The sequence below is a fragment of the Zea mays genome, chromosome 5, assembly GCF_902167145.1.
Source record: "Zea mays cultivar B73 chromosome 5, Zm-B73-REFERENCE-NAM-5.0, whole genome shotgun sequence".
Taxonomy (NCBI): domain Eukaryota; kingdom Viridiplantae; phylum Streptophyta; class Magnoliopsida; order Poales; family Poaceae; genus Zea; species Zea mays.
This window is the reverse complement of record NC_050100.1, coordinates 28,798,981-28,871,069: the sequence shown is the minus strand read 5'-3', so window position 1 is coordinate 28,871,069 and position 72,089 is coordinate 28,798,981. Positions and strand designations below refer to the sequence as shown.

General features: G+C 49.5%; 1 protein-coding gene across 1 annotated transcript; it reads right to left on the bottom strand.

Annotated features, from left to right (window-relative positions):
- Positions 1 to 27,310: 27,310 nt before the first annotated feature.
- On the bottom strand, positions 27,311 to 28,046 carry LOC100277341 (senescence regulator). Its single transcript, NM_001150935.2, has one exon. The coding sequence runs from the start codon at positions 27,927 to 27,929 to the stop codon at positions 27,390 to 27,392; it is 540 nt and encodes a 179-aa protein (NP_001144407.2). The 5' UTR covers positions 27,930 to 28,046; the 3' UTR covers positions 27,311 to 27,389.
- Positions 28,047 to 72,089: the final 44,043 nt, after the last annotated feature.

The window sequence follows — 72,089 nt, the reverse complement described above, 5'->3', positions numbered from 1 at the left end:
AAGAAAAAAAGGATAGCCTTATCCAATTTCTTCCCATACACCTTGAAGAGGGAGGTAGCTAGAGCCTAGCTCAAGCACTTGCAGAGGATTTTTTCCGGACGGGAGCGGCAACGTAAAGACTTGACGCTGCCGATGTATCCGTGGGCCGTCGCGTGCGTCACGCATCCGCGCGCGCTGACGTCTGGGCCGAGCCCGGCATTCAGCGGTCAAAGCCAATGATGGAGACCTGATGAAGCGGCTCTGCGGGTGTCGATCGATAGCACGTGCGCGCCATGCTCGGCCGCCGCTGCCTGCTGCTTCCCGCACACGGCGCCCTCGCTTTCCCTTCTAGACACACGCTCCGTGCGCGGGAGGGCGTAGTTGGAGGCGGGCGGAGCGACGCACGCTGCGTTCCCGGTCGCTGCCCCCCCCCCCCCCCCCCCCCCCCCCCCCCCCCCCCCCCCGCCCGGTCGTCGCATGCAGCCGGATGGTCACCATCATCGGCGTCGGCGTGCGTCTATTTCACTATCTTTCTCTTCGCCGACTCGCCATCGCCGTCCTGCGTCAATGTTGACTTCCTGCCATGACCACATCTTCTTGGACTGCTGCTGGGCACGTGCGTCATCGACGTGCTGGTGGTCTGGGTTTGAGCTGCAGCAGATCGGATTTCAGATGCAATACTGCATGGTCAAATATCGGAGAGCCCACGACTTAGTCACGGAGACGGCGCGTGATATATACTCAAGAGGATGGATTAAGGGCCTCTTTCAATCTCACGGGATAAACTTTAGCTTCGTATTAAACTTTAGCCATATGAATTAAAGTGTTAAAGTTTAGCTCCTTCAGTTGTTTAGACTACTCTAATAAACTTTAGCACATTACAATAAAAAGACATCCATATCCCTAATGCAGAGAGAGAATGAGGTTGAAGGGTATGGAGTGGAAAATGGAGTTCCCTGACCCATGTTTAGCTCCTTTTAGCACCCCTTGAGGAGCTTATGAGATAATAAATGTTAAATTTTATCACATCACTATTAGCTCTCCTGTTTAGATCACCAAATGGCTAAAAGTAGCTAAAAAAAGATACTAAAGTTTATCTCGAGGAATTAAAACAGGGCCTAACTAGTCGATTTTTTTAACGATGTGTTCCACTGCCGCCTAGAAGTAGTTAAGATCCGCCTAGAAGTAATCTATACTATACTTAAATCACAAGTTTCAACAGTCGTCACACGTCATCTTTTTACAAATAACCCCTCACAGTTATTTCAAATTAATCTGTTGCACGCCTATATATGGCCAAACGGCGGCCCAGCATGGGCCAGACGCTCGCGGGCCACAACTCCAGCCCATGCACGTCATGCTGGCCTGCTGACTGTGATAGGCCAGCCTGTCGGCCCATTTGATTAAATCAGAGTAAAATATTAAAAAGCGACGCATGGAGTGGGGTTCGAACCCATGCCCTAATGGACAAGGGCGGAAAACACTGGGTGAAGCTGTCTAACCAGTAGAACATAATGCTCAGATGTTTTTAATATTGAATATAAATTGTATATATGTATATACTTTTTTTAAAATAAAAAAAATATAATCGTGTTGGGCCGGGCCAGCACTACGGGCCGAGGCTACAGCCCAAGCACGGCACGACGTTCTTGGCTCTTGCAAGCATTAGTTTGTTTCTGAGACAACATTGGCGCAATGGACTCAATGGCGTTTGAGGTTGCCGAATTGGATGGAGCAACAATGATTTGTCACACTAACAGTAAAATGAAAGGTTATTTGTTGGTTTTAAACGTTAGTAATTGCTACGAAGTAGTATAATTTATATGGAGCGCATCTAGTTTTTATTGATGCCTGACTTTAGCAATCACTCCATATTTTGATCTATCTTTTTTATAAGTTTGAGTTCGTGTGACTTATTTTAGAAACTTGAGCTCACAAACTTTCTCTTATTTGGTCTCTGTATGGTAGAAATTAGAATTATGTCATTTTATAATCTCTGTTCGTTCAGTCAGTCGTTGTGAACTCTCTTCTAATCGCTCACTTCATTGGTCGTGTTGTACCATGATATATTGCATGGAGTAAACAATAACATCAGTTAGCCAAATCAAAAAATATTATACGGAGAGCAGAGACCATCAATAAAAAATCTTGAAACTTTTTTGGTGGAAAATTTACGTGGGTATTGTTATAAGCCGTCGTAACGCACCGACAACCGACTAGTAGTAACTAAAATTGCACTTGCACACCGCCGACAAGTGACATGCTGGCCTTCTCGGGCTAGGACCAGTCCAATTCAAATCCAAGTATTGCGGGCAGATCTGGGCCACAAACCGCGGCTTTTGAGCAATCAGTGGGCTGTTGCTGCTCCAAGCTGTTGGAACTGGAAGCCAGCAATTCCCTTGGCGAAGTTTTGGCGGCCCATGTCTGCAATGGAGCTAGATAATATTCGAAATGATACTAGAGTACATATCATAATCACGACTACTTCCTCCGTTCTAATTTATAATTCGTTTAACTTTTTTTATCAAATTTGATTGTCTCATCTTATTCAATAATTTTGCCAAAAAAATCAAAGTCACGTTAAAGTATATTACAAGATAAACGGTATCACAATAAATATTAATAATAACCATGGATTTTTTAATAAGGCAAACCAGTCAAATTAGGGTACAAAGTCAAATGATTTAGAAATTGAAACGGAGGGACTATGTAATTTTAACCCTAGCTGGAACTTTTCATTTGTTAAGGAAACCCTACGTAGGGTTATGTAGGCTAAGACTGTCTCAGCAGTTCATTCATATGACACCCAAACGAACGGCCTGAAGTCTGCATTGGAGCTAGATAAGATCAAAATGATACTATAGTAGATATCATAATCACAAGAACTCACACCGTCCCAAATTATAATTCGTTTAACTTTTTTTATCAAGTTTGATTGCCTCGTCTTATTCAATAATTTTATAAAAAAATAAAATATAAAAGTCATACTTAAAATATATTGGGTCTGTTTGGTTCAGCTTTTTTCTAAGGAGCTTTTCTGAGAATCTGGTTCTGGGGAGAATCTGAGTATTGTGTAGATTACGTGCGGAGGAAGATAAAACAGTCCAGATGGTTTAGGATGTAGAAAGTGACGGATTCTTACTATCGCCATGACTCGGTCGATTCGATGTTCACGTTGATTTTGGACGGTTTTGACTAAAACGATTCTTAAAGAAACGGCTGAAAAGTCTGACGTTTGACAGTCTGTAGCAGCTTCTGGTGGTGAGAAGGTGAAAAGGCTGAAACAAACAGGGTCATTATATGCTAAACGGTATCACAGTAAATATTAATAATAATTATGAATTTTTTTAATAAGACGGACCGATCAAATTGGGGTAAAAAAATCAAACAAATTATAAATTGAAACGGAGAGACTACATAACTTTAACCCTAGCTGGAACTTTCCATTTGTTAAGAAAACCCTACGAATGGTTATATGGGCTAAGACTGTCTTCAACAGTTCACTCATATGGTCACACAAAACAATGTTTTGCATTGTAGATTGCATTGTTCGTAGAGTGGAGTTTGAAGGGGATGAGGATGGGTAAGCTAGTGGAGATAGCCTAATAGTCTAATACCAAATGTACTTGTGAGAGGCTCTACCAAATGTATCATCCTCATAGTTAATAACAAGGAAACAGACTCCTCATCTTTTGTCTCATGTTTCTTGTGCTCCTGAGGCCACGAGAAGGGAAGGGAATAAGTCTTCTACATCGTCCTCACATCTCCACTGCCCGACGGATAGGGATGAAAATAGGCAGGAACGGGTGGGAAACACCCTCAATCGTTTCTGTTACCTTATATCTTCCACAGGGAATGGGAGCGGGATATACGGATATACGAATAGAAATAAATACGAACAAAAAATAAACGAAAATGGATGGTAACCAAAATATTTTTTAAGACTTAGTGAAGAAAATAAGCAAAATGTGTTATCTGTGTTAGTTGTTTACAATAAGCAAGTTGTCTTATCTATTACTGCATAGCTTCTAAACCGACCAACACTGCAGCACAGACACATTGAGTATCTACAACTCTACTCAACTCCTCTGAACAGACCAGCACATGTTCTTGAGTTGTATTGTATAGGGGTACAACACAACAACAATGATAGTACAACGGTGGGAAATTAAACGTGACAAAATTGGTTACAACTGTCATAATACAACAATAGTGATAGTACAACAGTCATGTTAAATTGGTTACAACACAGTCCCACCGCTCCATGCCTCCACCCACCGCAGTCTGCAGGTCCTGGATCTCCTCCTCCCAGTCTCCCACCGCTCCGGCCAGCAGCGGCCATGATTTTTTTACTTTGCTCAAGGTTAGCCAGGCTTCACTGCTTCTGTGTCCCAACTCCCAATCTTGTGGGTTGTATGGTGGTGTCTAGACTAATTGCCTAGTTCTGGTCGGTTGCTCGATGGCTGGGCCTGGGCTGGGACTCTTTGAGGGCTAATTTGGTGACTAGATATCACTGAGAGATTTGAGGGGATTTGTGACGGAACCTCCCAAGTAATTAGGCCCACCTACAGTTGTCCTTGTCTAACAGACATCAGACACCCTGTAGATGTTCCTAAGTCACTTGACAAGTTCGGTATCTTTTCTTACCTTTCCAGGAACGTTTCACCCGTCTTGCAGACATTACAGAACATCGGAGATAAAGAAATGCGGAAGCGATTACATAAACTTACATTTATTAAAAAGTAAGCTCAAGTTGTTTATTACAGACCAGAAATATAAACGAGTGCAGAGTAGTATTATTACATAACTAAGGGAGGCAAAAACTCCTCCCGATAAGTTTTTCACAAAAGTTTTCTATATGGAGGACCAAGTCCTCCCGTATCTTCACTCTTGTTTCTCCTCCTTAGGAACCACCTTGGTACAGAAGCAACATAAATCTGCTACTTCCTCACCTAAAAACAACGAAGGGATAAACCCTGAGTATGGAATTACTCAGCAAGTCTTACCCGACTAAGGAAAAGACTCTCAAGGGTATGCTGGCTTAAGGGAGTCAAGGTAAGGCTTTTCAATAATCAAAGACTCTGTTTTGCAGAAATGCTTACTAAAGTGGATCCTTAAAAATCCAATTTTTATTTATCAAGTTAAGTACAATTACCTGCAACTAGAGTTCTTTCTACCCTAGTTCAATCACTGGTCCTGCACTAGCCAATTTCTTAACAAAAACTCATCATCTTTAGTGGAATGCTACGTGTAAGTCAGTGACCAAGTCTCCATAACCGCGGAGGTATGGCGATCCAAATCGATTATACTCAGCTGAGGATCTCCAATCACACGACATATGTAGCACTTAACCCTTGCATATGTCAACCCGCCACCGGGGTTCTTAAGACCAGATCAGGTTCACGCAAACCGAGAGCACAGATACACCACCGTCCAGCCTCTTGCCACGGAGGGTACACGCTACTCTCGCCACCGCTCCACGCCCATTTCGTGTTATCTTATTCTGGCCTTAGTCTGCCCGAGGCAAGGCTTACCCATGACGAGGCATGTGACCAGCTAAAGGGTCCTCGGTCATCAAGCCTACATCGACAAGGTCCTTAATCGACTCAGACGGAGACACTACACCGAGACTCTCTTCTCGTGCAAGTCACTCGCCCGGTCTCAGCTTAATCATTTCAACCCAAAAACTTGGTACCTGGCAGAGGTACATCTTTTCCGATGTTGAATCCATCACGGCCGTGATGGATTCACCATCAAGTTTTATTTTTGAAAACAACCCTCCCACTTTGCCAAACATCTTTTGTAAAACAATTCCTTTTGTTTTTCTAGAGCAATACTAAGCATAGTAAAACCTTTTTGTAAAAACAGGGTTCAAGGAAGGTAATCAAGTTCAAGGAAGGTAATGCAGGAAGTGTTTAAGCATTCAACTCCTATCACCTAATGCAGCAAGCAAATGAGAAAGATTTTAAAAACATCAAGGGAGGTGGCAAATGCACCGGGGCTTGCCTTCGTTCACAGGTGAGTCTAGCTCGGATCCACAAATATCAAAGTAGAAGCAGTTTCCTGCCTGAGAATCCGAGGGTGGTGGTGTCCTTTCTTCAGTGACTTACACTTCTTCTTCGCGTTCTAACATAACCATATATATATAAGAATGAATGCCATGTAATGCTCATGAGAGTGCGAAGATAATAAAGATTTATTATCTAAGTCTTGAATATAACTTTCCTTCACAGAACTCCGAGAACTTAGGGTTTTCGGAGTCGGTAAAGGAGTTCATAGAGCAGGGGGGTTTTGGGTTTTAGTTATCAAACATTGTCCAAATCAATTCAAACTCTACCCAAGGCTTCTAAATAATGTTTTAAGTTCATATAAAAAGTTTGAGCATTTTTGGACTTATTATCTATTTTCTAAAAATCCAGAACTAAGACTTTAAACTATTTAAAATGCCTTCAAATTCCTTATTTCCTCTAAAAATCACAAAACTATTTTTATTAAATTTTAGGGAAAATAATAAGCCTAGGAAAATTGGTTTCACAATTTTAGGATTTTTCTACATTTTTCTATATATTTCCAAAGTTCTTCTGAAAAAGAAAAAGAAAAAGACTCAACAGTATTGGGCTCAAACTGGCCTAAGCGGCACAAGCCCACGCAGAAGCGTGCGCGCGCCCGCGCCCGCGCCCGCGCCCGCGCCCGCGCTGGCGGTTTTGCAGAACGGCCCTTGCGTTTTTGTCTAACAGCGAACGAGTTCTTTCACTGTTTTAGTGAGTCGCTGACATATTACATGGGGTCCTCCAAGTTCTGTTTCTTCACCAGATAAACCCCTGACGACGAACGGCGCTGCACAGAGCTCCGGCAAGCTCGCGCACTGGCCCAATAGCTCCAAGATCGGCGCCCAGCTTCGGCTTAAACCAGATTTAGGACCTAGAGACCGTTTCCCCTAGGTTAATTTCAGGAACGACACACAGAGACGCCCTGACCACGGTGACCGCGGGTGAGGCGGATGACCACAAGCGTTCTCGGCGATGGGTGGCGGTCTAGTTCAATTGGGCGGGTCTAAGAGCTTTAGGAGGGACTAGGGACGCTAGAACAAGCAACAGAGGGACTTGGACTGACCTGAGTTGAGCTGGCCGCGGCGAGCTGAGTTTTGCGGTGGCGGAAACCAGTTTGGGGAGAATTCCAAATTCGTGGATTCTAGAGAATGACCGAGGCTGATTCGTGGTGGCTGGACAGCTTACTACCCTACGGAGCTCGCGACGGGGTCAATTTATAGACGTAGCGAGCGGCGGTGACGAATTCGGCCGAACAGTGCTGGCGGCCGGAGGAGAGACGAGCTCTGTGCGGGGGAAAAGTAGCTTTCACCGTGGCAGTGACTCCTGTAATACCCAAATTTGTAAATCATGGTAATGGAGATAATTCTCTTATTTGCTTTGGTTCAATTCAACTAATCATGTGAACAACCCCATTTAAAAATGATTAAATGACTAAATGTCAACTAAATAACATGTGCATCATATTGGAGTTTTGTTTGTTGTGCATATAATAATAATAGTAACACTATTAATCAAAATATACTAAAAAGAAAATTGAATTAGAACCCAAAAGGAGATTAGGGTTTGAAAAAAAAGAAAAGGGAATAATATATATAAGGCAAGAGAAGCAAAATAAATCTGTAAATAAATAAAATTTATCCATGCTATGTTCACATTGAATATTTAAATGAAGATCCACACAAAGTTTGAATTTGAAACTGAACTCAAATTGGATTGGAAAATGGAGAAAAGAAAATAAGAAATAAAAAGAAAAAGGGACACTATGCCTTCATGGGCCGACTGAACTCAATTCTGGCCAGTTAAGAAATACCAGACGCGAGCCCATTAACCTTCCCCACGGCGCCGACAGGTGGGGCCCCCTGCCCAGCCTCTCACGCGCACGCCTGGTCACTGTCTCGCGGACCCCACTCGTCGGCCTCCCACGACCGCGCTCACTCCTCCATGCTTCTTTCGCTGATCCGCGGGGCCCGCTTGTCGGGTTCGTCTTCAACAAACCTCGCCGATCGCGCGCGCGTGAATCTCGGCAGCGGCTCCGTTAGCCGGTACAGCGATTCCGTGCTCTCCCGGGTATAAAAGCATCGTGCCGCGGCCTCCTCCTTCCCTCCTCATCCGCTTGCACCGATTGCCGTGCGCCGTTGCTACGCTTGCGGAAGGTTTTCGGCCGCCACCCTTGAATCGCTTGGCCACCGTCGTCTACGGGTCATTGTGAAGTCTTGGCAGCTCATCTGGGTGCGGCGAACATAACCGGGGCCTCCACGTGCGGAATTGGTGACCGGTGCACGACGAATTCCTCACCGGAGTCTCGACTTCGGGTATTTCCGCCCTCCGCCGTGGCCTGCCTCCGCCAGTGGTCTATCTACCCGGTAACTCACCTCACCGTGTTCGCCTCGGTTCAATTGTTGTTCTATGTCAGTTAATCGAACGGAGGGGCCCTGGTCGGGCCGAATTTCACCACGCCGTCCTTAGCGCCGCCGTGGGGGGGGGGGGGATTTGGTGGATTCTCGCCGCCGTGGGTCGCCGTCAGGGGTGCGGATGCGCCGTGGCCGTTGATCTGATGATGGGCGGCCAAGATTAGATGGTAGCTACCTCTTCAGCTAGGAAGAACTCGGACCGTTGATCTCGCGATATACGGTAGAAATCCGATCGCGGGTTCATTAAAACGTGACCGTCGGATTCAGATCCTGGGACTATGGCTGCATACCGGTTCGGTTTTAGGCGATCTAATCTAGGCCATAGACTTTAGATCGTGCGGCTCACATTAGATCTTACCTCTTCGCGGGTGCTATTTGCTAATGAGCCCTCGGGCTTTGGTCAAATCAACCCGCCGTCCTGTGCGGGTGTAGCCTGAGTCTTAGGTTTATTTGCGCCAAGCCCCCTGCGGTTTTCTGAAAATGAGGACCAGTCCAGAGAGTTATAAAATCATAGAAAATGATTTAGAAAATGATTTTTAGTGTTAAAATAAATCCAGAAACTTAATTAATTCATAACTAATTCATTTTAGCTCCAAATTGAGTCATTCCAATTCCAAAAATTTTGTAATAATATTCTCTACCATTTAGAATCACTGTTTTGACATGAACTCTGCCAGAAAATTTATTTATCATTTAATCATATTATAATCACCTAAAATCTTAGGTAATTCATAAGTTGAATTCTACAACTCCAAAATTAATAATTCTTTTTCCTGTGATCTTATTTTTTATGTGTAGATTATTATTATGTATTTTGTTTACTTGTTTGGTGTGATATTAAATTCTGCCTACACTGTTTGTTTGTATTACTACGACTAGCAGTGAGGTCACGTATCATCTGAAGATCATCCTGGTACCTGGATTCTCAAGGCCCAGGCAAGTTGTGCCCTTGATCACTTCTTTTTACCCACTCATGTTCTGATTAATCATAATGATCTGCATAGGTTAATTTTGATGGGACCCAACAGGTTACCTAGTTTGATTATCTTTATACCTTGTTCACCACTGAACTTTCTGGGTAGTACTTGCTAGTGCTATATGTGGTTTTGGGTATGGAGATACACTATTCATGGTTACACTTTTGTTATCAGTTATTATTTATTGTTCATATTGAGATCATTATGTTAATTGGAACATGGAGAACCACCCGGGAAAACAGTGCTACCACAGGGGTTTAATGGGACGCCCTTGGCTGATTAATTAGGAAAGCTAGTGGAAGACTACCTTACCCGAAAGGGGCAAGGGCAGTAGGGGAGAGGTCAGTGCGGGGAGGCCCTCGGGAGGATTTTGCTGCGATGGCGGTCCTGCAAGGGATTCCTGTACTGGATCTTCCTATAAACTGTAGCGGGTTGTCGGAAGCTAGTGGAACTTTGTAAAGGCCTCGTAGTGGATCCCTAGCCATTCACCTCGGAAGTGTCTAAGGGCCTTGCAAACCCTGGCGACATGGGATACACGACTTGTGGGTAAAGATGCGCAACCTCTGCAGAGTGTAAAACTGGTATACTAGCCGTGCTCACGGTCATGAGCGGCTCGGACACTCACATGATTAAATTATGGAACTAAATTCAATTTGTCATATGCATTGCATCGCAGGTGAAGTTGTTACTTTGGTTCTACTATTTAACTGGGTTGGTATTTACTTATACTTAGTAACTGCTAATAAAATTTTGACCAACTTTAAAAGCAATGCTCAGCTCTAACCATCTTCTTTGGTAAGCCTTACACTTCACGTGAGCTCCCACCTTTGGCGAGTTCATGCACATTATTCCCCACAACTTGCTGAGCGATGAACGTATGTGAGCTCACTCTTGCTGTCTCACATACACCACAGGTCAAGACCAGGTACTGCAGGATGATGCTCATGGAGGATGCTGTGATGAGTTCGTGAGAGGTCTAGGTCGTCGTCTCCCAGTCAACTTTGGGTTGCTGGACCGTTGTCTCCTTATAATGTAATTATTTATTTTGTATAGAACTCCTGTGATATATAATGTTGTGACATTCGATCCTGTGCCACTATACATCATATGTGTGAGACTTGGTCCCAGCATACCTGGTGTTTATGTTAACCCCGGGTTTTGGACCCCTAAAATCCGGGTGTTACAGAAGTGGTATCAGAGGAATGTTGACTGTAGGACGAAACCTAGATAGAACTGGACAACCATTATCTACTCACCTTTGCTACTCTGATCCTTTCTAAACTTATCTTAATCTTTTCTCATCTATTTCCGCTTTACTCTGATTATTCTTATCTTTTCTTTCTGAAAGACAAATGTGGATTTCACACTTTGAAATCCTATGCCTAAAGTGACTTTTAGGAATAGGAGACCTAATCCTAGGAACAAAAACAAAACTATTTTTATGAGTGTTTATATATTTGAATGTTTGTTCTTATGATACCTGTCTGATTTGGATCTTTGATTGAGTGTGATGGGTTGTGGAGTAATGTCCACAATTGCATCTGTATATACACATAGGTATAAAAATATATTTATAAAGTAACTAGACAACCTAGATTATTCCCCATTGGAACATATCTAGCTTAAGAGATTTATCCTATCCTAAAAGATCTCATTCTAGCCAATTCATCTTATCTTAAAAGATTCTCCCTTGTCTTAATAGATCCATCTTATCTTAAATGATACTCATCTTATCTTGAAAAGATTGTATCACATCCTAATAGATCTAACTGACCTCAAAAGATTTTATCTTATCTACCATCTTATCCTAATAGGCATACTTATCCACCCTAGTTTAACAACCATGATCTAATGCAAGATTAATTAGATCATATCTAGTCAAACCAGTCATACCAATCTAATCTAGATCACATCTAACCTACTATGATCTAATTTAAAAAAAATGAGTTACTTAATGGACCAGTTAATACTTGTGAAATGGATTAGACCCTATTCACATGTTGTAATTTAGTCCACCCTACACTAAATAAAGACTGATAGACCAACCCAACCAATAGAGTCTTGATGGATTGCATAATCTGCCTATCCCCACCTAACAACAAACAAACTTTTGACCTATATCATGTAGTCTATATCAACCATACCTATCTTAACCATATTCTCTAGCCCAATAATATACACTAACCTCGAATCAATGAGACAAGACCGGAGAAGATGATCAACTTCATCAAGAAAGGATGAGCATCAACTCAAGTCTTCAAGGATCAAGTGAGATCACCAAGATGAGTCAAGATCCACAATCTTGGATGGAGTTTTTCTTATCCTACTCTTTCTTACCCAAACCTATCTATACTTTAAAGACATCTTCTATCCTACATAATAAAAGTGGACATACATATGATACCCATGCTCTCCTATCACTTACTAATAATAAAAAGAGAGACCCTTGATTTAGAAATTAAAAGCTAAATTGCAAACCAATCCTTTTGTATTCCCTTTTCTTACAAATCTCGGGGACGAGATTATTTTTAAGGGGGGTAGGATTTGTAATACCCAAATTTGTAAATCATGGTAATGGAGATAATTCTCTTATTTGCTTTGGTTCAATTCAACTAATCATGTGAACAACCCCATTTAAAAATGATTAAATGACTAAATGTCAACTAAATAACATGTGCATCATATTGGAGTTTTGTTTGTTGTGCATATAATAATAATAGTAACACTATTAATCAAAATATACTAAAAAGAAAATTGAATTAGAACCCAAAAGGAGATTAGGGTTTGAAAAAAAAGAAAAGGGAATAATATATATAAGGCAAGAGAAGCAAAATAAATCTGTAAATAAATAAAATTTATCCATGCTATGTTCACATTGAATATTTAAATGAAGATCCACACAAAGTTTGAATTTGAAACTGAACTCAAATTGGATTGGAAAATGGAGAAAAGAAAATAAGAAATAAAAAGAAAAAGGGACACTATGCCTTCATGGGCCGACTGAACTCAATTCTGGCCAGTTAAGAAATACCAGACGCGAGCCCATTAACCTTCCCCACGGCGCCGACAGGTGGGGCCCCCTGCCCAGCCTCTCACGCGCACGCCTGGTCACTATCTCGCGGACCCCACTCGTCGGCCTCCCACGACCGCGCTCACTCCTCCATGCTTCTTTCGCTGATCCGCGGGGCCCGCTTGTCGGGTTCGTCTTCAACAAACCTCGCCGATCGCGCGCGCGTGAATCTCGGCAGCGGCTCCGTTAGCCGGTACAGCGATTCCGTGCTCTCCCGGGTATAAAAGCATCGTGCCGCGGCCTCCTCCTTCCCTCCTCATCCGCTTGCACCGATTGCCGTGCGCCGTTGCTACGCTTGCGGAAGGTTTTCGGCCGCCACCCTTGAATCGCTTGGCCACCGTCGTCTACGGGTCATTGTGAAGTCTTGGCAGCTCATCTGGGTGCGGCGAACATAACCGGGGCCTCCACGTGCGGAATTGGTGACCGGTGCACGACGAATTCCTCACCGGAGTCTCGACTTCGGGTATTTCCGCCCTCCGCCGTGGCCTGCCTCCGCCAGTGGTCTATCTACCCGGTAACTCACCTCACCGTGTTCGCCTCGGTTCAATTGTTGTTCTATGTCAGTTAATCGAACGGAGGGGCCCTGGTCGGGCCGAATTTCACCACGCCGTCCTTAGCGCCGCCGTGGGGGGGGGGGATTTGGTGGATTCTCGCCGCCGTGGGTCGCCGTCAGGGGTGCGGATGCGCCGTGGCCGTTGATCTGATGATGGGCGGCCAAGATTAGATGGTAGCTACCTCTTCAGCTAGGAAGAACTCGGACCGTTGATCTCGCGATATACGGTAGAAATCCGATCGCGGGTTCATTAAAACGTGACCGTCGGATTCAGATCCTGGGACTATGGCTGCATACCGGTTCGGTTTTAGGCGATCTAATCTAGGCCATAGACTTTAGATCGTGCGGCTCACATTAGATCTTACCTCTTCGCGGGTGCTATTTGCTAATGAGCCCTCGGGCTTTGGTCAAATCAACCCGCCGTCCTGTGCGGGTGTAGCCTGAGTCTTAGGTTTATTTGCGCCAAGCCCCCTGCGGTTTTCTGAAAATGAGGACCAGTCCAGAGAGTTATAAAATCATAGAAAATGATTTAGAAAATGATTTTTAGTGTTAAAATAAATCCAGAAACTTAATTAATTCATAACTAATTCATTTTAGCTCCAAATTGAGTCATTCCAATTCCAAAAATTTTGTAATAATATTCTCTACCATTTAGAATCACTGTTTTGACATGAACTCTGCCAGAAAATTTATTTATCATTTAATCATATTATAATCACCTAAAATCTTAGGTAATTCATAAGTTGAATTCTACAACTCCAAAATTAATAATTCTTTTTCCTGTGATCTTATTTTTTATGTGTAGATTATTATTATGTATTTTGTTTACTTGTTTGGTGTGATATTAAATTCTGCCTACACTGTTTGTTTGTATTACTACGACTAGCAGTGAGGTCACGTATCATCTGAAGATCATCCTGGTACCTGGATTCTCAAGGCCCAGGCAAGTTGTGCCCTTGATCACTTCTTTTTACCCACTCATGTTCTGATTAATCATAATGATCTGCATAGGTTAATTTTGATGGGACCCAACAGGTTACCTAGTTTGATTATCTTTATACCTTGTTCACCACTGAACTTTCTGGGTAGTACTTGCTAGTGCTATATGTGGTTTTGGGTATGGAGATACACTATTCATGGTTACACTTTTGTTATCAGTTATTATTTATTGTTCATATTGAGATCATTATGTTAATTGGAACATGGAGAACCACCCGGGAAAACAGTGCTACCACAGGGGTTTAATGGGACGCCCTTGGCTGATTAATTAGGAAAGCTAGTGGAAGACTACCTTACCCGAAAGGGGCAAGGGCAGTAGGGGAGAGGTCAGTGCGGGGAGGCCCTCGGGAGGATTTTGCTGCGATGGCGGTCCTGCAAGGGATTCCTGTACTGGATCTTCCTATAAACTGTAGCGGGTTGTCGGAAGCTAGTGGAACTTTGTAAAGGCCTCGTAGTGGATCCCTAGCCATTCACCTCGGAAGTGTCTAAGGGCCTTGCAAACCCTGGCGACATGGGATACACGACTTGTGGGTAAAGATGCGCAACCTCTGCAGAGTGTAAAACTGGTATACTAGCCGTGCTCACGGTCATGAGCGGCTCGGACACTCACATGATTAAATTATGGAACTAAATTCAATTTGTCATATGCATTGCATCGCAGGTGAAGTTGTTACTTTGGTTCTACTATTTAACTGGGTTGGTATTTACTTATACTTAGTAACTGCTAATAAAATTTTGACCAACTTTAAAAGCAATGCTCAGCTCTAACCATCTTCTTTGGTAAGCCTTACACTTCACGTGAGCTCCCACCTTTGGCGAGTTCATGCACATTATTCCCCACAACTTGCTGAGCGATGAACGTATGTGAGCTCACTCTTGCTGTCTCACATACACCACAGGTCAAGACCAGGTACTGCAGGATGATGCTCATGGAGGATGCTGTGATGAGTTCGTGAGAGGTCTAGGTCGTCGTCTCCCAGTCAACTTTGGGTTGCTGGACCGTTGTCTCCTTATAATGTAATTATTTATTTTGTATAGAACTCCTGTGATATATAATGTTGTGACATTCGATCCTGTGCCACTATACATCATATGTGTGAGACTTGGTCCCAGCATACCTGGTGTTTATGTTAACCCCGGGTTTTGGACCCCTAAAATCCGGGTGTTACAACTCCGATGATCGCCGGACATGCAACCAGTGAGTCACCGCGAGGAAGTCCCGCGCTGAGACACGTGGTGCGCAACGGCGGTAGCTTATCGGCGACGAGGCTATCCAACCGACGATGAGCTGGGGGGGTGAAGTACGGCGGCCTTAGCCGTAGCTCAATCCGGTACCGGATGTTTACCAGGTCAAGCTTATCTGTTGTATACGGTGCACGAATCGCAACAAGAGATCGACCACCGGCGACAGCTCACCGGCGACGAGCAGGGGGGTGAATCATGATCTTCTTCAGTTTGGGGTCTACTGTACCATGGCAGAACCGATTCAGTCGCCTGACAGAGCCTTTTGGAGCATGGTTTTCTCTTAATTTTGAATGACAACTCAACTCAAACTCTGCATCAAAGTTGTAAAGCAACATACCATCTACAATATTGCCATATGATGCTGCCACAAAAACCCATTGGATCATGCTTGAATCTAGGCTTGAAGTTGATGTCAGTTCATTGTTAGTCTGAAAATTCAGACCTTAGCAGCCTGATAGCCAAAGTTTGAGCATGATTATCTCTAAATTTCTCACAAGAACATGGCTTGCCCACTTCAGCAAGATTGTTCTCCTTTGTTTGCTTTACAACATTGATGTGGTGACCTAGGGCAAAGATCCTATATTTTAAAAGTTACAAGGCTCCAAAGTTGAGCCAATATCACTGAAATCAGACTTAGACTATTAAGGACTTAAGAGGTGAGTTTTGCAAATAAGCCCAAAACTTAGGGTTTAACTTGCAAATTCACATATTTGTGACCCAAATGACTTAAGATACTTATTTAACTTGGTTTTTGCACTTTAGTCCAAAAGTGGACTAATTTTGCACATAAGCCCCTAGGGTTTGGTTTTAGGTTTTTCCAGGGTTCCAATTAGGGTTTTTGGTATCCCAGGGGTATAAATGTGATTCAACTTTATTTTTGGGGACATTTTATAACTATTTCCCTAAAGCCTTTAGGTTTTCTCAATTTGGGTTAGGTCTTACCCCTTTAATCCCCATTTAGGGTTGAGTTCCCTATCCAGGGTTCTATTTGCAAAACACTAAAACAATACAACTTGTTTGAAATTTTTGCCTAGTGAATGCACTCTAGGTGTATCAAACATATGCAATGTCAATGCTTATGATGCGATGCTCAAGTTTTAGTTATAGTAACACCAGGGGTGTTACAGGATTGAAATGGGAAATTAGTTCATTTCCTTCTTAGGGCTTGTTCAGTTATTTTCAATCGATATGGATTGAAGGGGATTGTACGGATTGGAAGATATTTTGACTTACTAGGGATTGAATCCTCCTCAACCCCCTTCAATCCATATGGATTGGGGTAGAACCGAACCAGCCCTTAATCTCCTCCAATCCCCTCTTAATCCTCTCCCCTTGTCGTCATCAAATCAATCCTGAGTCAAGTTGATTTTCCTGCCTAATGTAAAGCGGAAAATAGAGAAAAAACCTAAACAAAACAAGATATCGAAAATACAAGCGGGAAATAACCTTAATCGTTTTCTCTCTGTTCCTGTTTGGCCTTGTAACATTTTCGTCGAAAATGATCGAGGGAAAATGGGAATACGGTGCGAGTCAGGTTGGAATTCTTCCCATTTGTTTTGAAACCTACCGACGGGAGGGTTCAGGGTCTAGATCTAAGATGTGTGACAACGCCATTTCTCAACACCTTATCAACACCTCATGAAATACATTATTGAAGACCTTCAAGAACATACAAGGGTCCAAGACATAAGATGGAAGAAGCCTAGACGAAGGCACACGAAGAAACAAAGAAAAGAGATTACTCGGCAACACTGGATGTGTCTAGAGAGGCACTAGATAAACCACCAAATGAGTAGTATTGTACCAAAGAAGGGTTATTAAAACATAGTACACCAAACACATAGGTGTGCAAAGAACAACACACTAGCTTGGGCACTAGATATTGCACTCTAAGAAAACTATAACATGTTTAGATAGATTCATAAGGCACCACAGGCATCCAATGTGCCATAAGATACCCCAATAAGTAGGGTACTCATAGATGTTGCGCCGTAACCTGAGAGGGGCTACAAGGCACCAAACATGTCCATTGTAACACCGGTCAAAGCATCGGATGCCCTTACTTAGAAGGTGGTCAGTGACTGGTCCCAACGACTACTTGATATGGTTGTTGGGAATGGAGTGCGATCAGTTCTAATGCACAGACCTGAAAATCCTAGGTTGTTTGTTGGTTCACCAGTCTCTAGAACTTGCTGATACGAACTGAAGTGGGGAAACTCAGTGCCCTGGTAGTTCAGATCGTGTTGATGCATCCGAATCCGGGGCGCGGAGTTGTTCATCAACGAGGGATGAATCAAGTGGGTTGGGGAGAAGAGGCCGAACTCGTCGTCCTTCGGCGCTTTGTGGATGGGGAGGTTCCTCGGTGCTGAGGATGAGCCGGCTTGGGAGAGAACATCACGAAAGTTGTGGTGGCCATCCATGATTTAGCGTGGGAATAAGACCGGATCGGAGCGGTGCGCGGGGAAGAGGATAAGAACGCGGCGACGACGGCTTGGAAGAGGATGAGGGAGCGGCGGCCACAGTCACGTTCGTCGCGCACGAGAGAAGAGGGAGTGGCGGCGGTGGCTGTGTTCGTCGCACACGAGAGAGACGAGGGTGTGGCGACAGCCGCGGCTGCTGCGTTCAGCGCGTGCGAGAAAGACGAGGAAGGGGGCGACGACGGCTGCGTGCGAGAGAGACGAGGGTCGAGGGGTACGTAAGGGCAACAGGATAATTGTGGGTCTTTAGTCTCTTTTAGCACCTATGAGAAAGGCTAGAGACTAAATTATTTTTGTCTCTATTTTAGTCCTACTGTTTGATAAAAAAGAGACTAAGGGCTAGTTTGGGAACACTGTTTTCCCAAGGGATTCTAATTTTCCCAAGGGAAATTAGTTCATTTTCCCTTGGGAAAATTGGAATCCCTTGAAAAAACGATGTTTCCAAACTAACCCTAAATAAGACAAAAAACTAGAGACTAATCTTTAGTCCCTCTAACCAAACTAATCAAACGGGGCCTTAGTCGGGCCTTAATCACTGCCACACCACACCTGAAAAACTCAAAATCCCGCATGTGCCACAGGATGATCAACCCTGGTCTAAAAGCCCCACATCTCTGTTCATACCGCCTTGTCACTTTCTGCATTTTCTGTGTATGACAGGGTAGGCACCTTTGCACAGCCATGTATGCACTTTGTAGGTGGCAATGTTACATGTTCTACCTTTGCCGAAAGCTTGTGAAACCATTCAGGCCTGCAGAAACATTTCTTTGTTGTGTGCTTGTTTTTTTTTTTTTGTCTCCTGTATTTTAGCCCATGTTCTCTGTATGCCTTTCCCATGGAGGTGAATAGTCACAAATGTCATTGTGCTGCTTGATCATTACTCAATATTGTTTCGGACTTGTAGCCTAAATTCAACACATCTCTTCGTAGTATTCTAATTGAACAAGAAAGTGTTGAATCAGACGATGAATTGTCCAGACATGACAAACTTTATGAGATATTAGTTGATCATGTTCGCTCCTGATATCAATGCCGTGATGGTTAACTGCACAATGTGCTTGCTGGAGACTTTTCTTTCTTGGAATTCGGCGGTCTGTACATTTGGCTGTATGTCCTAAAATTAGTCTGTCTCGAGCTAAAAAGGTACACAATTTTGGCTGTATCGTCCTAAAACCTGTAGATATTAGATTAGACTGGCCATCTCACCAACGGACTTTGTTTTTTTTTTGGCGTCCTACAAGTGAGCGAAGAATATGTCCCTTCACTAGAGTGGTAATAGACTATAAATTGTACATTAAAATTTAAAGATCGGATCGAATTATGATCGACCTCTGTTTCTATTTATTTTTGAGTTAAAATTAGTTAATAGCTCAAACAAACTTTGAAGGGGTATTTGGGCTGTGATACATTACCACCGTCCCTAATGTTCACTGCATCATCAGGAAAACAAGACCCGGTGCGCTTTTTCTTGGACTAAAACAATAGCATTGATCAAGATTGCACACACAACATATACCAGACTCAAACAAATTAAGTAACGTAGAATCCAGATTCCAAGTTGTCGACATATATATATGTGAAATGCAACTATATTACTGAAAAAACATACAGAATTCTACTCTACATACTATATGGTCTAGGTACTATCTCTCTCTCCCCTCCCCTCCCCTCCTGTCAAAGGCAGTCTAACAGAAAGTGCAGATGAGAAGGCCATAAACCCCGTCCGGTTAACCTGAGCACCCAGAGGCCACAGCAGCTGATTATTATTATTAGTATATAGTCCGGCGGGAAGCGTCGCGATCGGCCGGTCGATCTCTCCGGGCCCACCCACGGAACCGAAGCATCGCAACGTGGCGGCGCAGAGGGCGAACAGTAACGCGAGCGCACAGCGTTCGTCTCCCTGCGGACGAGTGATGCAGGCAAGGCCATCGGAGCCCATTTCCTTTGTCGTCGCATGGGCCAAGTCGGCGCGTACTGAAGGAACAAGGAAAAGGGCCTAGCAATCGCTTTGCTGTTGGAAGTGGGCCTATTTGTCGCGAGCGTGCACATGCATGGTCATCACCCACGACGCAGTCCAGTCCTACGATATAGTACTAGTAGCTGAAAAGGCTGCCACCGTGGCCCAGCAGATGCTAGCTGTCCACGGTCCAGGCCACGCGCCGCCGCGCATGTCCACCACACTGGAATCTGACCGGCGATGGTCCGCCGTGTGGTGTGGCCACTGGCCACCGACCGACCAGCCACATGTCCGCCGGTCCAGGTCTCCAAGGACCCGCTCTAACAGTAACACAGTAGTGGAAGTAACGGAGTGTGGCAATAAAGGGGAAGAGCAATATGGCAAGGCAACGAAGGGAAACACGAAATTCCTGACGGGCATATATATTAAAAAAAAGGAAAAAAGCGGCATATTCTCAAAATCTTCTTAAAAGCTGTGTCTGCCGCGACGTCCGGTCGCCGTTTACGTGCGTGCGGTTGGTTCGGTCCTGAAACCGATATGCCGCGGGGCGCGGGCTCACACGCACACGCCGACGCCATATGTCGGCACGGCACACCCCTCGGGCCCAAGGAATCCCGACGCCATTGGCCTACCCAGTCGCCTCTTTTTCGCTCCCCGATGCCTCGTCGATCTCCAAATATACGCCACCGCGCCGTGGGTTGGCATGGCAAATGGCGAGAAGCGGCATTTTTTTCGGCTTGCTTGCTTGCTAGCTAGCTCTATAGCTGCTGAACAACACAAGAGGGGAACGGCACGACACGATCGATCACAAGGTGTGGTGGTGGAAAGGCATCGGTCAGTGGTGGTCACTCTGTGCTGTGCTGCCCTGTGCGCGTGCTCCGTCCGTTCCCTTGCCCAACCCTACGTACTGTGCACGTGTCAAGGACGGATGATTGACTGTGAAACACAGCTGTAGCTAGCGTTCGCTTTTCGTCTCTGTAGATGACGAGGCGCGTATACATAAGTGTGCGCCCACCCCCAATTTTTTGTATTTTGACCATTTTTCGGAAAAAAGAACACGTTTGGACCCTAAAAAATTTTAATAGCATTTTTGGACCCTTTGCTCGGCGCCATAGCCTATGGCGCCGAGGTAACACAGCTCGGCGCCATAGGTTATGGCGCCGAGGTACGTGATGCGTCGGCACAACTCGGACGCCGTGGCGTCGACGTGGAACCGAGCTCGGCGCCACAGATCTTGGCGCCGAGCTCGGTTGTGTTATTAAAATATTTGTTGCAGACATGAGCACAAAGTCCATCTAGCCCACTTGGTAGAGCACAAGGCTTCTAACCTTGTGGTCGTGGGTTCAAGTCCCATAGTTTGCATTTTTATTTGTTTTTTTTTATGTCGTTGGTGTGTCCCCTCAAATTTATTTCTCGCCTAGATTTTTTTTATCTTTGTTTTGTCACTGAAGTCAGTTCAGCTTATATAATTTACCTATACTTACACTGAAGTTTTGCTAAAAAATTCTAGCCATCTGTCCCTTCCAAGGTGTAAGGATTACTGCTACATTGAACAACATTTGAACTCTGAAAACAGAGAGAAATACAAAGACCAAAACATACTGAGAAAAAAATGATTGTTATTACCTGAGAATGCATTGCAACAGCACGACAAACGCCAACTCCAATAGTCGTCCTTTGTCCTACATTCGACAAAACAAGGAAATTATGTACCATATCACCACTGGTTTTTCTCGCAGCAAGACACTAAGCAGTACAGGGAATCATCAGTCACAAAAAATAATTAGGCCACCATAACTCGACAACATTGCATCACAAAAAAAATCTAGTTTTTCGATTACCTGCTTTCTCTGATGAATACATGCTCCAGCTGTGAAATGCCCCCATCTTAAAAAAACTCGACCTGTAAGGCATTATATTAAGAATAAGATCTGCAAAAGCCCCAAGACAAAAAAAAATATACCTAATGAATTATTTAAAAAAAATGAGTAGTGGCTAGATAAAAAAATCTAGGTGAGAAATAAATTTGAACGGACACACCAGCGACATAAACAAAAAAAACAAATAAAAATGCAAACAGTGGGGCTTGAACCCATGACCACAAGGTTAGAAGCCTTGTGCTCCACCAAGTGGGCTAGATGGGCTTTGTGCTTATGTTTGCGACAAATATGTTAATAACACAACCGAGCTCGGCACCAAGATCTGTGGCGCCGAGCTCGGTGTCACGTCGACGCCACGCGTCTGGGTTGTGCTAACGCAACACGACCTCGGCGCCATAGCCTATGGCGCCGAGTTGTGTTACTTCGGCGCCATAAGCTATGGCGCCGAGCAAAGGGTCCAAAAATGACATTAAAATTTTTTAAGATCTAAATGTGAATTTTTTTCCGAAAAATGGCTAAAATACAAAAAAATTCGGGCGCCCACCGCTCGTCACAGTGGCGTACGTGTTTATGTTGGAAAGAAAACCTTGTTCATCGTTTTTTTTCTCTCCTTTTTTTACTTAAATGAAGCTTGGTCCATCAGTGTTAATAATAAATGGAGAATTAGAGGTCCCGGTTTGTTTAGAGGCCCTGCCCCTGCTGAACAGAACAGCCACACCACACATCTCGCATTCTCGCTCCTGCGAGAGTCTACGGGCCTGGAGATACCCAAATACAATAAACAAGTCAGTCGTTGGCCTATACCGATACTACCGTTCTCACAATCATCGACATGGTATGGTAGTAGGTAGCTACCACTACCACCGACGACTTTTTATTACCCGGAGGCCGGGCGGGTGGTCAAGAAGATTGGCCCAACTACTACTGCTGCTACAGGTGAGGGTCAATTATAAAGCGCGCCCACGTCTCGCGCGACCTGCTCGGTCGTCTCGTCACGCCGATTCCTTTTCAAACTACAATAATAATAGCGTCGTTGATTTGATCGGCACTTCTCGAACAAAAGGAGCCAGTGTGTACTGTAGCTTTTCTCGGCGGGTAGCTTAGCTTGGCCTCTACCGTTCCACGCACGCGCGAGCGCCAAAGATTCCTTCTCTCGCCTGCGCCTGTCTGTCTGTCTGATCACCATGACTAGTGCGACGTCAAGGGCTGTCTCCTCCCCCTCCCACCCCTTGTCAGAGCGTCGCGTAGTTCACCATTTTTTTTTTGCATTTTAGCCTTTTTAGTGTTTTTTTTTGTACAATTATGATTTTGCAGTTTCATTTCAAAAAATAACCTCAACCTCGACGACATCATCATTAACGCCGAGATAACGCATAGTGACGCCGACATAATTGTCATCAACCTTTCCTACATGACAGCCGATGTGACAAGTCCCAGGGGGTCGGTGTCATAGATCTTGACGTCGACCCTCTAGATAGCGCCAGACCTCGCCGTCAAGGGGGGTCGGCGCCAAGCCCCCTTGAACTTGTCACATCGGCTGTCACTTAGGAAAAATTGTCGTCAATGGTACTGACGTCGATATGTGTTACCTCGGTGCCAATGATGATGGCGTCGAGGTTAAGATTTTCTTTTTAATAAAACTGTAAAAAAACATAGTTGTAAAAAAACCCAAAAGAGGCTAAAATTCAAAAAAAAAACGGCCTAGTTGACAGCACGCACGGAGTGCGATTGCGATTGCAATTCCGTGTGAGATCTCTCGGCAGGGAAACAAAACAGTGGTCCTGACCTGGAGGCAGCAGCCGGGTGATGATGATGATGAGATCGATACAGGACGGACGGAAATTATTAACAACAGCCCACGTTAGCGTTTCTGTCGCCCACATCTTTCAGCACAGGATTTGCGGAAACCCGGCGGCGTGGTGCGATCGTTTTTAGACTGTTTGGTTTGAGGAATGAGCTAGTCCATCATCTTCTCACTCCTCACTTTTTTGTTTGGTTTGTGTAATGGAATGAGTTGATCCATCATCACCTCATTCCTTATAGTTAGTTAGTTAGTACTAATATGAGGAATGGGGTCATCCCACCAAATTTGAGGAATGGACCCATGATGCACCACCACATTTTGGATGGAGTGATTCCTCAAACCAAACACCCTTTATTTCCCTGCGCGCTGCACAGCGCCTACCGCCCACGATTAATTAAATAAATAAACAAACAACGAAAGCGACCGTGTGCTGCCCTGCTCCACGCGCCAGCGCCAGCGCCAGCGCCAACGCGAACGCGGCGTTCCGCCACCGCACACCACCGCCGCGCGCTAAACAAAAGCAAAACCACCCGGCCGACCTGCTGCTGCCACCTCCCCTAAGTTAACCCTTGACCCTTCCTTCCTTCCTCAAGCGCGTCGGAATCAAATAGTTTATGCCGAAAGCACAACGGGCGCGTACGCACCTCAGCAGCATCTTTTAGGAATTGAGGGAGACAGCACTAGTACTAGTAGCCGGAGGCGTCGCTACCGTTTAATTTGTGCCTCTTTCAACGGTGGATCACCTCCTCAGCTGAGTTGCCGCGCAATTGCGACACTCTCTCGCCCATCGTCGTCGCTCTCTTTTCCCTCTCCATGTGCATGATGGCTTGCTCAACACAAGCAAAAACCACCTGTTCGGAAGCCTTTCAAGCGGGCGGCTGTTGCTGCATATCTGCCCTTCACAGGCAGGCTACTGTATAAAACAGCAGCAGCTACTACTGCAGCAACCAACAGGCCCATATATGCCAACTCGGAACAGAATACATTTCTCAGCAACGGATGGATTCGTCTTCCATTTTTTTTCACAATATAAATGCAATATACAATTGATAAAAAATGTATATAATATTTTTTTTACCAAATATAATATGGTCAGATAAACAGGTCGTGCGATCATCTAGCATATTAAAAAAAACTATACAAGTCATCTGACATCTTCGAAATAATATATATATATATATATATATATATATATATATATATATATATATATATATATATATATATATATATATATATATATATATATATATATAAATTTAGCAATAAAAACACAATATGGTCGTACGTACTGCACGTGTACGTTTAATTGTTTGAGAATCGATAGATTGGGGTGTTGTTGATTAGATTTATGATACTTGCACGCTGAGCACGATCTTCGCCTACCTAAGCGACTTGACGCGGGCGCACGCGTACGTGCAGCGTGTCGTACCGAGTCTAGAACACGTGCAGAGAACGTAGTCATGCTAGATCTACTTGGAGCACCGTCGCGCGCTCTTTTTCTAGAACTAGATTGCCATCTGGTGTGGCCAGGAGCCCAACTACACATTCGGTGCTCCTTCAATATGAGATTGACAATTTTAAACATGGGGGAACGCAGATTAGCTTGGGAAGTTGGTTTTCCCCCCTTATTGTAGCTTACGACTCCTGCAAAGACGTTTTATTACTCTTTTTTAGGCATTGATGTAAGGGATCTGACATTGTAATCCCTTTTTTTTTTGGTGACTTGTAAGCAACACTCTCACGATGTCATCAACTTCCTCGGTCACTGACTAAATCAATCGGTAGAGTACTAGAAATTTCCTCCAAATTAAGTTTAGTTCTAAATCATAAGTTGTCCCCTTGTCTTGGACGTAATCTTGGAGATTGTGTCTGCACTAACGCATAGACAGTGCTTGGTTATGAAGCCTAATTGGACGGAATGAATCCGTTATACCTTTTGAGAATGGAGTGACTGTATCCCATGCCTTGAAGATTGAATGGTTCTGTTCTGTTTCACGAGCGAAAATGTTAGATAGTTTATTTTTGAAACGGTGGGATTCAACATGATAGAATGGTTCTTTGTTCCGTTTCGCGAGCGAAAAATGTTGGATAGCTTTTTTTTTGGAATAGTGGGATTCAACATATTAGGAGAATAGTCTTCTTTTTAGAGTCGCTCTGTTACTGTTATGAGTGTCTCTCAATCAAATATTGCTCAAGGCAGAACGGAGCCGCTCCGTTCCGCCTCTCACTCCAGACCCAAACACTACCTTAGGGCAAACAGATGGGTTTGGATTGATGTAGTAGTATATTCTTCGATTAGAAACTCCGATTATCTATAACACTTATTTGTCCTAATTTTTTAGAAGTTGATTTAATCATAGACAGAGGGAGTATATATGTCTAGATAAGATAAATCTCTACTATATTAAAGCACCAGTTTTCAACGGTCGTCTCGCGTCAATATTATTTTATATCATGTTGAATTCTACATTTCTTTAGAAAAAAATCTACATTTCTTTATATCATGTTGAATCCTACATTTCTTTATATCATGTTGAATCCTACATTTCGTCCCGCGTCAATATTATTTCGTAAAAAACCTACATTTCTTTAGAAAAAACATGCACTCCTATAATCTTTCTCTACTACTATAATAGGAGAGTATGTAAAAAATAAGGTGAAATTATATATAAGTTAGTGTTTGAACATTGATGGTTGGTTCTATATCCACACCTACCTAATCAATAGAAAATATATATTTTATATTTTATTAAAATAAAATTTATCATATATATATATATAAACGTAGCAATGCACGTGCATGTGACTAGTAATGCACGGAATAGGAGGCTTCTACGCTTAACGATAACGTGAAAAAAAAGAAATGCCCGCCAAAAATGCGTACCAAACAATTTTGAACCTCAAAATTATTAAAAAAAATGCAGCTAAAAACCAACATGTCAAGTGCCAACCAATAATCAAACCGCTAAGCAGTTTGGTTGATCAACCTCCTAACCATCCCAAGGCAACCCACACCAAGTCATGCTCTTTCGGACTAGCTCAGGGAGTGTCGCGTTGTGCATGGTGCGTGTTGGCGTAGCATTATTTCTCGTGTGGGGGCAAATGGGAACCGGCATATTCTCGGTTTCTCACTTTGCAATTAACTACTCCTACTTGTACTAGTATGTGCTAACCAACTATATTAATGCGAAGTGTCGACATTTCACCGCCCTCCTCTCCAATCAGCGATGGGGCCCATGCCTTTCTCCGCCCCCTTCTATTTCTTGCTGAGATGCTGTATTATTATTATTTTTCTTTCTTTCCGCCCCGCACACGAAATCTGTCCGGAGCAGACTGTCACAATCTCTTTTCATGCTTTGCAACTCTGGAAAAAATTAAATAAATCGAGTAGGGACCCTCCACTCCTGTTTCCCTCAAAAAAAAATTAACCTAATTGCACCACCAACAAACTAACAATATCATGATTAGACTACTGAAACAGTAGGGCAGCTACAGTGCCAGAGTGTATTGCTTACTAGTATTAAAATATGACTCAAATAAGTACCTTGGATCGAAATGGGTTCCGGCCGGTTACATTTTTTCTTAACGAAAGAAGAGGAGTACTGGATTGGCAGGATAATTGCAGTACTTGCAGTAGAATAATGCTGAAATCATTGATACTAGTAATCAAGATGAATTAATCTTAGTGGTGGGAAGTACATCGACCGAGCCTCTCCGGGGGAAAAATGCCAAAAACAGAGGCTTTTAATCTCTACTCTCCCCTCATCGATCACGACTAGAGCGACAAGAACCAAAACATAATAAAAAGAGAGAGAGAAAAAAAAGAACCATCGACCTAATCCAAATGGATTAAAAGGCCACTAATCAAGCAAAAGCTCCTCACTTCCTCCTCCTCAAGGCGAGAACGGGATCATCAAACGAGGCCAGGCCACGGTAGGCGGGCATTGCCGGCCGCGCAAGGCTGGCGCTGACAGTAGCGGTCGGTCAGTCCTGGAAGCCGGTCTTCTCCCAGATGGCGTTGCGGACGCGGCGGAGGTCGCGGCCCTTGAGCGTGCGCCCGGCGCCCTCGCGCACGGAGAAGGACGCCGCCGCGCGCTCCCGCCCCTGCAGCACCTCGTGGGGCGGCACCCAGCGCCGGCCCCCGGCGCCGCCGAAGGCCGCCGCGTCGTCGTCCGCGCGGTCGTCGTGCGCCGCCCACCCGCTCCCGGCGTACTCGGCGCCCAGGATCTTGGACCAGTCCGGGATGTTGACGGGCACCGACGCCGGCCCCGGAGCGCCGGCCCCCACGCCACGCGGCTTCTGCTTGGACGGCGCGGCAACCGGCGGCGACCGCGCGTACGGGTCGACCGCGGAGGACAGGAACGGCGACGACGACGGTGAGGACGACGCCGGGTATCCGCCGCCGCCGCCCCAGATGACGTCGGCCTCGTCGAGCTCCACGCCGTGGTCGGCGCCGCCCACAGGGTTGACCGGCGTGAACAGCCGGTGCGACGCGACCATGGAGAGGCTGCTCCGGCCGGCCATCCTCTCCTCTCCGGGCCCGGGGGGAGAGAAGGGAGAAACGACTGGTCTGTGACTGTGACTGTGTCGAACGAACTACCGCGCGTGGGGCGGGTGAGGGTAAAGCACTTCTTCTGTGAAGTGGTTCGCGTCTGGCAACGGGCGGAGGCGCGCGGGCTTTATAGCGGAGGCGAGGGGAGATGTGGATAAGGTTGCTTGGCGCCGCGCCGCGCCGCGCCGCGCCGTGACGGAAGTGGGCGGGGGGCGGTTGCCTCAAGTTACGACTCAGCCACTTGTGGAGTGGTAGTGGCCTGGCCTGGTGTCAGCGTCGGCGTATGGGGTGAGCGAGCCGGGGTGTCCGTCCTACACTAGCGACTAGCAGCGAAAGACGCGGAGCCATTAGTGCAGTTTGTGAGTGCGGGGAAACGGAGGGGGGCCCCCTCGCCTCTAGCCCTCTACTACCTTTTTGCGGCCTCCCTCGCGGTGTCGCGACGCGCGGGCCAGCGGCGGAGCGCCGCGTGTCGCGCCCAGAAGATGGCCGGCACTTGTCGCGCCGGGAGAGGCCGCGTGACGGGCGTCCACGTGACGCGGCGGGACCAGCGTGGTAGCGGGCCTGTCGCCTTCCGGCTTTCGCATTCGCACTGGGGGAGGGGGGGGGCCCGCAGGATCCGAGGCCACGGTTCCTTCCTTCCTCCAGTCTCAGAGACAGCGTTAAATGGCGGAGTGGAGAGAGAGGTGGCGCCGCGTCCTCGTGTTGGTGTTAAGGGAGCAGCGACCAGCGAGCGGCGTCCTGCGCTGTGGTCCGGACCGGTGGCTGGCGCCTCGCTGTGATCCACCACCGCCGCATATGCTGCGTCGCGAGGTAGGGATGGGGGTTGATTGGAGTTGGAGCCGGCGCGTGTACGTACGCGAGGAGTAAAGAGGACGCCCTACTTTTGGGTGTGGAGAGAGGAGCACCAGCACCCAGCAGCAGCATCGTCGCGATCTCGGACGGATCGGTGGTCTGTGCTGCAGATCTGCAGGCCAGGCCAGCAGAGAAGCGAAAGCCGTTGGGGAGTTGACTTGAGATTTGGGAGGGAGATCAGGACAGAGGGGAGGACGAGCTGGGGAGGGACGCGTGTACTCCATCTCTATCCAGAACACGGTGCTAATAGGCAGGGGCGCACGGCACACGTGTGTTGGTGTTCAGCCAGCCACGAGTTGGTTCCGAGACGACGTGGACGTGGTTACTCTAATAAAACATAACCCGGCGCACGTAGGTCAAATCGCTCAGGTTCCACCTGCACGCCAAACCAAACGCTGACCAGATCGATGTGTTTGCTTCCTGACCTGGTTTGATCCACTTGCACGGGTCCGCTGTTGTTTTAAATCTTAGATAGATGGTCGGTTACTTGTTGACCTGTTCGAAAAAGGTTGGTTAGCTGAGTGGGCTGCCCAAATTGGCTCCCAAGTTGATTTTTCAAGCAGTATAGTCAACTGCCGGAGCGAGAGGATGCACGGAGTCGGAGTACTACGTACATGCGTAGGCCGCCGGTGGCGCCCACCAAGCAAATGAAATGAAAGGAAGCACAGCCGATCGGCTGCCTCGAGAATTGCGTGCTCGTTCCATAAAGCTTAGTTAGAGCTTGTTTGGTTATTTTCAATCCATATGGATTAGAGTGTATTGATACGGATTGTGAGAGATTTTGACTTGCTAGAAATTGAAACCCTATTAACCCTCTCGATCCATATGGATTGGGGTAAACCGGAACAAGTCCTTAGTTAGTTTACTAACCCCATCCCCCTCTCTTGCAAATGCCACAGCCACGTGTGCCGATCAATGCCCGTGCGCATCGATACCGCCGATGCCGGGGGTGAGCGGGTCGTCACTTCATCCACACGTCACGCGCACGCTTGAGTTCTGTGAGGCCTTATTGCTAAAACAAACCATCAAATTTCTAACCAGCATGCGCGGCTGCGCACATGCGCGTGGGCCGTGGGGCGGGCCGCGCGCTTCCGTGCACGCCGCCAGGTTTAATTTGTTGAGAAACCCTAATGAAAGGTTATGTGGTCAAATATCGAATATGATCCTAGAGCTATCACGTCTCTATATATATAAAACCTGTACCACTCTAATATGGTATAGAAAAGAGAAATAGGTCAGAGATCCAACCCTATATCTCGTGTCCCGTGTATTTCTTTTCTCGTGCTTATGGAAGGGAGACGAGTAATCTACAGCTTCTTACGCCTATACTGCTAACGGGAGGGAAGAGAGCGGATCTGGTGATCCGTGGTAACGTAGTTCTCAACATACCTAACCCGGCCAACTTTGGCACTACAATGCTAGTATGCTGTTTAGGATCTTCATCGTTAGCATACATAGGGAAAAACGTTGAGCAAAGGATGAATACAGGGAAAACTAAAAATTAGGGCATCTGACCATTACAAAAAAAAATGAATCATTTGCTCCTCATGTCTACGGATGACAATGGAGGATTCCTCGTCGGAGGAACATGTCCCTATCCCCGTCCTCTGCGACAAAAGAATTTCTTCATAAATGCTTGTGGGGAATATTTATTTCTCATCCCCATTTTCTGCGGGGATAAATTACCGACAGAGTCCTCGTCACAGCTTAATTTATAATTAGGACATACGTCATTTATTATTAATATCAAACATTACCATCTATACATATTATTAATATTGTCAGATGTAAAAAATCATATTGTGCACAATAAACCCAACACATTATTTGTATAATGAGTGGTTGGTTTTTTTTTCACAAAATACAAGCAGACGGGAGCGATAAACCAGACTAGACGCACACAACTTTCGGAGGAGGAGGAGATTGCCCGACGGATTCGCGACAAACGGCGTCGGCACGTCGGCGTCGATGGTCTGCGCGATCGCATCGTCGACCTGCAGTAGGGTGTCCACTTGCATGGTTTACGAGTACAGGTGTCCACTTGCATGGTGCAAGGCTGTCCAATCATGCATCTGATCGATGCGTTTTCCTCAGGGCGTCTTGCGCCTGCTGATTGGGGGTTACACAACGGCCATTGTTTATTGCAGGATGCATTGTTTAAGGCGTGAACAGCTGGAGCTTGTTCTCAGAGCAAGGAAAGCTGGAAAAGGATCGCTGGAGAGAGAGAGAGAAATCACAGAAACCGAATATAACAAACAATATACTCCGGGGATTCGCGGCCTGGATGGATAATGTCATCTGCCGTCCAAGGGGGCACGATCTTATCCTCTCGCCGTCTCACGTAGCTTTGGTCCTTGAGCGCCTTTTTTTGTGTGTTTTCAGGAAAGCTTGCGTTGCTTCGTTTGGTTGATTCCAGCGTCGCCAGTGCTGCGCGCGCGGGGGCGTTGTAGTTTACGGCCATTTGGGCAAGTGGCGCATTGCATCTGGGAGTTTATTAGTACTGGTGTAGTAGTGTGCGGTGAATATGCGGGTTTCTTTACGCTGTTACTGTTGTCCTCATGATTTGTAACTTGCAGGGTAAAAGAGTGATAGAAATAAAGAGTTGTTTGAATGCAATAGAACTAACAGTTAGTTGTCTAAAAAAATTAATAATGGAATTAGCTAGCTAATAAATAGCTAATAGCTAATAAATAATAGTTGAACTATTATGTAGACTGTTTGGATGTCTTCAATTAATTTTAGCCAAGCCAAAAGGTAGCACCACCACAACGTGGGGTTGTTGTAACTTTGCACTTTGGAGCCTGCTGTTCACGTGTGACGAGACTGTCCCTACAATTGCTAGAAATTGGTGTGACGAGACTGTCCCTACAATTGCTAGAAATTGGACAGGGCCGGTCCGGCCTGGCTCGAGCCTATCGTATTTCAGGTTAAATGGGTTTGAATCGAAAAGGTCCAAAAAAACTTTTGGATCGTGTCATACCAGTCTAAGACTAGAAACGGTAATCCATTCCAGCCCTAAAGCACGTTGTGCCTTCATTAGGCCGTGTCAGCCCAAGTTTAGCCCATATATTTGAACCACGTAAAGTCCAAAGATTACAACCACATAAAATCCATAGCTTATAAACTAAAAATATTAAACAATGCAAGCATCATTTGACCACATAAAATTTAAATATTACAAAACACATAAATTTTATAGCTTACTAAATTAAAGAAATTAAGCAATATGAGCTTCATTAGGACGGGTCGGCCTAAGCCCGACACATGCGTGTGGGCAGTGTCAGGGGCCCAACAGGCCAGAATTTGAGGCTTGGCCTAGGCACGCCTTCGAGCCGTGCTAGTACGACTCATATCATTTCGTGCTGGGCAATGCTTGGGGTTCTTGTTTTTTAGGTTGTGCTCATACTGGCCCAAAAAACCCAGCCCATATTTCCAACACTAGTCCCTACTATATCAATTACTAAATGACGACGTTTCTATGAAGACAATACAAATACCAGGTTTGGTCGGTGCGTGTGGTACTGTGGTCTGAGGCTACAGCTGTAGTGCTTCACTGGTTCTTGCTAAGTTCATGACCAGCTGCAGCCTGCAAGTCAGGGAAGACATCTGCGTGGAGAGGGAGGAAAAGGTATCAAGTGTTCCCATTAATTTCTGGGTGTCAAGCTGGCCTCACCAGAACATGTCATGGAAGAGTAAGTGTTGCACCTGGTTTCAGATGGCAAACCGAATGCGAACCATGTATGTGCCAAGATCAGAACTCACGTACATAGTGATTATATAAATGGACATTATTGCACAATGCTCGAATAATAACATAAAGAGTATTAAACTTGTTACAACCAGATGTCGAAGACATCCATATAGTCATTGATTTAACGAGTATCAAAGTGCTAACACAAAATGTAGTAAAGGTAAAGGCCTTGAAAGTCGCCTAGAGGGGGGGTGAATAGGGCGAAACTGAAATTCACAAAATTAATCACAACTACAAGCCGGGTTAGCGTTAGAAATAGAAACGAGTCCGAGAGAGAGGGCGTAAAACAAATCGCAAGCGAATAAAGAGTATGACACGCGGATTTGTTTTATCGAGGTTCGGTTCTTGCAAACCTACTCCCCGTTGAGGTGGTCACAAATACCGGGTCTCTTTCAACCCTTTCCCTCTCTCAAACGGTCCCTCGGACCGAGTGAGCTTTTCTTCTCAATCACTTGGAACACAAAGTTCCCACAAGGATCACCACACGATTGGTGTCTCTTGCCTCAATTACAAGTGAGTTTGATCTCAAGAAAGAATGAGAAAGAAAGCAATCCAAACGCAAGAGCTCAAAAGAACACAACAAATCACTCTCACTTAACACTAACGCTTTTGTGGAATTGGGAGAGGATTTGATCACTTGGGTGTGTCTTGTATTGAATGTCTAGCTATTGTAAGTGGTTGGAAGGTGAGAAACTTGGATGACTTGAATGTGGGGTGGTTGGGGGTATTTATAGCCCCAACCACCAAACTAGCCGTTTGGTGGAGGCTGTTGTCGCATGGCGCACCGGACAGTGTTCGGTGCGCCAGCCACGTCACCAGGCCGTTGGGTTCCGACCGTTGGAGCTGTGACGTGTGGGCCCGCCTGGCTGTCCGGTGGCGCACCGGACAAGTCCTGTAGACTGTCCGGTGTGCCATCCACGCGTGCACTGCTCCTCTGCGCGCGCTGGCGCGCATTTAATGCGTTTAGTCGACCGTTGGCGCGAAGTAGCCGTTGCTCCGCTATAATTCACCGGACATGTCCGGTGAATTATAGCGGAACAGATTCCCGAAGCTGGCGAGTTCAGAGTCGCTCTCCTCTGGAGCACCGGACACTGTCCGGTGTGGCACCGGACAATCCGGTGAATTATAGCGAAGCTCCTCTGAGAATTCCCGAAGGGAAGAGTTTGGCTTGGAGTCCCCTGGTGCACCGGACACTGTCCGGTGCGCCAGACCAGGGCACACTTCGGTTATCCCTTGCTCTCTTTGTTGAACCCAATTCTTGGTCTTTTATTGGCTAAGTGTGAGCCTTTGGCACCTGTATAACTTATACACTAAAGCAAACTAGTTAGTACAATTTATTTGTGTTGGGCAATTCAACCACCAAAATCATTTAGGAAATAGGTGTAAGCCTAATTCCCTTTCAATCTCCCCCTTTTTGGTGATTGATGCCAACACAAACCAAAGCAAGTATAGAGATGCATAACTGAACTAGTTTGCATAATGTAAGTGTGAAGGTTGCTTGGAATTGAGCCAATATAAATACTTGCATGGATTGTTTCTTTTATTTTTAACATTTTGGCCACGCTTGCACCACATGTTTTGTTTTGCAAATTCTTTTGTAAATTCTTTTCAAAGTTCTTTTGCAAATAGTCAAAGGTAAATGAATAAGATTTTGTGAAGCATTTTCAAGATTTGAAATTTTCTCCCCCTGTTTCAAATGCTTTTCCTTTGACTAAACAAAACTCCCCCTAAATGAAATCCTCCTTTTAGTGTTCAAGAGGGTTTTAAGATATCGATTTTGAAAATACTACTTTCTCCCCTTTTTGAACACAATAGGATACAAATTTGAAATTTTCCAATTGAAGTGGTGGTGCGGTCCTTTTGCTTTGGGCTCATGCTCTCTCCCCCTTTGGCATAAATCGCCAAAAACGGAATCATTAGAGCCCTTGAAATTACTTTCTCCCCCTTTGGTAAAAGACATATGAGTGAAGATTATACCAAAGCCGGAGAGTTACTCGGAGCGACGGCGAAGGATGAGTTACGGAGTGGAAGCCTTTGTCTTCGCCGATGACTCCAATTCCCTTTCAATATACCTATGACTTGGTTTGAAATAGACTTGAAAAACACATGAGTCATAGCAAATATAAAAGAGACATGATCAAAGGTATTCTTATGAGCTATATGTGCAAGACATCAAAAGAAATTCCTAGAATCAAGAATATTTAGCTCATGCCTAAGTTTGTTAAAAGTTTGTTCATCAAGTGGCTTGGTAAAGATATCGGCTAATTGATCTTTAGTATTAATGTATGCAATCTCGATATCTCCCTTTTGTTGGTGATCCCTTATAAAATGATACTGAATGGCTATGTGTTTAGTGCGGCTATGTTCAACGGGATTATCCGCCATGCGGATTGCACTCTCATTATCACATAGAAGAGGAACTTTGGTTAATTTGTAACCGTAGTCCCTAAGGGTTTGCCTCATCCAAAGTAGTTGCGCGCAACAATGGCCTGCGGCAATGTACTCGGCTTCGGCGGTAGAAAGAGCTACGGAATTTTGCTTCTTTGAAGCCCAAGACACCAAGGATCTTCCCAAGAACTGGCAAGTCCCCGATGTGCTCTTTCTATTAATTTTACACCCCACCCAATCGGCATCCGAATAACCAATTAAATCAAAAGTGGATCCCCTAGGATACCAAAGCCCAAACTTAGGAGTATAAACTAAATATCTCAAGATTCGTTTTACGGTCGTAAGGTGAGCTTCCTTAGGGTCGGCTTGGAATCTTGCACACATGCATACGGAAAGCATAATATCCGGTCGAGATGCACATAAATATAGTAGAGAGCCTATCATCGACCGGTATACCTTTTGATCGACGGGTTTACCTCCTTCATCGAGGTCGAGATGCCCATTGGTTCCCATGGGTGTCTTGATGGGTTTGGCATCCTTCATCCCAAACTTGGTTAGAATGTCTTGAATATACTTCGTTTGGCTAATGAAGGTGCCCTCTTGGAGTTGCTTCACTTGAAATCCCAAGAAGTACTTCAACTCCCCCATCATAGACATCTCGAATTTTTGTGTCATGATCCTACTAAACTCTTCACAAGTAGATTCGTTAGTAGACCCAAATATGATATCATCAACATAAATTTGGCATACAAACAAATCATTTTCTAGTGTTTTGGTAAAGAGTGTAGGATCGGCCTTTCCGACTTTGAAGCCATTAGCGATAAGGAAATCTCTAAGGCATTCATACCATGCTCTTGGGGCTTGCTTGAGCCCATAAAGCGCCTTAGAGAGCTTATAGACATGGTTAGGATACTCACTATCTTCAAAGCCGGGAGGTTGCTCAACATAGACCTCTTCCTTGATTGGTCCATTGAGGAAGGCACTCTTCACGTCCATTTGATAAAGCTTGAAGCCATGGTAAGTAGCATAGGCTAATAATATTCGAATTGACTCAAGCCTAGCTACGGGTGCATAGGTTTCACCGAAATCCAAACCTTCGACTTGTGAATATCCTTTGGCCACAAGTCAGGCTTTGTTCCTTGTCACCACACCATGCTCGTCTTGCTTGTTGCGGAACACCCATTTGGTTCCTACGACATTTTGGTTAGGACGTGGGACTAAGTGTCATACCTCATTCCTAGAGAAGTTGTTGAGCTCCTCTTGCATCGCCACCACCCAATCCGAATCTTGAAGTGCTTCCTCTACCCTATGTGGCTCAATAGAGGAAACAAAATAGTAATGTTCACAAAAATGTGCAACACAAGATCTAGTGGTTACCCCCTTATGAATGTCGCCGAGGATGGTGTCGACGTGGTGATCTCGTTGGATTGCTTGGTGGACTCTTGGGTGTGGCGGTCTTGGTTCTTCATCCTCCTTGTCTTGATCATTTGCATCTCCCCCTTGATCATTGCCGTCATCTTGAGGTGGCTCATTTGCTTGATCTTTTCCTTCATCAACTTGAGCCTCATCCTCATTTTGAGTTGGTGGGGATGCTTGCGTGGAGGAGGATGGTTGATCTTGTGCATTTGGAGGCTCTTCGGATTCCTTAGGACACACATCCCCAATGGACATGTTCCTTAGCGCGATGCACAGAGCCTCTTCATCACCTATCTCATCAAGATCAACTTGCTCTACTTGAGAGCCGTTAGTCTCATCAAACACAACGTCACAAGAAACTTCAACTTGTCCAGAGGACTTGTTAAAGACTCTATATGCCCTTGTGTTCGAATCATATCCTAGTAAAAAGCCTTCTACAGTCTTAGGAGCAAATTTAGATTTTCTTCCTCTTTTAACAAGTATAAAGCATTTGCTACCAAAGACTCTAAAATATGAAATATTGGGCTTTTTACCGGTTAGGAGTTCGTATGATGTCTTCTTGAGGATTCGGTGTAGATACAATGTCACACCCGGTTTTGGAAGGCAAACCGAATGCGAACTATGTACGTGCCAGGATCAGAACTCACGTACACAGCGATTACATAAATGAACATCATCACACAATGCTCGAATAATAATATAAAAGGGTACTTATTACATCATAGAGTCATAGACATCCACATAGTCATTGTCTTAACAGGTAAATCAAAGTGCTAAACGAAACGCAGTAAAGATAAGGCCTTCACAGGCAGCTGACTGGGGGTTGCCGCCAACCCACACCTAAAATTCATCGTAGTCTTGAAACTCCTGGAAGTCTCCTTCCACGGCTTCGCCTTCTCCTGAGCAGTGGTTACAATGCGGACAACCTGGTGTTTTGTGGTAAAGCAAGGATGAGTACACATCAACGTACTCAGCAAATGTCCCGTTTGGCTGAAGTGGACTAGCTTTATGTGGGGTTAGGCTCAAGCAGTTGCTTTTAGTTGGTCAAGTATTTATTATTAGTGAAGCCAGGTTTTAGCAATAACTAACCCGTGAATCATTTCCTCATCGAGGAACATCATTATCATCATCAAACCAAAATCATATACGGAACCATTGTATCTCGAACCATCTGTATCTCTAATCAAAGAGGATCCCAAGGCTGCTCTTAACCGTGAGCACGGCTGATATATCAGTTTCACTACCCTCTGCAGAGGTTGCACACTTTACCCATGAGTCATGATTCCCTTTCTACCCGGGGAGAGCTAATCCCCATTGACCACTACCTAGGTGGTCCGGCAGGGCATCACTACGTAGCTTTTACAAAGATTCCCTAGAGATCATAGCTGCCCGTTAGGTTTCTCCAGTTTGATAAACACAGTACCCCTCCCCGCAGGAGAGTGACTAACAAAGAGCAAAACGAAAGAACCTCGGCACTCAGCCTCGGCAGAGCAAGCACTGTGCCTGGACCCCATTGACGGCACGACGGCTAAGCAACTACACCTCTAGTTCATCTAATTAATCAGCTAAGGGCATCCCATTTCACCCTCATGGTTGCACTGTTATCCCGGGTGGTCTCTCAACGAACCAGTCCTTACGGAGAGGTACTCAGGAAACAGCCTGAGCCCCCTAGAGTATCACAAGATCATCAACATCAACAGGATAACAGTATCATAAATAGCCACATCATGTTCATTGATTATGTTAAAGCAGTAGCAAAGTGCTAACCATAATAGCCCATAAGGTCATCAAGGATAAAGTAAAGTGCAAAGCTAGTCAATCCTTAGGTTTCAGGAAAGTAATGCGGGGTAGTAAGTTATAAATGAATAGGACATAATGGGACAGAGGACACTTGCCTTCACCAAACTGCTGATCAGGGACTTCCTCTGCAACTGCCTCGGGAAACACAGACTGCTCGGTGTCTACGCAAAGCAATCATTCACACTATGCACTTGGGAAAATAACAAACAAAAACAATATACCAAACATATGCAGCAGAGAGGGGTCACAAGTTCATAACAGAAGAGGGATAGGCACTCTAAGGTTCCCTAGGTCTGGGGGTAGAGGGTTACACAAAGTGATTCACTAACCACTAATCAGGTCTAAGTTGGTGGTGGGATTAAATAATTATCTGGTTTGAGTTTCTAAACTTAAGTGTTTAAGTCCATAAACTTAAGTAATCCAACTATTATTAAAGTCTACTCATTTCCAATTATCTTAAATAAGGTTTCAATAGTCTTAATCCTATCCTAGTGATTAGCTATTAATTAATACATGGAAACAGCAGGGAAACATTGCATAAACAGATAGATAATAATATTATGAACATTTTGCAATTTGAAGCACCTAATTTGGAGTTCATATGACAAAGTTATGAATTTTACAAGTTTAGGGGTTAAAATTATACCCTAAGGACTTATTTTGAATTAAATAAAAGGGCCAGGGACTTAACTGCGAGAAACCAGGGACGGCGGGCGCAATTTCCAGAAAACAGGGGGGCTCTTTAAGAAAAGCGCGAGCGAAGGGGTATCGAGCGCCTACAGCCGTCAGATCTAAAGCGAACGATCAGGATTAGATCCTGCGGGCGGGCGCGCGGGCGCGCGGCGGCCTGGGCGGCTGACAGGCGGGGCCGGGCAGGCAGCGCGGGGCGCGGGCAGGCTGACAGGCGGGGCCGAGCGGACAGCGCGCGCGCGGGGCGGGCTGACAGGCTGGGCCTAGCGGGCAGAGAGACGGGGTGAGGGGGTAGTGGGCCTGGGCCGCTGGATCGCTGGCGGACGGCCGGGATTAGGTCCGGGCGGGTTGAATCAGGGCCGCCCGATCTGGGTTGAACGGCGGAGATCGGATGGGCGGCCTGGGTCTTCCCTACGGCTAGTTGGGGCGGCGGCGCTCGTCCCCGCGGCGGAGGGCTCGCCGGAGACGAGGGGCGCGGGCGATTGGCGGGGCTCTGGGGTGACCTGAGTGGTCGGGGAGGTCGGGGAGGGCGCGGGGAGTTCTCCGGTAGGGTCTGGGTCGGGGCAGAGGCACCGGGGGGGGGGGGGGGGGGGGGGGGGTGGGGGGGGGGGGTTCACGGCGGGGCGGCTCGGCGGCGGGGTTATTCTACTCCGGCAAGCAATCAAGCGCAACAGAGAGCAAAGTAAGGGGCGATAGGGGCGGGAGAGGTCCGTTACCTCAAGGCGGGCTCCGGGGACTCCTCGGTGGCGACGGGGACGCGACGGGGACCCGGGTCGACGGTGGCGGCTGCACGGCGGACGACGGGTGAGCGCGGGCAGAGAGAAATAGGGAGGGGGAGAGGGAATTGAGGCGCGTTCCGGGTTGCGGACGCCAGAGCGGAGCTCACCGGGGCTAAAGGCGCGGCGGAGCTCCACCGGCGACGAGAAACCGAGCTCGGGACGGCGGGGTTATGGCGGTGGCGCTCTGCGTGCGCGCAGCGAGGGGGAGAGAGAGTCTACTGGGCGCAAATGGGGGGAGAGGGTGAGGGCGAGTGGGGTTCGGGGCTCAAGTGGCCAGGGGCGAGGTGGGGCGAGTTCCACGCGCGACGTGGGCGCAGGGAAGGCGGGCGCGAGCAGCTCGGCGGCGGTTACGCGAGGAAGACGGGGCTGACAGCCCGGGCCCGCGAGCAGAGAGAGAGCGAGGGAGCGAGCGCGCGCGGGGAAAGCGGGCGCCGACAGGTGGGGCCGGGCGAACAGAGAGAGAAAGGGGCGGGTACGCGGAAGGCGGCCGCGCCGACAGGCCGGGCCCGCTGCGCAGAGAGAGGAGGGGAGGGAGGCGCGCGCGCGAGAGATGGGCTGGCTGGGCCGAAAGGCCGAGGGGGCGGCTGGGTTGGGCTGCTTTACCTTTTTCTTTTATTCTAAATTGTTTCTCCCTTTTCTTTTATTTATTCTATTTGATTCAAATTCAAATGGGCCCCAAATTCAAATTAGACCTTTTGAGAATTATGCACCAAATCAAAGTGAAATCTAGGGTTCAACATGATGCAACAATTCATACTCCCTTAGGGTTTAACATAATAGACTATTATTACAAGTAAAATAAGCACTTAGCTCCTATAGAAATGAGAGAGAAAAGAATTAGGAAGGATGAGAAAAGGAAGTAACACCTGAATTTGTGAATATGAGCAAAGAAATTTTATACCCCCAAATTCAGGGTGTTACAAACCTATCCCCCTTAAAAGAATCTCGCCCCGAGATTCAAGGTTGGTCAGCAAAGAGTTCAGGGTATTTGGCCTTCAGGTCATCTTCTCGTTCCCAGGTTGCTTCTTCCTCAGAGTGGTGACCCCATCTGACTTTGCACATTCTGATGGTATTCCTCCAGGTGACTCTGTCTGCAAACTCCAGAATCTGCGTTGGCTTCTCTATGTATGTCAGATCTTCTTGGACTTCCAAGCCCTCCACTGGCAACTGTTCTTCTGGTACTCGCAGACACTTCTTCAATTGTGACACACAGAACACATTGTGCACTGCTGACAAACTCTCTGGTAGGTCGAGCTGGTAGGCCACTTCTCCACGCTTGGCTTGAATCTGATATGGTCCGACGTACCGGGGTGCTAACTTGCCTTTAACTCCGAACCTTCTGACTCCCCTGATAGGTGACACCTTCAGATAGACGTAATCTCCCACTTCGAAACTCAGTTCCCTTCTCCTTCTGTCAGCATAGCTTCGCTGTCTTGACTGGGCTATCTTCAGATTCTCCCGAACCATTTTGATATTCTCTTCGGCTTCAAGCAAGATGTCGGGGCCAAACACCTGTCTCTCTCCAGGCTGGTCCCAGTGCAGCGGAGTCCTACAACTCCGTCCGTAGAGTGCCTGAAACGGCGACATCTTCAAGCTAGCCTGATAGCTATTGTTGTAGGAGAATTCTGCATAAGGTAACCTTTTGTCCCATCCTGACTTGTCTTGCAACGCACAGGCTCTCAACATATCTTCTAAGATCTGGTTAGTTCTTTCAGTCTGGCCGTCTGTCTGCGGGTGATAAGCTGAGCTGAAGTTCAAATGTGTGCCCAAAGCTTCTTGTAGCTGCTGCCAAAAATGAGATGTGAACTACGTTCCTCGATCTGACACTATCTTCTTCGGCACACCATGAAGGCAGACTATCCGTGACATGTATAACTCAGCTAACGTTGCTCCGGTGTATGTCGTCTTCACAGGTATGAAATGGGCCACCTTTGTTAAGCGGTCCACGACCACCCAGATGGAATCATAACCGGCCCGGGTACGAGGTAGGCCAACTATAAAATCCATCCCAATCTCATCCCACTTCCACTGAGGAATCCGCAAAGGCTGCAACAATCCGGCGGGCCTCTGATGCTCTGCTTTGGTTCTCTGACAGCTATCACAGATGGCGACATATTCTGCGATCTCCCTTTTCATACCATACCACCAAAACCTCCTTTTTAAATCCTGGTACATTTTCTCACTCCCTGGGTGTATCGAGTAGGCTGTCTCATGAGCTTCCTTGAGGATCAGTTCCCGAATAGGTTTGAGGTCGGGAACACACAATCGGTCCTTGAACCAGATTACTCCTTCTTCATCCTCTCGAAAGTCTTTGCCTCTTCCTTCTAGGATCAGCTGCCGGATCTTGTTGATGTTTTCATCATCCTTCTGCCCTTCTTTGATCTCCCGCTCTAGGGTGGGCTCCAATTCCACTGTCACTCCTTGCGTACTATTCAGGAAACCGAGGCTCAGTCTGTCAAACTCCTTGGCTAACTCATACGACATTGGGTGCGAGGCCAACATATTGACTTGACTTTTCCTGCTCAGAGCATCTGCAACAACATTGGCTTTGCCCGGATGGTAATGTATCTCCAACTCATAGTCTTTGATCAGTTCCAACCATCTTCGCTGCCTCATGTTTAACTCTGACTGGGTGAATATGTATTTCAGACTCTTATGATCTGTGTAGATGTCGCACTTCTGCCCATACAGGTAATGTCTCCAAGTCTTTAAAGCATGAACCACTGCTGCCAATTCCAGGTCATGTGTGGGGTAATTCTTCTCATGGATCTTCAGCTGTCGAGACGAGTATGCTACAACTCTCCCTTCTTGCATCAGCACACATCCCAATCCGGTGTACGAAGCATCGCAATACACTGAGAATGACTTGTGGACATCAGGCAGGACTAGCACAGGAGCTGTAGTCAATCTATTCTTCAGTTCTTCAAATGCTTCCTGACACTTTTGGGTCCACTTAAACTCAACTTTCTTCGCTAGCAACGCTGTCATTGGTCTAGCAATCTTTGAGAAGCCTTCGATGAAACGCCTATAATATCCGGCCATTCCAATAAAGCTCTTGATCCCACGAACGTCCTTCGGTGCTTTCCAGTTCAGGATATCTGCTACTTTCTTTGGATCCACTGCCAATCCCTCTTGGTTTATGATGTGACCCAGAAACAAGACTTCATGAATCCAGAACTCGCATTTGCCCAGCTTGGCGTACAACTGATGCTCTCGAAGCCTTCGCAATACCATCTTCAAATGCTCCACATGATCTTCCTCACTTTGAGAGTATATGAAAATGTCATCGATGAACACTACCACAAACTTGTCCAGATAATCCATGAACACACTGTTCATCAGGTACATAAAGAAGGCTGGCGCATTTGTCAAACCAAAGGACATAACCGTGAACTCATATAACCCGTACTTGGTGATGAACGCCGTCTTCGGTATATCCGAGGGTCGGATTCTGAGTTGATGGTAACCTGATCTCAGATCTATCTTCGAGAATACGCTGGCACCTCTGAGCTGGTCAAACAGATCTTCTATCCTTGGCAGGGGGTACTTGTTCTTGACAGTGACTTCATTCAAGGCTCTGTAGTCTATGCACATCCTTTTGGTACCATCTTTCTTCTCTACAAACAACACTGGAGCGGCCCAAGGCGAGGTGCTTGGCCTGATGTAACCCTTCTCTAACATCTCATCTATCTGCTTCTTGAGTTCCACCAATTCTGGTCCAGACACTCGATAGGCTCTTTTTGAAATGGGGGCGGTACCAGGGATAAGCTCTATGGCAAATTCGACTTTTCTCTCGGGTGGCATACCCGTTAGCTCCTCGGGAAACACATCCGGAAAGTCCGACACGACCTTGATAGTCTCGAGCGGGTTGGGCTCCTTACTATCAACTGAAATCTGATGACAGACTCCCTCTTCTGACTTAGGCATCCTTAGCTCGGCCACTACCTCCTCTCCTGACGGGGACTTCAATGTTATGGTCCTCTTGTCACAACTAACATTTGCTTCATACTTCATCAACCAGTTCATCCCTAGTATGACATCTATCCCAGGGGTGCCTATTACTATTAAGTCACTGGGGAAACCTATCCCCCTTATTTCCACCATTATGTTTGAGCATATTTTATCTGTTTGCACTTTGCCACCAACCGAATTAATCCTCATGGGTGGCATCATTGCCTCTGCTGAGATGTTATGCAATTCTACCCATGTTGCAGTGACAAAAGAATGAGTTGCACCAGTATCAAATAGCACTTTCGCGGGATGAGATTCGACTGAGAACATACCTACTGCCACATCTGGTGCATCCTGAATCGCTTCGGCTTCCAAGTGATTCACCTTTCCACGGTTGTACGCTTGGTTAAGATTGCCCGCTGCCGGCTGCAGTACACCTTGCCTTGCTGGAGCATTGGGGTTGGTCTGCTGCTGAGCCATCTTCTTTGGGCACTGCATCGCCCAGTGGCCTTGATCTCCACAGTGGAAACATCCTCTGCCTCCTCCTTGTGCTGGGGCTGCTTGGTTGCTCTGATTCGCTGCTGGGGCAGGAAGGCGAGGTGCCTGGTTGTTCTGCTTCTGATACTGATTACCTCCCTGCTGGCTGTGCTGGCGATACTGCTGCTGCTGCTGCGGGTACTGCCTCTGAAACTGCTGCTGATGCGGACGCTGATTCTGATTCTGATATCCCTGCGGGTGACCAGGTCTGCCTTGCTGAGACGAACTGCCTGAGAAACGTGGACGGCTGATGCCTCCGGACTGGGGTCCACTCATCTTGCGCTTCCGATCTTCCATGTCCTTACGCTTCTTCTCAGTCATGACTGCCCTATCGATCAGGTGCTGGAAGGTGGGGAAGGTGTGATTCATCAACTGGTAATGCAGGGGATCCACCAAACCTCTCATGAACCTGTACTGCCTCTTGGCATCAGTGTTGACATCCTCGGGTGCATAACGAGACAGCTGCAGAAACTTGTCTCTGTACTCACTAACAGACATGGGTCCCTGCTTCAGAGCCAGAAACTCCTCCTTCTTCACGATCATTAGTCCCTCGGGCACATGGTACCGACGGAAACTCTCGCTGAATTCCTCCCAAGTGATGGCTTCGGGGTCAGCATGGGTGGCGAGGTAGGACTCCCACCAGGACTGGGCTGCTCCCCTCAGCTGGCGGGGACCATACAGAACCTTCTCTCTGTCGTCGCATTGGGCGGTGCGCAGTTCCCTCTCCACTGCGCGCAACCAGTCTTCTGCATCCATGGGGTCGGCAGAATGGGCGAAGGTAGGAGGGTGCCCTCTCATGAATTCACCACGCTTATCTCGGGGCATCTGGGGCATTTGCACTTGCAACTGGGGTTGGGGCTGCTGTTGAGCCTGCTGCATGGCTGCCAGAGTCTGCCCAATGGCCTGCACTGCCTGGGTCCGCATCAAGAACATCTGCTCCACTGACATCGGGGGTGGCGGGGGAGGCTGCCTCTGATTTTCCTCCTGCTGGTCATGCTGCTCTAGCTGAGCACGCCTGTTGCATCGGCGCCTGTTGTCAGACATCTGTGGAAGACATTCATACATCAGCATTGATCCTACAACCCTTCAGCATAAGAAAAGAGAATACAGAATTCTTCATGACACTGAGCGAACAAAAGAGCCTCACTGATCCTCATTCATGATTCAACACAGCTTCTAAGATAAGAAAGGAAGGTAAGAGTAAAGGGCTTCCCAACTAAACAACTGACTTCATTAATATTACTAGCTAAGCCAAACTGCAGGGGAAACCCACAGGTTGGCTACAGTCATTACAAAGATCCAAATCCAGTACAAGTTCATCATAACAAGCATGCAAGCGACTGATAAGCAAACTAAACTAAATGGAAGCAACTGATAAGCAAACTAAACTGACTACCTAAGACTGAGACATCTGACTTAGAATTATTACAAACTTCGACGCTAACGACCTAAGGATCCAAATCTATCCTGGTCTTACAGACAGGGGAACCATAAGTGTGGTGACCACGTGGCGGCGAGCGGTATGGGTGCTGAGTCTCAACAGGAGCGGGGGAACCACCCTCCTGGTGATGGCGCTCTGCCAACTCAGCACGCAACTCCGCAATCTCCGTTCGAGCCCTGCTTAGCTCGTCCAGAGAGTGATCCAGCTCCGTGTTAAGCACTGCGACTAGGTTGACTGTGCTGCTCAACCTAGGGTTAGCCTCACCAACAGGTGAAACAACCACACTCTCTGTGCTGCCAGTAGGGCGGCGGGGGTAGTACCGAAGGTTAAGACCGTCGGCCACGCCACCGAACAAAGAACAGTACTGAGAGAGTGCACGTCGTGCTGCATCCTGCATAGCCGCCTCTGCAGTGTCCCTCTCGGAGATGGAATAGTGCTCCGAAACGGCCTCCGCACCCCGGAGGTCATCCTCCGGACGGCGAACTAGGCAGGTAGCCTCCCAGCGGTCCGGGTACCTCCCGCGACTGTGCTGGTAGACTACACAACGATACTCGATCGACCAGGTGTGCCGGTCGAAAGCCTGGCGCAGCAAGGTGTCGAGCGCGTCGTGGAAGTGACAACCGCGAGCGGCGTCACGGGTGATGGGTCGGGCGACCCATCCTTCCGCCTCCTGCGGCTCAGAAGACTCCGTGCTGTGGTCTGAGTCGTCGTCGTCGGGGTCTCCTCCAACAGCTCCTCCAACAGCCGGGACGTCCCGCGGTGGAACAAGGGGCGCCTCCAGCTGGGCAACAGAGAGACGGGGCCTCACGGTCTCCACCTCCTGCTGGGGTGAGGAGGAAGAGCCCTGCTGCTCTCCGTGCTGGCGCCGGCGTTCCTGCTCCTCACGCAGGCGGTGGTGCAGCCTCTCCAGGTGACTCGACTGTCCGGACACGGTGCGGTGCAGAGGACGCTCCGCAAGTCGAGACGGCAGGAAAGGAATCACCGACTTACGTGCAGTGTGTCTAAGACGAGCCATCTACAAAAGACACCGTAAGGATAAGAGTAAGAGCAGAACTAATATGACAAGTGAATAAACCAAAGACAGAATAAGATAAAAATTTTAACAAGGTATAGTATAGATAGATAGTAAAACATAGGGTTGGTCGAGGTGACCGACTTTTTGAAGTAACACCAGATGTCAAGGTGAGGGGAAGGTCAATAGTCCTTAGTACGACCAATGCTACTCTAGGTCAGCGGTCCTACAGTCAGCATGGGCTTTGATACCACTTATGTCACACCCGGTTTTGGAAGGCAAACCGAATGCGAACTATGTACGTGCCAGGATCAGAACTCACGTACACAGCGATTACATAAATGAACATCATCACACAATGCTCGAATAATAATATAAAAGGGTACTTATTACATCATAGAGTCATAGACATCCACATAGTCATTGTCTTAACAGGTAAATCAAAGTGCTAAACGAAACGCAGTAAAGATAAGGCCTTCACAGGCAGCTGACTGGGGGTTGCCGCCAACCCACACCTAAAATTCATCGTAGTCTTGAAACTCCTGGAAGTCTCCTTCCACGGCTTCGCCTTCTCCTGAGCAGTGGTTACAATGCGGACAACCTGGTGTTTTGTGGTAAAGCAAGGATGAGTACACATCAACGTACTCAGCAAATGTCCCGTTTGGCTGAAGTGGACTAGCTTTATGTGGGGTTAGGCTCAAGCAGTTGCTTTTAGTTGGTCAAGTATTTATTATTAGTGAAGCCAGGTTTTAGCAATAACTAACCCGTGAATCATTTCCTCATCGAGGAACATCATTATCATCATCAAACCAAAATCATATACGGAACCATTGTATCTCGAACCATTTGTATCTCTAATCAAAGAGGATCCCAAGGCTGCTCTTAACCGTGAGCACGGCTGATATATCAGTTTCACTACCCTCTGCAGAGGTCGCACACTTTACCCATGAGTCATGATTCCCTTTCTACCCGGGGAGAGCTAATCCCCATTGACCACTACCTAGGTGGTCCGGCAGGGCATCACTACGTAGCTTTTACAAAGATTCCCTAGAGATCATAGCTGCCCGTTAGGTTTCTCCAGTTTGATAAACACAGTACCCCTCCCCGCAGGAGAGTGACTAACAAAGAGCAAAACGAAAGAACCTCGGCACTCAGCCTCGGCAGAGCAAGCACTGTGCCTGGACCCCATTGACGGCACGACGGCTAAGCAACTACACCTCCAGTTCATCCAATTAATCAGCTAAGGGCATCCCATTTCACCCTCATGGTTGCACTGTTATCCCGGGTGGTCTCTCAACGAACCAGTCCTTACGGAGAGGTACTCAGGAAACAGCCTGAGCCCCCTAGAGTATCACAAGATCATCAACATCAACAGGATAACAGTATCATAAATAGCCACATCATGTTCATTGATTATGTTAAAGCAGTAGCAAAGTGCTAACCATAATAGCCCATAAGGTCATCAAGGATAAAGTAAAGTGCAAAGCTAGTCAATCCTTAGGTTTCAGGAAAGTAATGCGGGGTAGTAAGTTATAAATGAATAGGACATAATGGGACAGAGGACACTTGCCTTCACCAAACTGCTGATCAGGGACTTCCTCTGCAACTGCCTCGGGAAACACAGACTGCTCGGTGTCTACGCAAAGCAATCATTCACACTATGCACTTGGGAAAATAACAAACAAAAACAATATACCAAACATATGCAGCAGAGAGGGGTCACAAGTTCATAACAGAAGAGGGATAGGCACTCTAAGGTTCCCTAGGTCTGGGGGTAGAGGGTTACACAAAGTGATTCACTAACCACTAATCAGGTCTAAGTTGGTGGTGGGATTAAATAATTATCTGGTTTGAGTTTCTAAACTTAAGTGTTTAAGTCCATAAACTTAAGTAATCCAACTATTATTAAAGTCTACTCATTTCCAATTATCTTAAATAAGGTTTCAATAGTCTTAATCCTATCCTAGTGATTAGCTATTAATTAATACATGGAAACAGCAGGGAAACATTGCATAAACAGATAGATAATAATATTATGAACATTTTGCAATTTGAAGCACCTAATTTGGAGTTCATATGACAAAGTTATGAATTTTACAAGTTTAGGGGTTAAAATTATACCCTAAGGACTTATTTTGAATTAAATAAAAGGGCCAGGGACTTAACTGCGAGAAACCAGGGACGGCGGGCGCAATTTCCAGAAAACAGGGGGGCTCTTTAAGAAAAGCGCGGGCGAAGGGGTATCGAGCGCCTACAGCCGTCAGATCTAAAGCGAACGATCAGGATTAGATCCTGCGGGCGGGCGCGCGGGCGCGCGGTGGCCTGGGCGGCTGACAGGCGGGGCCGGGCAGGCAGCGCGGGGCGCGGGCAGGCTGACAGGCGGGGCCGGGTGGACAGCGCGCGCGCGGGGCGGGCTGACAGGCTGGGCCTAGCGGGCAGAGAGACGGGGTGAGGGGGTAGTGGGCCTGGGCCGCTGGATTGCTGGCGGACGGCCGGGATTAGGTCCAGGCGGGTTGAATCAGGGCCGCCCGATCTGGGTTGAACGGCGGAGATCGGATGGGCGGCCTGGGTCTTCCCTACGGCTAGTTGGGGCGGCGGCGCTCGTCCCCGCGGCGGAGGGCTCGCCGGAGACGAGGGGCGCGGGCGATTGGCGGGGCTCTGGGGTGACCTGAGTGGTCGGGGAGGTCGGGGAGGGCGCGGGGAGTTCTCCGGTAGGGTCTGGGTCGGGGCAGAGGCACCGGGGGGGGGGGGGGGCGGTTCACGGCGGGGCGGCTCGGCGGCGGGGTTATTCTACTCCGGCGAGCAATCAAGTGCAACAGAGAGCAAAGCAAGGGGCGATAGGGGCGGGAGACGTCCGTTACCTCAAGGCGGGCTCCGGGGACTCCTCGGCGGCGACGGGGACGCGACGGGGACCCGGGTCGACGGTGGCGGCTGCACGGCGGACGACGGGTGAGCGCGGGCAGAGAGAAATAGGGAGGGGGAGAGGGAATTGAGGCGCGTTCCGGGTTGCGGACGCCAGAGCGGAGCTCACCGGGGCTAAAGGCGCGGCGGAGCTCCACCGGCGACAAGAAACCGAGCTCGGGACGGCGGGGTTATGGCGGTGGCGCTCTGCGTGCGCGCAGCGAGGGGGAGAGAGAGTCTACTGGGCGCAAATGGGGGAGAGGGTGAGGGCGAGTGGGGTCCGGGGCTCAAGTGGCCAGGGGCGAGGTGGGGCGAGTTCCACGCGCGACGTGGGCGCGGGGAAGGCGGGCGCGAGCAGCTCGGCGGCGGTTACGCGAGGAAGACGGGGCTGACAGCCCGGGCCCGCGAGCAGAGAGAGAGCGAGGGAGCGAGCGCGCGCGGGGAAAGCGGGCGCCGACAGGTGGGGCCGGGCGAACAGAGAGAGAAAGGGGCGGGTACGCGGAAGGCGGCCGCGCCGACAGGCCGGGCCCGCTGCGCAGAGAGAGGAGGGGAGGGAGGCGCGCGCGCGAGAGATGGGCCGGCTGGGCCGAAAGGCCGAGGGGGCGGCTGGGTTGGGCTGCTTTACCTTTTTCTTTTATTCTGAATTGTTTCTCCCTTTTCTTTTATTTATTCTATTTGATTCAAATTCAAATGGGCCCCAAATTCAAATTAGACCTTTTGAGAATTATGCACCAAATCAAAGTGAAATCTAGGGTTCAACATGATGCAACAATTCATACTCCCTTAGGGTTTAACATAATAGGCTATTATTACAAGTAAAATAAGCACTTAGCTCCTATAGAAATGAGAGAGAAAAGAATTAGGAAGGATGAGAAAAGGAAGTAACACCTGAATTTGTGAATATGAGCAAAGAAATTTTATACCCCCAAATTCAGGGTGTTACATACAACCAGTTGATGGCGTAGCAGGCGGTGTTGACCGCCTCGGCCCAAAACCGATCCGAAGTCTTGTACTCATCAAGCATGGTTCTTGCCATGTCCAATAGAGTTCGATTCTTCCTCTCCACTACACCATTTTGTTGTGGCGTGTAGGGAGAAGAGAACTCATGCTTGATGCCCTCCTCCTCAAGGAAGCCTTCAATTTGAGAGTTCTTGAACTCCGTCCCGTTATCGCTTCTAATTTTCTTGATCCTTAAGTCGAACTCGTTTTGAGCTCGTCTCAAGAATCCCTTTAAAGTCTCTTGGGTATGAGATTTTTCCTGCAAAAAGAATACCCAAGTGAAGCGAGAATAATCATCCACAATAACTAGAGAGTACTTACTCCCGCCGATGCTTATGTAAGCTATTGGGCCGAATAGATCCATGTGTAGGAGTTCCAGCGGCCTGTCAGTCGTCGTGATGTTCTTATGTGGATGATGAGCACCAACTTGCTTCCCTGCTTGGCATGCGCTACAAATCCTGTCTTTCTCAAAATGAACATTTGTTAATCCTAAAATGTGCTATCCATTTAGAAGCTTATGAAGATTCTTCATCCCAACATGAGCTAGTCGGCGGTGCCAGAGCCAACCCATGTTAGTCTTAGCAATTAAGCAAGTGTTGAGTTCAGCTCTATCAAAATTTACTAAGTATAGCTGACCCTCTAACACTCCCTTAAATGCTATTGAATCATCACTTCTTCTAAAGACAGTGACACCTACATCAGTAAATAGACAGTTGTAGCCCATTTTGCATAATTGAGAAACGGAAAGCAAATTGTAATCTAATGAATCTACAAGAAAAACATTGGAAATAGAATGGTCAGGAGATATAGCAATTTTACCCAATCCTTTGACCAAACCTTGATTTCCATCCCTGAATGTGATAGCTCGTTGGGGATCTTGGTTTTTCTTGTAGGAGGAGAACATCTTCTTCTCCCCTGTCATGTGGTTTGTGCACCCGCTGTCGATTACCCAACTTGAGCCCCCGGATGCATAAACCTACAAAACAAGTTTAGTTCTTCACTTTAGGTACTCAAATGGTTTTGGGTCCTTTGGCATTAGATACAAAAACTTTGGGTACCCAAACACAAGTTTTGGTCCCTTGTGTTTGCCCCCAACATACTTGGCAACTACCTTGTCGGATTTGTTAGTTAAAACGTAAGATGCATCAAAAGTTTTAAATGAAATGTCATGATCATTTGATGCACTAGGAGTTTTCTTCTTAGGCAACTTAGCACGGGTTGGTTGCCTAGAGCTAGATGTCTCACCCTTATACATAAAAGCATGATTAGGGCCAGAGTGAGACTTCCTAGAATGAATTCTCCTAATTTTGCCCTCAGGATAACCGACATGGTACAAAATGTAACCCTCATTATCTTGAGGCATGGGAGCCTTGCCCTTAACAAAGTTGGACAATTTCTTAGGAGGGGCATTAAGTTTGACATTGCCTCCCTGTTGGAAGCCAATGCCATCCTTAATGCCAGGGCGTCTCCCTCTATAGAGCATGCTTCTAGCAAATTTAAATTTTTCGTTTTCAAGTTCATGCTCGACAATTTTAGCATCTAGTTTAGCTATATGATCATTTTGTTGTTTAATTAAATTCATGTGATCATGTATAGCATTGACATCAACATCTCTACATCTAGTGCAAATAGAAGTATGTTCAACGGTAGATGTAGAGGGTTTGCAAGATTTTAATTCTACAACCTTAGCATGCAATATATCATTTTTATTTCTAAGGTCGGAAATGGTAGTATTGCAAGCATCAAAATCTTTAGCCTTAGCAATTAATTTTTCATTTTCATTCCTAAGTCTAGCAAGAGATATGTTCAATTCTTCAATCTTAGCAAGCAAATTATCATTATTATTTCTAAGATTGGGAATTGGAACATCACAAGCATTAGAATCAACCTTAGCTAACAAATTAGCATTCTCATTTTTAAGGTTGTCTATAGTCTCATGGCAAGTGCTTAGCTCACTAGATAGTTTTTCACATTTTTCTACTTCTAGAGCGTAAGCATTTTTAACTTTAACATGCTTCTTGTTTTCTTTAATAAGGAAGTCCTCTTGGGTGTCTAAGAGATCATCCTTCTCATGGATAGCACTAATCAATTCATTTAATTTCTCTTTTTGTTGCATGTTTAAGTTGGCAAAAAGAGTACGCAAATTATCTTCCCCATCACTAGCATTATCATCGCTAGAGGACTCATATCTAGTGGAGGATTTGGATTTAACCTTCTTCTTTTTGCCGTCCTTTGCCATGAGGCACTTGTGGCCGACGTTGGGGAAGAGGAGACCCTTGTTGATGGCGATGTTGGCGGCGTCCTCGTCGGAGGAGTCGGTGGAGCTCTCGTCGGAGTCCCACTCCCGGCAAACATGGGCATCGCCGCCCTTCTTCTTGTAGTATTTCTTCTTCTCCTTTCTTCTCCCCTTCTTGTCGTCGCCCCTGTCACTGTCACTAGAAATAGGACATTTTGCTATAAAGTGACCGGGCTTACCACACTTGTAACAAACCTTCTTGGAGCGGGGCTTGTAATCTTTCCCCCTCCTTTGCTTGAGGATTTGGCAGAAACTCTTGATGACGAGCACCATTTCCTCATTGTCGAGCTTTGAGGCGTCGATTGGTTGTCTACTCGGTGTAGACTCCTCCTTCTCCTCCGTCGCCTTAAATGCGACCGGTTGTGCTTCGGACGTGGAGGGATCATCTAGCTCGTTGATTTTCTTTGAGCCCTTGATCATATACTCAAAGCTCACAAAATTCCCGATTACTTCCTCGGGAGTCATTAGTGTATATCTAGGATTACCACGAATTAATTGAACTTGAGCAGGATTAAGGAAAATAAGTGATCTAAGAATAACCTTAACCATCTCGTGGTCATCCCACTTTTTGCTCCCGAGGTTGCGCACTTGGTTTACCAAGGTTTTGAGCCGGTTGTACATGTCTTGTGGCTCTTCCCCTTTGCGAAGCCGGAAGCGACCGAGCTCCCCCTCGATCGTCTCCCGCTTGGTGATCTTGGTTAGCTCATCTCCCTCGTGCGCGGTCTTGAGCACGTCCCAAACTTCCTTGGCGCTCTTTAATCCATGCACCTTGTTATACTCCTCCCGACTTAGAGAGGCGAGGAGTATAGTTGTGGCTTGGGAGTTGAAGTGCTCAATTTGGGCAACCTCGTCCTCATCATAATCCTCATCCCCTACGGATGGTACCTGTACACCAAACTCAATGACACCCCATATACTTTTGTGGAGTGAGGTTAGATGAAATCGCATTAAATCACTCTACCTTGCAAAATCTTCACCATCAAAAGTTGGTGGTTTGCCTAATGGGACGGAAAGTAAAGGCGTATGTTTAGGAATGCGAGGATAGCGTAAGGGGATCTTACTAAACTTCTTGCGCTCATGGCGCTTAGAAGTAATGGATGGTGCGTCGGAGCTGGAGGTGGAAGGTGATGAAGTGTCGGTCTCGTAGTAGACCACCTTCCTCATCTTCTTTTTCTTGTCGCCACTCCGATGCGACTTGTGAGAAGAGGCTTTCTTCTCCTTCCCCTTCCCTTTGTTCCGGGACTCTTCCGATGTAGCCTTCCCGTGGCTTGTAGTGGGCTTGTCGCCAGTCTCCATCTCTTTCTTGGCGTGATTTCCCGACATCACTTCGAGCGGTTAAGCTCTAATGAAGCACCGGGCTCTGATACCAATTGAAAGTCGCCTAGAGGGGGGGGTGAATAGGGCGAAACTGAAATTCACAAAATTAATCACAACTACAAGCCGGGTTAGCGTTAGAAATAGAAACGAGTCCGAGAGAGAGGGCGTAAAACAAATCGCAAGCGAATAAAGAGTATGACACGCGGATTTGTTTTACCGAGGTTCGGTTCTTGTAAACCTACTCCCCGTTGAGGTGGTCACAAAGACCGGGTCTCTTTCAACCCTTTCCCTCTCTCAAACGGTCCCTCGGACCGAGTGAGCTTTTCTTCTCAATCACTTGGAACACAAAGTTCCCACATGGATCACCACACGATTGGTGTCTCTTGCCTCAATTACAAGTGAGTTTGATCTCAAGAAAGAATGAGAAAGAAAGCAATCCAAGCGCAAGAGCTCAAAAGAACACAACAAAACACTCTCACTTAACACTAACGCTTTTGTGGAATTGGGAGAGGATTTGATCACTTGGGTGTGTCTTGTATTGAATGCCTAGCTCTTGTAAGTGGTTGGAAGGTGAGAAACTTGGATGACTTGAATGTGGGGTGGTTGGGGGTATTTATAGCCCCAACCACCAAACTAGCCGTTTGGTGGAGGTTGCTGTCGCATGGCGCACTGGACAGTCCGGTGCGCCACCGGACAGTGTCCGGTGCGCCAGCCACGTCACTAGGCTGTTGGGTTCCGACCGTTGGAGCTCTGATGTGTGGGCCCGCCTGGCTGTCCGGTGGCGCACCGGACAAGTCCTGTAGACTGTCCGGTGTGCCACCCGCGCGTGCACTGCTCCTCTGCGCGCGCTGGCGCGCATTTAATGCGTTGCAGTCGACCGTTGGCGCGAAGTAGCCGTTGCTCCGCTGGCTCACCGGACAGTCCGGTGAATTATAGCGGAGCGGATTCCCGAAGGTGGCGAGTTCAAAGTTGCTCTCCTCTGGAGCACCGGACACTATCCGGTGTGGCACCGGACAGTCCGGTGAATTATAGCGAAGCTCCTGTGAGAATTCCCGAAGGGAAGAGTTTGGCTTGGAGTCCCCTGGTGCACCGTACACTGTCCGGTGGTACACCAGACAGTCTGATGCGCCAGACCAGGGCACACTTCGGTTATCCCTTGCTCTCTTTGTTGAACCCAATTCTTGGTCTTTTTATTGGCTAAGTGTGAGCCTTTGGCACCTGTATAACTTATACACTAGAGCAAACTAGTTAGTCCAATTTATTTGTGTTGGGCAATTCAACCACCAAAATCATTTAGGAAATAGGTGTAAGCCTAATTCCCTTTCAGGCCTCCCACATGATTTGATCGAGGGATTGCGCTAATCTAAGTCTAGAACTCCTCGAAGTCCTAGAACTCCTGGAAGTTTGCCACATTGCCTTTGTCTTCTCATGAGCATTGGTTGTAGTGGGGACAACCTGATGTTTTATGTTAAAGCAAGGGTGAGTACACATTAACATACTCAACAAGTGCCCCATTTGGCTAAAGTGGACTAGCTTTATGTGGAGTTAGACTATCAGTCAGTTGCTTTTACTTCGTCAAGTTTTAGTCATTAATATAAGCCAAGTTTTATCATAAATCCCAAGTTATTAGCCCAAAGGACACCTCCTAGTAGAGGAGATATCAGAGTGTGTAACCATGATCATCATAATTAAAGCCAACATCATAAATGTATCAAGTGTATCTCTAATCAAAGGAGCTCCCAATGTTGCTCTTAACCGTGAGCACGACTGATATATTAGTTTCTAACCTTTTGCAGAGGTCACACACTTTTGCCTTGGGTTGTCGAGACCCTTAAACACTTACAAGGTGAGTCAACAAGGTTTCACAACACAACATTTATAAATATTCTCCAAACGTATTGCCGTCCGTTAGGTTTCTTTGAGTTTTATAAACCCAATACCTCTCCCCAAAAGGGGTGACTAACAAAAGAAAAATGAAAGAACCTCGGTACCCAGCCTTAGCAGAGTAAGCACTATGCCTCGGACCCCATTGATGGCACGACGGCGAAGCAGCTACACCTACAGTTCCTTAAATTAATTAGCTAAGGGTGTTCCATTCCACCCTCATGGTTGCACTGTTTTCTCGGGTGGTCATCCAACGAACCGGTCCTAACGAGGAAGTACTCGAGAAACAACCTGAGCCTCCCAGATGAAGTACTTGGGAAACCGCCGAGCCTCCACCGAATCATGATCATATTCAATGTATATATAGATCAACATATCATAAAATGTCTCATCATGTTCATTGATTAAAGTAGACCACTAGCATAAAGCTAATCTTAATAGCCCAACCCAAAAGATAATCAAGGATAAGGTAAATAGAAAGCTAGTGAATCCTTAGCTTTGAATCATGTTATGTGGGAATACAAATTCTCATATGAATAGCACATAATAGGTCAGAGGACACTTGCCTTCACTAAACAGATGCTCAGGGTCTTGAACCTTGTAGAACTTGAAGAGTTTGATCTTTGGATCACCAAAGCTTGATTGTTGGTCCATTGAAGCTCGAGAAAGGATCATATTCTATTCGTGACATGCATCCAACACAAATAGGGACGACCAAACAAACATATACAAGCATAATAACGTTGCACCAAACAAATGTGAAGATTATAAAATCACATGCTAACAGATAGAACTCGACGCTACGGTCATGCGAGAAAAAGAAACATTGAAATCGAAGTTGTCGGCATTTCGAGACCGGGGGGGGGTCCCTGGGCCGACGAGTAAACTATCGCCGCGTGCCCCAGCCTAGATGGGTCGGTGCGAGACGGAGCGTGAAGGGGGGAGAAAGGCAGCCGGAGAGAGAGGTGGGAATCCCGTGGCCTTCGTGTTTGTCCCGCGCCCAGGTCGGGTGCGCTTGCAGTAGGGGTTTACAAGCGTCCGCGCGGGAGGGAGCGAGCGGCCTCACACGAGCGCCTGTCCCGTCCTTTCCCCGTGCGGCCAACCCTCTGTAAGAGGGCCCTGGTCCTTCCTTTTATAGGCGCAAGGAGAGGATCCAGGTGTACAATGGGGGGTGTAGCAATGTGCTAACGTGTCTAGCGGAGGAGAGCTAGCGCCCTAAGTACATGCCATCGTGGCAGCCGGAGAGGTTTTGGCACCCGGTTCGTGTGGTGTCGTGGCCGTCGGAGGAGCGCTGGAGCCTGGCGGAAGGACAGCTATCGGGGTTGTCGAGTCCTTGCTGACGTCCTCTTGCTTCCGTAAGGGGGCTAAGAGCCGCCGTCGTCATAGAGCGTGCGGGGCGCCATCATTACTTGTCTGGCGGAGCGAGCCAGATGGGACGCCGGTCTTGTTCCCCGTAGCCTGAGTCAGCTTGGGGTAGGGTAATGATGGCGCCTCCTGTTGACGTGGTCGGTCTGTGGTGCCCTAGGTTGAGCGATGTGGAGGCTCCTTCGAGGTCGAGGTCGAGTCTGTCTTCCGTGGCCGAGGTCGAGTCCGAGCCCCTGGGTCGGGCGAGGCGGAGACCGTCGGCTGAGGCCAGGGCTGAGTCCGAGCCCTGGGGTCGGGCGAAGCGGAGTTCGTCGTCTTCTGGGGCTGAGCCCGAGTCCGAGCCCTGGGTCGAGCGGAGCGGAGTTCGTCGTCTTCTGGGGCTGTGCCCGAGTCCGAGCCCTGGGTCGGGCGGAGCGGAGTTTGTCGTCTTCCGGGGCTGAGCCCGAGTCCGAGCCCTGGGTCGGGCGGAGCGGAGTTCGTCGTCTTCTGGGGCTGAGCCCAAGTCCGAGCCCTGGGTCGGGCGGAGCGGAGTTCGTCGTCGGGGCTGAGCCCGAGTCCGAGCCCTGGGTCGGGCAGAGCGGAGTTTCCCATGGCGCCTAGGGCCGGACTTGGCTGCTGTCAGCCTCACTCTGTCGAGTGACACAGCAGTCGGAGCGGCGCAGGCGACGCTGTCCTCTTGTCAGACCGGTCAGTGGAGCAGCGAAGTGACTGCGGTCACTTCGGCTCTGTCGACCGGAGGGCGCGCGTCAGGATAAAGGTGTTAGGCCACCTTTGCATTGAACGCTCCTGCGATTTGGTCGGTTGGCGTGGCGATTTGGCCTAGGTTGCTTCTTAGCGAATGCTGGGCCTCGGGCGAGCCGAAGGTGTGTTCGTTGCTGGAGGGGGGGCCCTCGGGCGAGACGTAGATCCTCCGGGGTCGGCTGCCCTTGCTCGAGGCTGGGCTCGGGCGAGGTGTGATCGTGTCCCTCGAATGGACCGATCTTTGACTTAGTCGCACCCATCAGGCCTTTGCAGCTTTATGCTGATGGGGGTTACCAGCTGAGAATTAGGAGTCTTGAGGGTACCCCTAATTATGGTCCCCGACAGTAGCCCCCGAGCCTCGAAGGGAGTGTTAATACTCGCTTGGAGGCTTTTGTCGCACTTTTTTGTAAGGGAACCAGCCTTTCTCGGTTGCGTTTTGTTCTAGTGGGTGCGCGCGAGCGCACCCGCCGGGTGTAGCCCCCGAGGCCTCGGAGGAGTGGTTTGTCTCCTCCGAGGTCTTAATGCCTCGCGCAATGCTTCGTCTGGTCTGGTTGTTCCCTCATGCGAGCTGGCCGTAGCCCGGGTGCACGGTCGGGTCCCAAGTTCTCGGGCTGGTATGTTGACGTTGTCAACGGTTTGGCCGGAGCTGGGTTTGCGAGAGCAGCCCTCGAGCCTCTTCACAGGGCGAGAGGACGGTTAAGGACATACTCGACTTTTTTACGTACGCCCCTGCGTCGCCTTTCCGCAAGGAGGAGGAGGGGAAAGCGCTATGTTGCCCTTAGAGGGCGCCGAACATGGTGTCTCCAGTGAGCTGCTGGCGGGTAATCCGAGTGGACGCCCGTGCCCCATTTGTTAGGGGTCGTCTAGAGGCCTAGAGGCACGCTCAAAAGTACCTGCAGGTGATCTGCCAGACCCGGTCCCCTGTCGACGGGGTCCGAGGGCTCGATGCCTCCCTCTGATGGGATTCCGTTACAAGATCGTTCCCGCTGGCCTCGGAAATGTCCTAGGGTACCTCGGGAGCATAGCCCGAGCCTTGGTTATGTATCGAACGTACCCAGGGTCATCCCTCGCTCTGTGTCTGAGGCGGCTGTGAACCCTTCGAGGGCCAGCCTACAAACCCCTGATCAGTAGTGGGCGCGGAGCCCAAGTGGCCTGAGGCGGTCATTGAACCCTTCCGGTGGGCCGGCCTTCGAACCTCTGACCAGTAGTGGGTGCAGAACCCAAGCGCTCTGAGGCGGCTGTTGAACCCCTCCGAGGGGCCAGCCTTCGAACCTCTGATCAGTAGGGAGGCTCAGAGCCTGTTTCCTTCACGGAGAAGGATCCTTTTTGGGGGTATCCCCCTTTCCCGGTCCCTGTTGTAAGAGAGAGAAAGAGGAAAAGGATACGAAATCGAATGACGTGGCGTACCTTTTTTGACGCGGTCATTATGGCGGAGGCGAAGCGTCGCTTGCTTCCCCCGCCAGAGGCGTCGCCTGTCCTGCCGTGGAGTTAATGCGATGGGGCGAGTGGTTCGCGGGGCGGCCGTTGCGCGTGCGCGAGCCGTTCGAGGAACGACCGTTTCGCTTTGAGTTTTTGAATCCCGCGGCGGGACCGGGCGAAACGTTGAACGGGTCTCGCCTTGGTCGTTATATACTCGGGGGAGGTTCTGGTGACGGTTCTTTGCTCCGCTTCTCGCCTCCTTCTTGGGTTTTCGCAGCCTGAGAGGTTTAGCCAGAGAAAAGGAAACCGCCCACCCGATCCTTTCCGCCGCCACCCCTTTTGCTCGGTGATGGCCGACCGGGTGTGGTGATGTTGTCGTCCTTCAGAGTGGAGATCCTCCGACCGCGTCGCCGTCCGAGGCTAGGTCGGACCTCGCCGAAGGTGTAGTTGACGCCGAGGGTGCCGCTGCTCCCTTCAACTGTCAAGATCCGAGCCTGCAGGATCGGATCATCTTGTAGTGTGTGTATGTTTTCTGCGGCCGCCGAGGCCCGAACACACCATCGTCGTGTTGTAAAGCTGCGTTTCTTTTCCCCTTGTTTCGAGTATCTGGACTTTATCGTCGGTAACAGAATTGTCTGTGCGAGCGAGAGTTGCTTTTCACGGAAGGCGATGAGTGAGGTATCCGTATCCCGGGGGCGTAGGAGTCCCTCGGCTCGGTCGGCCTTGCCGCTTACGCGCACTTTTGCCCGTCCATAGGGTTTTGTCACCGACGCAGTCGAGAAGGCCCGAAGAATCGCTTCGGCAGAGGAGCTTTCGAGCGTGAAGACTTGTTCGGTCCGCGGAATCACTTATCCGAACGTGAGTTACTTATCGCAGAAGGTGATGAGTGAGGTATCTGTATCCCAGAGGCGTAGGAGTCCCTCGGCTCGGTCAGCCTTGGCTGCTTACGTGTACTCCGTCGTTTTCAGGATCCACTTTCGAAGTAGTCGAAAAGCACGAAAGACATTCTGGCAGAAAAGATCTTTTTTCGAGGAAAATTTCGACGCAGAGGGGGTTCCCCCCTTTTAGCCCCCGAGGGAGGGTCGGGCTTTGCCGAGGCAAGGCTGACCCTTCCTTGATGACTAAACTTTACGTGGGAACGAGGTATACGAACAACTTGAAAGCATCTTAAGGGTAGAAGCGACGTAGCTGTTGGATGTTCCAAGCGTTGCTGTAGACCTCGCCTTGACTGTTGGCCAGCTTGTACGTTCCGGGCTTCAGAACTTTGGCGATGACGAACAACCCTTCCTAGGGAGGCGTGAGCTTGTGCCGCCCTCGGGCGTCTTGTCGCAGCCGAAGCACCAGGTCGCCCACCTGGAGGTCTCGGGACCGAACCTCTCGGGCGTGGTAGCGTCACAGGGACTGCTGGTACCGCGCCGAGTGTAGTAAGGCCATGTCCCGAGCCTCCTCCAGCTGGTCCAGTGAGTTTTCTCGATTAGCTTGATTGCTTTGGTCGGCGTAGGCCCTCGTCCTCGGGGAACCGTATTCTAAGTCTGTGGGCAGGATGGCCTCGACCCCATAGACTAGAAAGAACGGCGTGAAGCCCGTGGCTCGGCTCGGCATTGTCCTCAGGCTCCAGACCACCGAGGGGAGTTCCTTCATCCATCGCGTGCCAAACTTGTTGAGGTCGTTGTAGATCCGAGGCTTGAGTCCTTGTAGAATCATGCCGTTGGCACGCTCTACTTGCCCATTCGTCATGGGGTGAGCCACGGCGGCCCAATCCACCCGGATGTGGTGATCCTCGCAGAAGTCTAGGAACTTTCTGCCGGTGAACTGGGTGCCGTTGTCGGTGATGGAGTTCGGGACTCCAAAGCGATGAATGATGTTGGTGAAGAACGCCACCGCCTGTTCGGACCTGATGCTGTTTAGGGGTCGGACCTCGATCCACTTGGAGAATTTGTCGATGGCGACCAACAGGTGCGTGTAGCCCCCGGGTGCCTTCTGCAAGGGGCCGACGAGGTCCAGACCCCACACAACAAAAGGCCAGGTGATGGGTATCGTCTGGAGGGCCTGAGCGGGCAGGTGGGTCTGCCTTGCATAGAACTGACACCCTTCACAGGTGCGGACAATTCTAGTGGCGTCGACCACCGCCGTCGGCCAGTAGAAACCTTGCCGGAAGGCATTTTCGACAAGGGCTCGAGGTGCTGCGTGATGGCCGCAAGCCCCCGAGTGTATCTCTTGTAGGAGCTCCTGGCCTTCGGCGATGGAGATGCATCGCTGGAGGATGCCTGAGGGGCTGCGGTGGTAGAGCTCCTTCCCATCTCCCAGCAAGACGAACGACTTGGCGCGCCGCGCCAACCGCCGGGCTTTGGCTCGGTTGAGGGGTAGCTCTCCTCGGTGGAGATATTGCAGGTACGGGGTCTGCCAGTTTCGATTAGGCGTGACCCCGCTTCGCTCCTCCTCGATGCGCAGTGTCTCACCCTCGGGGGCTGAGGGTGCCTCGGGCTGAGCTGATGGTGCCTCGGGTTGAGCCGAGGGTGCCTCGGGTTGAGCCGAGGGTGCCTCGGGCCGAGCCGAGGGTACCTCGGACTGTGCCGAGGGTGCCTCGGACTAAGCCGAGGGTACCTCGGAATGAGCCGAGGGTGTCTCGGGCTGTGCCGAGGCCTTCTCGGGCTCGGGCGTGTCGTCAGTCTTGATGGAGGGTTGATGCAGGTCTCGAGAGAAGACGTCCGGGGGAACCGTTGTTCGCCCCGAGGCTATTTTAGCCAGCTCGTCCGCAGTCTCGTTGTGGCGTCGGGCGATGTGGTTGAGCTCGAGCCCGTAGAACTTGTCTTCCAGGCACCGAACCTCATCGCAGTAGGCTTCCATCTTCGGGTCGCGGCAGTGGGAGTTCTTCATGACTTGGTCGATGACGAGCTGCGAGTCACTGCGAGCGTCAAGGCGTCGGACCCCTAGCTCGATGGCGATGCGCAACCCGTTGACCAGAGCCTCGTACTCAGCCACATTGTTGGTCGCCGGGAAGTGGAGGCGTAGCACGTAGCGTAGGTGCTTCCTGAGGGGCGAGATGAAGAGCAGGCCCGCGCCTGCCCCTGTCTTCATCAGCGACCCATCGAAGAACATGGTCCAGAGTTCCGGTTGGATCGGAACTGTTGGGAGCTGGGTGTCGACCCATTCGGCCACGAAGTCTGCCAAGACCTGGGACTTGATGGCCTTCCGAGGGGCGAACGAGATCGTTTCGCCCATGATTTCCACCGCCCACTTTGCAATTCTACCCGAGGCCTCTCGGCACTGGATGATCTCCCCTAGGGGGAAGGATGACACCACAGTTATTGGATGAGACTCGAAGTAGTGTCGCAACTTCCGCCGCGTCAGGATCACCGCGTATAGCAGCTTCTGAATTTGTGGGTAGCAGATCTTGGTCTCGGACAATACCTCGCTGATGAAGTAGACTGGCCTCTGGACGGGCAATGCATGCCCCTCTTCTCGTCTCTCAACCACAATCGCGGCGCTAACCACCTGAGTGGTCGCGGCGACGTAGATCAAGAGGGCTTCTCCGGCTGCGGGGGGCACCAAGATAGGCGCGTTTGTGAGGAGCGCCTTCAGGTTCCCGAGGGCTTCCTCGGCTTCAGGGGTCCAAGCGAAGCACTCGGCCTTCCTTAAGAGGCGGTACAGAGGTAGGCCTCTTTCGCCGAGGCGCGAGATGAAGCGGCTCAGAGCCGCAAGACATCCCGTGACTCTCTGTACGCCTTTTAAGTCCTTGATGGGCCCCATGCCGGTGATGGCCGCAATCTTCTCCGGGTTGGCTTCGATGCCCCGCTCGGAGACGATGAACCCCAAGAGCATGCCTCGGGGAACCCCGAAGACGCACTTCTCGGGATTGAGCTTCACGCCTTTCGCCTTGAGACATCGAAATGTCACTTCAAGGTCGGAAAGGAGGTCGAAGGCTTTCCTCGTCTTGACTACGATGTCATCGACGTAGGCCTCGACCGTCCAGCCAATGTGTTCGCCGAACACATGGTTCATGCACCGTTGGTACGTCGCACCCGCATTCCTCAAGCCGAACGGCATGGTGACGTAGCAGTACATGCCGAAGGGCGTGATGAAAGAAGTCGCGAGCTGGTCGGACTCTTTCATCCTGATTTGGTGATACCCTGAGTAGGCATCGAGGAAAGACAGGGTTTCGCACCCAGCGGTGGAATCCACGATTTGGTCGATGCGAGGCAGAGGGTAGGGAACCTTCAGACATGCTTTGTTTAGACCAGTGTAGTCTACACACATCCGCCATTTCCCTCCTTTCTTTCTCACAAGCACAGGGTTGGCAAGCCATTCGGGAGGGAATACCTCTTTGATGAACCATGCCGCCATTAGCTTGTGGATCTCCTCGCCTATGGCTCTGCGCTTTTCTTTATCGAATCGGCACAGAGGCTGCTTCACGGGTCGGGCTCCAGCTCGGATATCTAGCGAGTGCTCGGCGACAACCCTCGGTATGCCGGGCATGTCCGAGGGACTCCACAAGAAAACGTCGACGTTCGCGCGGAGAAAGTCGACGAGCACTGCTTCCTATTTGGGATCGAGCTCGGAGCCGATCCGGATCTACTTGGAGGCGTCACTGCTGCGGTCCAGGGGGACAGACTTAACCGTCTCCGCTGGCTCGAAGTTGCCGGCGTGGCGCTTCACGTCTGGCACCTCCTTGGAGAGGCTCTCCAGGTCGACGATGAGGGCCTCGGATTCGGCGAGGGCCTCGGCGTACTCCACGCACTCCACGTCGCATTCGAACGCGTGTCGGTACGTGGGGCCGACGGTGATGACCCCGTTGGGGCCTGACATCTTGAGCTTGAGGTAGGTGTAGTTGGGGACGGCCATGAACTTCGCGTAGCATGGCCTCCCCAACACTGCGTGGTAGGTTCCTCGGAACCCGACCACCTCGAACGTGAGGGTCTCCCTTCGGAAGTTGGAGGGTGTTCCGAAGCAGACGGGAAGATCGAGTTGTCCGAGGGGCTGGACGCGCTTCCCGGGGATGATCCCGTGGAAAGGCGCAGCGCCTGCCCGAACCGAGGATAGATCAACATGCATGAGCCCGAGGGTCTCGGCGTAGATGATGTTGAGGCTGCTGCCTCCGTCCATGAGGACCTTGGTGAGCCTGACGTCGCCGATGACGGGGTCGACAACGAGCGGGTATTTCCCCGGGCTCGGCACACGGTCGGGGTGGTCGGCTTGGTCGAAGGTGATGGGCTTGTCGGACCAGTCCAGGTAGACTGGCACCGCCACCTTTACCGAACAGACCTCCCAACGCTCTTGCTTGCGGTGCCGAGCCGAGGCGTTCGCCGCTTGCCCACCGTAGATCATGAAGCAGTCGCGGACCTCGGGGAACTCTCCTGCCTGGTGATCTTCCTTCTTGTCGTCGTCGCGAGCCCTGCCACCCTCCACGGGTGGCCCGACCCTATGGAAGTGGCGCCGAAGCATGGCGCACTCCTCAAGGGTGTGCTTGACGGGCCCCTGATGATAGGGGCACGACTCCTTGAGCATTTTGTCGAAGGGGTTGGCACCTCCAGGGGGTTTTCGAGGGTTCTTGTACTCGGCGGCGGCGACAAGGTCCACGTCGGCGGCGTCGCGTTTCGCTTGCGACTTCTTCTTGCCTTTCTTCTTGGCGCCGCGCTGAGTTGACGCCTCGGGGGCATCTTCCGGTGGGCGGCCCTGGGGCTGCTTGTCCTTCCAGAAGATGGCCTCAACCGCCTCCTGGCCAGAGGCAAACTTGGTGGCGATGTCCATCAGCTCGCTCGCCCTGGTGGGGGTCTTTCGACCCAACTTGCTCACCAGGTCGCGGCAGGTGGTGCTGGCGAGGAACGCGCCGATGACATCTGAATCGGTGATGTTGGGCAGCTCGGTGCGCTGCTTCGAGAATCGTCGGATGTAGTCCCGGAGTGACTCTCCCGGCTGCTGTCGGCAGCTCCGGAGATCCCAGGAGTTTCCAGGGCGCACGTACGTGCCCTAGAAGTTGCCGGCGAAGGCTTGGACCAGGTCGTCCCAGTTGGAGATCTGCCCCGGAGGCAGGTGCTCCAGCCAGGCGCGAGCGGTGTCGGAGAGGAACAGGGGGAGGTTGCGGATGATGAGGTTGTCATCGTCCGTTGCACCCAGTTGGCAGGCCAACCGGTAGTCCGCGAGCCACAGTTCCGGTCTCGTCTCCCCCGAGTACTTTGTGATAGTAGTCGGGGTTCGGAACCGGGTCGGGAACGGCGCCCGTCGTATGGCGCGGCTGAAAGCCTGCGGACCGGGTGGTTCGGGCGAGGGACTCTGATCCTCCCCGCTGTCGTAGCGTCCCCCACGCCTGGGGTGGTAGCCTCGGTGCACCCTCTTGTCGAGGTGGGCCCGACGGTTGCGGTGATGGTGCTCGTTGCCGAGGCGACCCGGGGCCGTAGGCGCTGTGTTGCGCGTGCGCCCGGTGTGGACCGAGGCTTCCCGCATGAATCGGGAAGTTGCGGCGCGATGTTCCGAGGGGTACCCCTGCCTTCGGGAGGCGGAGCTTTCGGCCCGTCAGACCGCGGCGTCCTCCAGGAGATTCTTGAGCTCTCCCTGAATCCGCCGCCCCTCAGTGGTTGATGGCTCCGGCATCACGCGGAGAAGCATTGCTGCTGCAGCCAGGTTCTGGCCGACTCCACCGGAAGTGGGTGGCGGCCTCACCCTGACATCGTCGGCGATGCAGTGCTGGATACCCTGGGGCAGATGACGCACTTCTCCGGCCGGAGGTTGGCCCGCCCATTCCTGCCCGACGTCCCGGCGGATCGGCTCAAGTGTTCCTGCTCCCTCGTCGAGCCTGGCCTGCACCCCGCGGATTTGCTCGAGCTGTGGGTCATGACCCCCCGCCTGAACGGGGACCACAACTAGCTCCCGTAGGATGTCAACGCGAGGCACAGGCCTAGGGAGATCACCGTTCTCCGGCATACCAAGACGGTTGCCCTCGGAGGGACCCCCTAGATCGACGTGGAAACATTCATGACTTGGGCCGCAGTCCTCGTCGCCGAGGCTGCGGCTACCGTCGGAACAGTCGGAAAGGCAGTAGTCACACGTGGTCATAAAGTCCCGCATGGCACTGGGGTTACCAAGTCTGGAGAAATCCCAACAGAAGTCGGGCTCGTCATCTTCCTCGGACCCCGAGGGCCCGTAGGTCGAGACGTCCGTCAGCCGGTCCCAGGGTGACCGCATACGATACCCCAGAGGGTCTGGACTCGCCTCTACGAGAGCGTCCACCAAAGCGAAGTCGCTTGGCGGGTCGAGACTGAATCCAAAAGGCGCGAGATGGGAATCGGTGGGTACCTCTTGGTCGACGGGCGGTGACGAAGTCACGTCAGGGACTGACTGCACCGTCGTCTCAGGTATGAGGGTGACGCCCAGCAAGCCTTTCACGAGCGTGCTGGCGTCGCCAGTTTGCTTGGGATTGGCGTGTTGCGAGGAGACGGCGCTCGTCTTCGTCTCAGACGCGAGGTCGATGCCTGACGTGCCCCCCGTTGGGGCGCCAGCGCCGTCGACTCGCTCGACAGCCGACGAGGTGCCGCCTCCTGCTTGGCCTTGGTTGCCCCGCCTCCTCCTCCGTCGGCGGGGGAGGGGACGGGGTGAGCTCGAATGTGGTTCTTCCACCACGCGGGGAAGACGTCGTCGACTCCGCCGCTGGCGGGCGGGCTGTCGGCCGCCATTGTCGCTGTCGCACGGCGGGGGAAAGAGTATCATGTCGTAGCTGCCGTCGAGGGACATGAACTCAAGACTCCCGAAATGGAGCACCGTCCCGGGCTGGAAAGGTTGCCGGAGACTGCCCATCTGGAGCTTGACGGGAAGTTGTTCGTCAACACGCAGCAGGCCCCTACCTGGCGCGCCAACTGTCAGCGTTTCGAGACCGGGGGGTCCCTGGGCCGACGAGTAAACTGTCGTCGCGTGCCCCAGCCCAGATGGGTCGGCGCGAGACGGAGCGCGAAGGGGGGAGAAAGGCAGCCGGAGAGAGAGGTGGGAATCCCGCGGCCTTCGTGTTTGTCCCGCGCCCAGGTCGGGTGCGCTTGCAGTAGGGGGCTACAAGCGTCCGCGCGGGAGGGAGCGAGCGGCCTCACACGAGCGCCCGTCCCGTCCTTTCCCCGCACGGCCAACCCTCTGTAAGAGGGCCCTGGTCCTTCCTTTTATAGGCGCAAGGAGAGGATCCAGGTGTACAATGGGTGGTGTAGCAATGTGCTAACGTGTCTAGCGGAGGAGAGCTAGCGCCCTAAGTACATGCCGTCGTGGCAGACGGAGAGGTTTTGGCACCCGGTTCGTGTGGTGTCGTGGCCGTCGGAGGAGCGCTGGAGCCTGGCGGAAGGACAGCTGTCGGGGCTGTCGAGTCCTTGCTGATGTCCTCTTGCTTCCGTAAGGGGGCTGAGAGCCACCGTCGTCATAGAGCGTGCGGGGCGCCATCATTACTTGTCTGGCGGAGCGAGCCAGATGGGACGCCGGTCTTGTTCCCCGTAGCCTGAGTCAGCTTGGGGTAGGGTAATGATGGTGCCTCCTGTTGACGTGGTTGGTCCGTGGTGCCCTAGGTTGAGCGATGTGGAGGCTCCTCCGAGGTCGAGGTCGAGTCTGTCTTCCATGGCCGAGGTCGAGTCCGAGCCCCTAGGTCGGGCGAGGCGGAGACCGTCGGCTGAGGCCAGGGCTGAGTCCAAGCCCTAGGGTCAGGCGAAGCAGAGTTCGTCGTCTTCCGGGGCTGAGCCCGAGTCCGAGCCCTGGGTCGGGCGGAGCGGAGTTTGTCGTCTTCTGGGGCTGTGCCCGAGTCCGAGCCCTAGGTCGGGCGGAGCGGAGTTCATCGTCTTCCGGGGCTGAGCCCGAGTCCGAGCCCTGGGTCAGGCGGAGCGGAGTTCGTCGTCTTCCGGGGCTGAGCCCGAGTCCGAGCCCTGGGTCGGGCGGAGCGGAGTTCGTCGTCTTCCGGGGCTGAGCCCGAGTCCGAGCCCTGGGTCGGGCGGAGCGGAGTTCGTCGTCTTCCGGGGCTGAGCCCGAGTCTGAGCCCTGGGTCGGGCGGAGCGGAGTTTCCCATGGCGCCTAGGGCTGGACTTGGCTGCTGTCAGCCTCACTCTGTCGAGTGGCACAACAGTCGGAGCGGCGCAGGCGGCGCTGTCCTCTTGTCAGACCGGTCAGTGGAGCGGCGAAGTGACTGCGGTCACTTCGGCTCTGTCGACAGGAGGGCGCGCGTCAGGATAAAGGTGTCAGGCCACCTTTGCATTGAATGCTCCTGCGATTTGGTCGGTTGGCATGGCGATTTGGCCTAGGTTGCTTCTTGGCGAAGGCTGGGCCTCGGGCGAGCCGAAGGTGTGTTCGTTGCTGGAGGGGGGGGGGCCTCGGGCGAGACGTAGATCCTCCGGGGTCGGCTGCCCTTGCCCGAGGCTGGGCTCGGGCGAGGTGTGATCGTGTCCCTCAAATGGACCGATCCTTGACTTAGTCGCACCCATCAGACCTTTGCAGCTTTATGCTGATGGGGGTTACTATCGGTGTTTTGGGTCCGACCGCACACCCGGGGTTGCCCCTCAAGGTGTTTTTAGGAGTAGGACGGTGTCGCCGACTGTAGCAAAATGGTTCGTGCCAGATGCACGAGGGACAGTGGACAGTGTTTACAGGTTCGGGCCGCTTAGAGATGCGTAACACCCTATGTCCTGGTGAGTATGCTTTGTGTACGAGGTTACAAGGTAGCTCTCTGAATGGAGAATGCAAAGAGTTGAGGTGGATGACTGAGTAATAGGGTCGATCAATCTGAAGGGGTGCCCCCTAGGCCTTATATACTCGACCGTGGGGCAATACATGTGGATATGATAACAATGTGCACCTAAAAGATAGTGAACTGTTTGAGTCTATCTTCCTATAGCTCTGCCGACCTATCCTCGCATGGCTCCGTTGCACGGGGGCTCCAGCGCGAGAAAGTCGGATCTTTGTTGTGGTCGCTTGCTCAACGCTGTGGGCCGTCCGAGCTTGCACCAATCCGGCCTCATGTCAACCTGCTTTGCTGATTGTCCCTCCCCAGGCCCACGAGGGAATGACCTTACGATTTATTGGGCCCTTGGACCTTTCGTGAGGTCTTTTGCCCTTCCCGTGGACCCGGGGGATATCTGTCCCACACAAGCCCCCGATCTTTGGGTTGATTTTGAGGTAATCAGCCCAAAGATCCCAGGTCCAGCCTGCAGGTAATTTGGGGAAAACGATTTCTTACTGTCTTCTTCTGCTTTGATCACTCGTAAACTGAAGCTTTGTTTCGTGCTTGTGCCTTAGAGGTCGGCATTTCATATTGTAGGACCCTGAAATTCATTGGGTGCGCCGGAGGTGCACCCAATGGGTGTAGCCCCCGAGCTTCGAGTAGATTTTGGAAAATAATCTACTCGAAGGTCTTCATCAGAAATTATTTTCATCTTACTCTTATGCTTTGGTTAAGGGCCAGCCTTGTCTTCAATCTTGTCTTATGCCTTAGAAGTCGGCACTATCTTGGCTTGAAATGGTGATTCATGGGGTGCACCGAAGGTGCACCCAATGGGTGTAGCCCCCGAGCTTTGAGTGGATTTTTGAAGATAATCCTCTCGAAGGTCTTCATTTTGTGTCCTTCTGCTTTGATCACTCGTAAACACCGAGTCATTCAATGGGTGTGGGCAAGGGACGGCTTGGTACGCTAAGTGTTTTAGCCGGCTGCTTCTGAGTAGTAATGTGATGTGACGGCGGATGTAATCATATCATCCGCGCTGTTGACTGGAGTCCCAATGGGTGTTGTGTTGCGTGAAACGGCGTCAGCCGCCTGACGTGTCTTCAGACGGGTTGAAGTGCTTATTGAATGCTTTGCGATTGTTCAGTGACCGTGGTTGGAGGTGAGCGGTTGCCTTCTTCTTCTATAAATAATGTCGTTGTCTCTCCGGCTTTTTCACATCTCTTACTGCTCTCTGCTGCTTGCTTTTCTTCTCTCTCTCTCGCTTCCACCATGGGCAAGAACAACAAGCGCAAGCGTGAGCCGACTCCTCCATCGGAGGATTTTGGTGACTCGGAGTACTCAGAGGAGGAGTTCTCCTCTGAGTCCGAGGGGTCTCCGGCTCCCACCCCCCCTGCGTGAGTCGTCTGACGACTCAGACGACTCCCAGGGGCTCGCGGCGGAGGTCTGGACTTACATCCGGGCCGTCGAGCGCTCCGGGCTCGTTGGCTCGGATGAGTCGGAGTACTCCTCGGACGAGGAGGACTCGTCTGAGGAGGATGGTGGCGGCGATGGCGATGACGACGACGACGGCGACTACGACGACGAAGGCGGTGGCGGCGACGATGGTGACGGCGGCGGCAGCGGCGGCAGCGGCGGTGGCAAGGGTGACGACGGCGGCAGCAGGGGCGACATCGGTGGCGGCGGCAGCAGCAAGGGCAGCAACAAGGCCAGTGGCTAAATGCCACTGGTTTTTAGATATTAGTATAGATTAGAAGTAGTATAATGTAGTAGTATCAGTAGTGTAGAGTAGTATAATGTAATGTAGTAGTAGTAGTAAGGAAGTATCAACTCATAATGAGTTGATTTGTAAGTACGATATCTTCCCTTTAATGAAGAAATGATGTTGCCTTCTCTGTGATGATTGCTCGTTGATATTCATAACTCAAAGTTCTTGAGTCATTCCTCTTCCCACCTTTTTCGTGAAGTTGATTTCCTTGGAATAGTAAGTGAATGACTCGGGCATCATATCGATGCCTTTAGAGGTAGCTGTTGAGCGACTTAAGGACGACGTCGGAGTTTTAGAGGTAACTGCCGAGCGACTGAACACTATGTCGGAGTTTTTGAGGTAACGTCGAGTGACTTGAAGACGACGTCAGCATTTTAGAGGTAACACCGAGCGACTTGAAGACGATGTCGGCGTTTTAGAGGTAACGCCGAGTGACTTGAGGGCGACGTCAGCGTTTTAGAGGTAACACCGAGTGACTTGAAGACGATGTCAGCGTTTTGGAGGTAACGCCGAGTGACTTGAGGGCGACGTCAGCGTTTTAGAAGTAACGCCGAGTGACTTGAGGGCGACGTCAACGTTTTAGAGGTAACGCCGAGTGATAGCGGGCTGCGCGGGCCACTTTGAGGATAATAGCCGAGTGATGATGTGGCGCACCAGTGTTTTGGAAGTAACTGCCGGGTGAGGACGTGGCACGCCGGTGTTTTGGAAGTAACCGCCGGGTGCTGACTAGCGCTTTTTGAAACGGTATCTGGCTCGGGAATATCCCATAAGTACTGCGCTTTTAGCCGCCTCTCCTTTCCGTGCCCTAGTTCTTGCTTTCTTGCTTCCGAATCCTCTCCGCAATTCGCCTCCCACTCTGCTCGCCGGAAGAATCGAGATGGCACCCAAGAGGAAAGCTTCGAGTTCGTCTGCCGCAGTGATTCCTCCAATCGATCCCAACAGCCAGTTGCCTTTCACAGGTAACCACATGTATGTCATCTCCGAGCCCGAACTTCTCCACCTCGTGTCCATCGGGGTCCTTCCCCCGAGGGAGCTCTGTTCTTGGCGGATTTGCCATGGGGTCACTGTCCCGACAGAGGATACCCATGAGTCCGTGATTTACGCTCCTTTCCTTCTCCGCGGCCTCGGTCTTCCTATTTCTCCCTTTTTCCGCGGCCT

What these genes read in the sequence shown, in the direction of transcription:
- LOC100277341 (NM_001150935.2), bottom strand. Translation starts at nt 27,929, where the DNA reads ATGGCCGGCCGGAGCAGCCTCTCCATGGTCGCGTCGCACCGGCTGTTC.